This window comes from Cheilinus undulatus, linkage group 15, assembly GCF_018320785.1.
Source record: "Cheilinus undulatus linkage group 15, ASM1832078v1, whole genome shotgun sequence".
NCBI lineage: Eukaryota > Metazoa > Chordata > Actinopteri > Labriformes > Labridae > Cheilinus > Cheilinus undulatus.
In genome coordinates this window covers 42761454-42828255 of record NC_054879.1, presented here as the reverse complement: position 1 = coordinate 42828255, position 66802 = coordinate 42761454, and the positions used below count along the sequence as shown (strand labels likewise).

Genomic DNA, 66802 nt, shown 5'->3' with positions numbered 1-66802 from the left:
AGAATCATCCCAAAGCTATGTTCATTTAAATAACACATTGTGTTTTTGTGGATTAAAAAGAAAAAAAGTGTAATTGCAAAATGTGAGATTTAACCCTGGGGCTTGTTGCTTAACCAAACATGCTTTGGCTGGTTAGGCTGAGTCACAGAGGAAATGTCTGGCACGCAGATTGAATTTGTTCTCTCTGAAGTCAAAGGCAGAAAAACAATTAAGTGTCTGCTGCACATTTCTATCACTGTGTACCACTTGACACACTTTCTCACATCACTGGGGCAATTGTCTGCAGAGAGCGGCGAGACAAAGCCATTACTTCCAGTGTCTCGAAAAGATGGCATTGTTATTTTCTGATTTTGAAACATTTCAATTAAGCCGCTGATGGAGATAATAAACATAATGAGCAAGATTTGAACTGTTGTCTTTTGTGCTGTCACGTCCGTTTTCAGCAGAGGAGCATCAGAGAGAGCTTTGGTCGCAGAGGTAGATAGGTGTGTGTCACTATCCTCCAGGGCCCCTTCCCCTCCTCAACCTCTGTCTTTCATTCACCGTCAAGTCCTTTCAAAACAAGGTGAAGTTCAGCAAAGTTTCAGTGCAGAGATGATCAAACAGTCACATCACTAATGGCGATGGGTGACAGGGCCAGTGAATACAGATCAGCTTTAATTGTGGTGGGTCTTACTGCCACTGTCTGTCAATCTGAGCCTTTGAATTGGTGAAAATTTGCTCTGTTCATTCTGTTAAATGACGTATCCAATTAAACGCTTTAGAATTCATGATCTTCAGTCAAGGTTAAATGAAAGCAGTTACTCCTGTCAGCGAGGTGATTAAAAGCTGACTACATCAGGCACCATTTTCTGCAAAAAAAAAAAATTAAATTTGGAGCTAAAGCATGAATCTTTATTCATCACAGGCAGCCCTGCTACATAAATGTCCAGCATGGCCGCTCTTAATCACCGTTCTCATTTTAAATCTTACTTCAGTCTCGGCCTGGATTAAAATCACTCTTTAATATTCACATTAAAATGCTTTTAAAAACACTTGTTTTGTCTTTTTTGGCCTGCAAATCCAGATTTTTAAGGCACCCTTCAAACTCTTCTCTGTTTGTCGTCAGCAGCCAGTTAATGAAATGCAAAATGATATTTGTCCCATTAGCTTTCTAACTAAGATTGAAGGGCCACAGCACTCCTGCCCAGCAAAACAAAGAAAAAAAAGGATTTTGACAATTGGTTTAAATGGACAAGTGCAGCACAGCAAGGAAATTAATTTTCCTCCAGTAAGATGAATGTTGTACCAGGTTATTAATGAGCATATAATGTGCTTGTGCAAGGAAGTTCTCTGTGTCGTGGTGATAAATGTGACGATGGAGGTGAAGAGCATGTTGACTAATGAGTATCGTCCGGGGATCTGATCTCAGGAGAGCCACCAGTCTGGATTTCACACCTCACATGATGTTAATAACCCGAGGTCCAGCAGTCAAGCTGCTTGTTACTGAATTGGCTCTGTCGTGTCTGCGCTACCTCTGACCCGCTCACATACAGGCTCAATGTACTCTTTGTTATTGAGAGCTGAGCACTTGTGTACATCCGAAACCCTGAAATCTTCTGGAGCACTGACGTCTCAGGATGGAAGAGCAGGAAAATTTTACATCTTACAAGAATTCTGCCTCTGTTTTTAAATCCTGAAAGAAATAAATGGATATTTCATATCTTCAATAATCTTTTGTCATGTTTTCTTTTGATTCCTGGTCTTTAGTCTCAATAATGGTGTCCTTTAAGCCTGCTTGGGCTTAGCATGTTTTCTATGATGAAAAAATCAAATTAACATGGAAGTAGATTACAAGCAAAGTAGTCATGTGTTACTTGCATGAGTTTTATTGGATAATTTGACATGAAAGCAAAGACAATATTCTTTGCCTTTTTTAAGACCTGAATTGGGAAAAAATCATATTTTTTTTTTAAGTAAAAGGTCAAAAATTAAAGGCATGCTAGATTTTTTTGGTGCACTGGGCCAGGGCTGAATTTGCTAGTTAAATACACTTAATGAAATGTACGAAATGTTTTGTTTATAAATGCCCAAACTGAATCATTTTGGCACATTAAATACCACTATTTAATCCAAGGGTTCCCAACTTTTCAGATGCCCCAAAGAACAGCGTCAGAGATCGAGGACCCCCATCTTCCCTTGAGGGGGATAAAGCACACAATACTGCACAAAGCATCATGTACAACACTTGCATTTTAGCTAGTTTTTCTAACTTTTACTTGCATTTAAGTACAAATATCCCTTATAACTATGCTTTGATTTTAATCGGAACTCATTTTAACATTTTTGAAATATTAGATAAAATTTATGATTTTAAATCACACGAAATTTCTCTTTGATTTATGGAAAGCGTCCCACGACCCTCCTTCCCAAGAGGGTCCCGACCCCCACTTTTGGAACCACTGATTTAATCAATATACCGTGTAATGACATTTATCATACCACAATTTATCAGGTTTGCTAAGCTGATTCTAAACAATGAAAAAATGGTTAAAATCAATATATTTTGCCAGAAAAAGAAGACTGCATAAACTCACGTTTTAGTAAAAGTGCCCTCTGAAATTTAAGACCTCTTACAGGTAAAATGAGACCTTTTTTGTCCTCTAATTTCAAAAGTTCAATTTAAGACACTTCAAGGAACTGTGGGAACCCTGTTTGCATCCTTTATGTCACTCACTGGTTTGAATTAGGGCTATCAAGATTAGTCGGATTAATCGGGATTAACTATGAAATACAAAAGCGGACATTTTTTAAAAATTGCACATGCTTAATCGTACCTTTTCAACAAACTTTTGTTAAGCCACTTCAGTCTCCCTGCAGCCACAGTGTTGTAAACTAAGTCCACCACTGCTCCTTAATGACTCATTTTCACCTAAAAAACACAGAAAGCTCAGCAGACAAGTTAAAAGTCACCTGAATCGTGGTATCAAACAGTTAACTTTGTTATTGTTCACTTATTTTTTTCAATCCATAACAAGTTCTTTTTTTCCATGGTTAAGTTCATGTTAAAATCTTCAGTCTAACTAACAGAGCAGGTCTGTGTCTGTGTCTAACAGGTAAGCAAACCCTTAGTTTAGCTGACGTGATTTCATCATTCACTATTTATAATGACAATATAAAGCTTTAAATAACATTTTTAAAATCTTTTTTTTTGGTGTGTGTGTGTGGGGGGGGGGGGGGGGGGGTCCTGTGTTTAATAAAGTGATTAAACTTAAAATATTTATTGTTTTCATTTATATTGTCAAAAGCAAAGTAATAACAAAACCTCTAAAGATTACGACAGTAGGATCTTTTTAATTGACAAAAACTCGTGTAAATGTAAAATAGTGGAATTTTTGAATGCAATAAAATGGGTATGATTAATCGCAATTAACTACAGAAATCCCGAGATTAATCATAATTACGAATATTAATCTTTTGACAGCCCTAGTTTGAATATTTTCCCTATTCTCATAAACAGAAGTAAGTCTATAGAAGTAAGAGGTGAGCCTTCAACGCTGTAAAAACAAATACAAAAAATGCACATTTAAAAAAATATATTTTTCAGTTGGCTCAACTAAAATAGTCATGCCAACCCCTTCAGATGAGCCTTCGGAAAATGTTGGCGCAACGTAAATCTTCATGTTCACCATATATATATATATATATATATATATATATATATATATATATATATATATATGTATTTATGTATACCACATGGTTTAAAAAACACATCACAAGTCCATCCAATACTTTATAATTTATTCACTCAACATTAATCTTTTTTTTTTTTTACGCTGAGGTTAGTTAAGTCATGCTTTCTTTAAATTAAATTAAATAAGTGAAAACTAAAAAGGTAAATGTTTGATATCACAAGGTGCAAATGACTTTTGATTGTCCTCTGACTTGTCTGTGAATTTTTTAAACTGTTTTAAACTGAGGCTGCAGGGAGACATTAGCTGCATTTCCATTGCAGTTTTTCACAAAAAAAAAGCGATATTTCTTAAATTTTGACTAAATACAATTGCTCTTTGAATGCATTTCCATTGAAGGGAGTTTTGGGCATCGCAATTCTCGTAAAATCTCATCTCGCGAGACTCTGCGAGAAGCTGGACGCTCAAAACCTGTTGGTACAGTCATGATTACATCTACAGCGGTTGCAATTTGAACAAAAGGCGAAGGCAACTGATGATAGTTTAGAGGCAAAGTCCGTATGTATGGCAAAAGCCACGTATAAGGGTGTAAGTAAGATGTTAAGAAAAGTCTCGTCTGCTCTTCTGTCCACATGTACCGTGCCATGTTGTCTCAGAGTGAACTGGTCATGTGACACCGTATGTTACGTCTGTGACGTGTTAATACGGAAAAAGTGTTTCCATTGCACTTTTGCAATACATTTCTAAACCAAAACGTCTGAAGAACCTTATGAGAGTGTTAAAACTTTTTAGCAATATTTGAGAGGTTTTTTGAAATGCACGTGTTTCTATTTCCAGTTTTTTACTGCACTATTTAGATTTTGCGCATTTCTAAGGGTAATGAAAACGCAGCTACTCACAGCAGTGTGTTGAAAGCAACAATAAAGCATGCGATTAATTGTAATTTAAATAAATTAGTGTACTAATAGTGGCTCATAGATAATGGTGATTAATCTTGACAACCCTAACTATTAAACATAATATGACTTAATGATGATGTGATAGCAGATTAGACAGTCCTATGTAAAAGTTGTACAATGCTGTTGTAAGTACCATTCTGATTTCTGGGTTTATTGGCACGACCAATGACACGATCCCTGTTCCAAATGTGTGTTAACAGTTGCCAGGAAAGACTGGCAACGAAAATTCAGGGAAGACTAGGAAGACCTGATTTGGACTTTGGGGGCACCAAAACCAACACAAACCAAAAACTCTCCACAGGAGCTTAAAGGGGCCTTTAATGTGAATATGTGGATTTAAAAAAAAAACAACATTTCTGATGCTTTCTGTTCTACTGGAGATAAAATACGCATGTAATAGCACATTTAATATTTATCGCTCCAACCCTCAGATCTTTTACCTCACTCTTTCGCCAAATTTCTGCTCTTTCCACTGTCCTGTCTTTCAAAAAGAGGTAAAAAAATCCCTCATCGTAAGTTGTCATGGGTGTAGCACGGGGGGGAAAGGGTACCGACTACCCGGGCCTACAGTAGGGAAGGGCCCTTAAGAAGCCTGCAATAAAAAGTATATTTTTATCCATTTTAGTGAATAGTGTCATTATTGAATCAAAAGCAAATAGATGAATTGGTCAACATACTGAAATTTACATTGAATAGTGTGTGTGAAAAAGTCCAAATGTCCAGCACTGCAAAATAATGCTAGTAAATTTAATTTCACCATAGTAAAATTATTGCTCATAAATGGGGAAATTATGGTCCAAAAATACTTTAAAATTCAGAGATATTTGTAAAAATGACGCAACATTTGTTGATTGGCAATCCGGTTAGGGGGTCCCTGTGTATTATTTTTTTCTGGAGCCCCAAAATCCCTAGTTACGCCCCTGTAAATGGCCATTTACAGTGAGGGAAAAATATGTTTTCAAAAGCACAAGAGTCTTCATAAGAAACATAAAATGTGTCCTGACATGCCTGAAAATGAGCATACTTTAATACGTCTCAAATTTGTTCATGAACCAGATGCCACAATTAAAAATTTGAAGCAGATCAATTGAACTAAAATGTGTATCAACTTGTCCAAGTTAGCAGGGAGACAGAGAGCAGCGGCAGACAAACATCACAGGGAACAAAACTAAAGCTCTATAGGTTCTTCTGTGTCGAGTCCTTTAGGTACATAATGACACACAGGCCTGAGGCCCGAGATGCACATTTGAATGACTGCCAAATACATAAAGTCGGCACACTCAGGGGTTCATGGTGAATAAATAAGGCTGCGGATTACATCAAATCTCTTCTCTAACCACTACTCCTGCACACCACTCCCAGTGTAGAGACCATTTAAACTCTAGAAGGGGCCAAACATCAGCAGTGGGTCCCCTTTAAACAAGTCTGACTAAAGTAGAAAAATAAATAAAGCCTCCGGCGCTCTCCTTTAATGTATTCAATTAACTGGGGTCCCTCTAGAGAACTGCAGCGCACACTTGGATAAAGAGAGAGCATATCGCCTGGAGATGAATATGCTGAATGCACTCATTCTGAAGGCCATGATTGGAAATCTTCCTCAACAGGTTCTTACTTAATTAAACTTCCCTTCATCTGACTTTTTTCTGTCGCTTTCGAGGGAAAAATTGGGAGAGGCGTAGTGAAAGCCAGGGAAAGTTTTGCATGTTGTTTACAGGGCAATTCGGCAGGGACTTGACGGGACTGTGATAACCTCCAGCGTCACTGTGGAAAGTCAGCCTGAAAGAACAGAGAAGTATATGAAATCTCCAATTCAATCACAGACAATTATGTGGTGAAATGAGAGAAATTCAGCAGCCGTCAAGTGTGAGTGGGAGGGATAATTATCTGGCAGTCATTACAGCTCCCATAATAGCATTTAACGGCATTCATATAGTGTATGAACATACTGCGCTTGCTGGAAACATGTAAGTTGAACATAATCAGAGCAGACATTTCTTGCAAACATATGAATTCCTCTGTACGCTCAGAGATGTAACATGTTCATAACGTCCTTGAGTGAACGATGTGCAGTATGTGAGTGTGAGATTTATCTAATTATCTCCAAAATGTCTCCTGAGGATCCATTCAGCATCCCCTTTGTACCGCTTTTTTCTCCTCGTCTGCAGCCCCATTGTGCAGCAAAGCCCCAACAGAGTTTCCTATCTATTAAAATCTCTCTTCGCATCGCCTACATCCACCGTTTGCTGCACCTTTTCCATCAACTAAATCAACTAAATCAAGCTCATTAAGTGTCATTATTAGCGATTTATTGTTATCTCCCTCTATGTAACGCTGACAGGCCCCACCCCGCCCACACTTGTCCCCCCCCATACCGGGACCTTTTGCTTGTCACGGCGGCTCCTCATTCACTCCTAATTGGCCTTTATTGTGTTTCTCTTGCAAGAAAAGAAGAGACATATACATCACATCTTTTTCATGCTCCTTAAAAAACAAGCCCTGAGAGGATAAATGCACTGACAGGGGGTGATATTTGTTTTAGAAGCAGGGAATATGGTGCAAGGATGTGGAAAATGTGCATGGAGAAAGGTGCTAGTGATTTCCTTTTGTGTTTAAGTGTGGTGTTAAAGACTGTGGACGCCCCTTAATGCAGCATGGCGAATGTATTTCCACAGCTGTCAGGGTGATGGACAGAGGGGCAAGTCCCGCCATTGCAGCAGCATGCTTCTACCTGCACACAATAGAACCTGCAGATGAGGGATGTAGACTAATGAGGGAGAAAGGAGGGTGGATATGTGTGTGTTGGCGTAGAGGAGGAGGAGAGGGGGTGTGAAGGGTGTGGGGAAGTTTGTCCCATTGCAGGAGTTATTAAGTTTGTCTCTGGGACACACTTGGTTTCACCAGGGTGCTCGTCCCTCGTTCATAATAGATGCTAATCTGTTCAGGGCTGACTGATGACAGAGCTTCCTGCCCTTCATAGAATTAGTCCTCAGCTTTATCAAAGGACCCAAACTGCCTGCTAATTAGACTCATTTCCTCCAGCATGAATTATTTATTTCCATTGTAACTGATCAGAGGCGATTGTGACGCATCATGCTGCCACCCGTTTTCACACAGATGCGCATGCCGCCACAAGTTCTCCAACTCTGAAGCTCAGTATATGATGGAAGTTAATGGAAGCAGAGACAACTCACTCAAGTTTTTCTTCTTTAAATATTATAGTAACAATGAAACAACACCAGGATAAGATTTAAGACGCAACACTGACCCTAATAGCAGGTATAAGATACAAACCAGTGTTTCAGAGAAGTAATGGTAACACCTAGTAATACCTAGTAATTTTATACTAATCATTGTAATAATCTAGTCATTTCTCAAAATAAGGTGGTAATTACCTAGAAATAAGCCAGCATCTAATTATTTCATAACTCAGTAATAATTCGGAAGTATTTACCTGGCAGTAATGTATCATATATCAAGTAATTCCTCGTAATACTGTGGTGATTCTCTGATAATAAGGTGGTATTTTACACTGTCCCTAACCCAAACACTAACCCTCTAACCCTAACCCTAATTCTCATAATTTTGTGGCAATGCTTTGGTAATTAGGTGGTATTTTACCCTAACAATCTAACCCCTAACCCCTAACAACCTAACCCTTACTCCCTAACAACCTAACCCCCTACCCCTAACAACCTAACCCTTACTCCCTAACAACCTAACCCCCTACCCCTAACAACCTAACCCCCTACCCCCAACAACCTAACCCTTACTCCCTAACAACCTAACCCCCTACCCCTAACAACCTAACCCTTACTCCCTAACAACCTAACCTCCTATCCCTAACAACCTTACCCAAACCCCCAACACTAACAACCTAACCACCTATCCCCAACAACCTTACCCGAACCCACTAACACTAACAACCTAACCCCCTACCCCTAACAACCTAACCCTTACTCCCTAACAACCTAACCCTTACTCCCTAACAACCTAACCTCCTATCCCTAACAACCTTACCCGAACCCCCAACACTAACAACCTAACCACCTATCCCCAACAACCTTACCCGAACCCACTAACACTAACAACCTAACCCCCTACCCCTAACAACCTAACCCTTACTCCCTAACAACCTAACCCCCTACCCCTAACAACCTAACCCTTACCCCCCAACAACCTAACCCGCTACCCCTAACAACCTAACCCTTACCCCCCAACAACCTAACCCCCTACCCCTAACAACCTAACCCTTACACCCTAACAATCTAACCCCCTATCCCTAACAACCTAACCCTTACCCCCTAACAACCTAACCCCCTACCCCTAACATTGTAACCCACCCCCCAACAACCTAACCCCCTATCCCTAACAACCTTACCCGAACCCCCTAACCCGAACAACCTAACCCGCTAGCCATAACAACCCAACCCCCTATCTCTAACAACCTAACCCTAGCAACCTACCCTTTTATCTGTAACAATTTTCTGGCTGATCACCGAACACTGATCTTTAAAAAGCCTGACCTGTCAATTCCGATTTTGGCCGATGTCGATTTTTTATAACTGACAGCATACACCTTCAATGTTCCAATCTTATTTTATTGAAAAACACTGAACAATACCCGTGAAACAATACAAACTTGTTGTTTTAACTGCACATGAGGTAGTTCTCTCAAATATAAAGGAAAAGTTTAGAGCATTGCTGTCCAAACTACTAAATATATCAGTTCCTTTAGTCTTTCATTTTTCACATTTTAGTAGGTAGAGGTAGATAAGATCGGTGGATAACATCGGTTTTATATGTAAGTATCGGCCGATCGCTGATTCCCCAAAATGAAAGAAATCAGCGCAGATTGATCAGCCGGCCGATCGATCGGTGCACCCCTAATTTTTATGAAACAAATTCAGGGGGGGCATCCCTTAAACTAAATGATTTGAGAGACACCATAACACTTCAGAACAAACTCCCAAGCATTTGACAAATCAAAACAAACACAAGACATTACAGTTTGGCTTTCTTACAACATAGTTATAATTTTTGAGGAATGCCCAGTGAAGTATCCGGATTCTGCAAAAGATGGTAGGAGAATTTGCTATTAAGTTTTCAGGAGTTTTTATGGAAATTTGAGGGAAAATTTGATATTTTTGGAGTATCATTGAAAGTTTGAGGGGCCATTTTCTTCCAGGTTGTATGGAAATTTTGGGGAATTTGTTTGAAAAGTTTTAAGTATTTTCATGGTAAAAACTTTTGATTTTTGGAGAGTTTCCTTGAAAGCTTCATGGGAAATTTACTTTGAAAATTTTGGGCATTTTCATGGAAGTTTGTATGGATGTTTTGGGGAAACTGTTTGAAAATATGTGAGTTACTTGTAATGGGGGGGGGGGGGTTCTGTGGCAATTAGCAGGTTTGTTCTTTGAATTTTTTTGAGAATTTTCATGGAAATTTCTGTGTAAGATTTGACCACTTTTCTCCTCATGTTCATGGAATTTTGGGAAATGTATTTGTAATTTTCTAGGAATTTGATGAGAAATTTTAGGGGGATTTTCCTTTAAAAAAAATTCAGGAGTTTTAAAAGAATTGTTTGGGATACTGTAAACGGAATGTTTAAACTTTGTGATAAAGTTTTAGTGAAATATTAGGGGAATACTTGATGAAGATGAAGTATTTTCCATGGGATACTTCAAAAAAATATGTTTAAGAAATTTTACAGAAATTTTAGGATTTTTTTTTTTCAAAATTTCTGTGGAATTTGTGTGGATTTTGGAAAGGAATATTCCAAGAAATTCTGAACATTAAAGAAAATTTTGTTCATGTCCTGCTTGTGGTCTCCTCTATCCGCCATACCTTTTTGGTAAAAACTAATTTGGTCAAAGCGAATGCTTGCTACTGATCTTGAATAAGTAGGAGAAACTAAAAATGCAGTCCAAACAAAAGTTGAGGTCTAAGGATGATATAGATCTAAAAGGGGATATTAAAAGTGAGTATAATGGCCTCTGATTGAGGATTTTCTTTGTTTTGTGTAGCATAGCGATTATTTTTTCTACATTACTCATTTCTGCAGTCAAACTACTTCAGCTAATTAAGACTGAACACAAACAAAAGCCTGTCAATAACACTGTAAAAAAGGCTGAAAGATCAGCATTAAAGCTTTAACTCTGCACATGAGCATGAGGGCACTATAGAAAGTTAGAATGAATAAATGTATGTAAAGATTCCTATAGCTCCCACAGTATGACGTCTCACACTGAAGCTTTATGGATATTTTCCATAAGTTCTGTTCTCCTCATCAAAACATTCACTCCCTAATTACATCTACTTAAGCAATTTTGTCAAGGGAAAAAAATGTTGTGCTTAATTGCATTACTATCTGCAAGGCAGAAATATGCAGAGCGAAAAAACATATAGCAACGTGAGGGAACTGCTAATTAGTGGGATATTTGGTTTGCATTACCAAATAGAGCTTTCCGCCCCGCGCTGATAGGAGGCTAAAGAGAGTAAGAGCTTGTGTTCTTGAAACTGTAATCAAACAAAGACAGATGTACGGATAAACACTAGAGGGAAACTTTGGAGTAATTGTTCATCTGCACTGTTGCTGGGAGAGATCAGCTTATTATAGACGCTCTCCCCGCTCTGATTTTACATCTATAGGTGTCAGGTAGCACATGAGCTGTGTGAGTCTGAAAGGCCAGACCCCAGAATACAATACCTCCTGATCAGGTTAATAAAAACAGGTCAAGTATTACAAAAGCCTGAATGTATAACGGCTGAAATATTCATGATGGAGCATTGTGCTGCATTTCAAAAGCTTATATTTACAAATCAACCCGATACAATGTGCTCCAGAAGCCTGCCATTTTCTCTCTTAGAGGGCCTCTACGTACAATGAAGCTCAGTTTCATACCAATCTGAAAGTTTATTCAGACTTTAAAGCAGTCTTTATTTAAAAAAAAAGACGCCCTGCTCCCCACAATAACACTTTGAACGCTCTTTTGGTGCCATTTTCACACAAACAATAGGAAATTACGTGTGGCAAGGAAGAAAGAAAAACTACTATAATGAATACCACATTTAGTGATTGCAAATAATTGCGTTAAGTGGCTTATTTGCCTTAGGTCGGGGAGGGTGACTCCTGTATAACTAATATAAGGATGTGAACCCTCACCCTCACTGATGAGGCCTATTCACAGCTCGGCTGCCCTGTGCCCCCTCCCAGCTCCTTACGCTCCAACCTGATGAGGAGTGTTGTTAAAGTTTCAAAGCAGTGATTTTTACACAATGATATTCATCCCTGTGTTATGTGGCAGGCAGTAATGGACCGCTGCTGCTTCCAAGCTCAGCACAGAAAGACGTACCAGAAAATGTTTGAGGGGAAATTCGTCCAAAATATACCTGCATGTTCTCAGTGCTAAGACTACCTTACCAGCATTACTACTGAGAATAGCTCATGTGAACTTTACTCCGTTTTAGATTAAACACGAGACTAACGCTTTATTCTCAATCAGTTCTCACAAATACCTGATCTTATGATCCTTTATGTGTAACTACGGTACTGTACCAAAGAGCAGACTGGAGCTGTGTAATGATTTTAACCCTTTAACACCTAGTGCGTCGCCAGGAAGGCACTGGGAAAGCATATTTTGCATAACCGTAATTATGTGAATATTTGTGCTAGTGGAAAAACGTAAACGGTTTCTGAAAGCTGGGAAGTTGTGCTTCACAGCCAACAAGAGGTGATGACAGTAATTTCACCTTTTCTCACTATAACTCTAACATCGAATTCTTTTTTTTTTCAAATTTTTTTTTCTCGATTTTTTTTTTTGCATTTTTGTGCCTTTATTTGACAGAGGAGGACAGTGGATAGAGTCAGAAACAGGGACGAGAGCCGGGGAGAGACATGTGGTAAAGGACCTCAGGCCAGATTCGAACCCAGGCCTTCTGCGTACATGGGGCACGCCTTTAACCACCATGCCACCTGCGCCCTGTTTTTCTTAATTTTAAACTATTAAAACACTCTTTTAACATGAAGTAAATTTTAAATAACTGCCAGATATTTTAAGTTCTATGTATCCTGGAAAAAGGGCAAAGGCACTCACTCACTGGACATTTTCTGGGATTTTTATGGTTAAAATAAGGGGTGCAGGTAGACTGGTGCAGTGTTAATTTTGTTGACTAAACGTATGACTAAAAATGTTCGTCAACAGCCCTTTGTTTCCATGACAAAAACCAGACTAAAACTAACAAAAATAGATCTGTGATGACTAAAAGTGACAAAAAGTAAGTTTAGGTTTTGTCAAGATGACTAAAACTAGACTTAAATGTAATGTTTTTGTTGCACATTCAAAATCCTTGATATTTCTCCACTGTGGGTAAATCTGTCAAAAACAATGCAGCTGTAGCTATTTTTCCTCTCAGCCGTAGAAGGCAGGGACCTCAGGTTTGGCAGGGTGCAGAGAACACACCACCATGATTTGGTGCCAGATTTAAGCAAGAAAATAAATGCTTGGACTAAAAGTGAAGACAAAAATGTGAGGACTTTTTATGGACTGAAACTAGATGAAAATGTTTTTGAGTTTTCATCGACTAAAACTAGACTAAAACTAAAAAGGGTAGAAATGAGTAAAATGTGACTACAACTAAAAGACATTTCATCTAAAGACTAAGACCAAAATTAAAAATAGCTGCCAAAATTAACACTGTCCTGGTGGTTTGGGGCGCACCCCATGTGGGTGGTCAGCCCGGGTTCGAATCTGGCATGTCTCTCCACAGCGCTCTCATCACAGTTTCCAATTCTATCCACTGTCCTCCGCTATCAATTGGGGCTTGAAAAGCCTAAATATGAATCTTTAAAAAAAAGGAGAAGAAGGAAAAATAGGTCCAGATGCTCAGGTGTTAATGGGTTAATTAGCTGAGGGGTCAAGGGGTCATTATTCCCATGAGTTATTGTTTCTAAATGCTAATTAGCACATTTTTGCTTTGCCCTGATCATATGTAGATCATTGTTACTCTAAAGATAAACACTTTTTCTAAAAGTACATTTTTTTAGGCTTTTTATGCCTTCATTTAGAGATGTAGGACAGTAGGGAACAGGGATGAGAGAGGCCGGGAGACACATGAGGTAAAGGAGTCACGGGCCAAACTAGAACCTTGGCCGCTCGGTACATGGGGCGCAATCTAACTGTTTGGCCATCTGCACCTCTTTTTAACACTTATAACTCTAAAATAATCTCTGAAGTTTTCGTTGTGTTGTCTTTTTCTGACTACTCAAAGCCACACCCATTCACTCTGCATTAATAGACTGATGGTGAAGTTTGCTCTGGAGAAAAGGCCATCAGTATTAGCTAATCCTGTTCAAACTCATCCATACACGCCACTGATGAAGCAGTGGGAGCAAACTGAAGAAAAGTTTCTTGCCCAAGTAAATGATTGTAGTATCTTATTATACTGCATCTTATATTGTTATAGAATACTACCTATGAGAAAAATAGTTGGAAAAGATACCAAAAAGCATAATGAGTATTTTTTGTTTGGTAATTAAAAATATATATTTTACTGATTAACTCTTCTACCTATAATTGAAGAAAATGTTTTCTTAGCATAAGCATAAACCTGAACATCTTCATAGCAGCTGTATCACAGACCTTACTGGATAAACCATTTTTTAGTGTCATTGTTAATTCATTCCCTGAATTAATCTTTTGTCCTTAAATACAGGAAGCTAATTAATTCTCTATCTAAATAGCCATAAAAATAAAAGGTGGAAGCCATGTATATCTTTCTGTGAGTGAAATTAAAACTCCGTAACATGAACCTCAGTCACAAACAAGGTTTTCCACATGAAGCCAACATTAGTACCCTCCTGGGCGATGCAGCGTTGTCTTGAAACAATCTTTAGAATAAACTGTGCTGCCTGTTATTCATGGACACGATCCATGTAACATGAAGCATCCAGTAAACACAGTTTAAAACAAATAACCTGATCTGTTTTGTTTCAGTGCTGACTCCACCTATTCGTCTGGTTACAGGTTACAGGCCTTCATGGATTATTAGCAGAATTTTGGCTGATAGTGGAAAACAAAAATACAGAAATGATTGCACACATTGTCCTCTGTTTGTAAAGAGATACCCAGGGAAATCATGAAGGGAACAAAAAACACAACAATCCAGGATGCAGCACTAATTACTTTAGGGTATCCAGTGCTCTCTCATGGAATATATCAGTGGCCACCATGTCTGAAGTCTGACCATCAGTCGCAAACAAGGGAGAAACAAACATTCGCTGTATGCAAAACATGAAATCCTGCACAAACTGACCACCTGGAAGGTGACAGCAAGGTTCACTGTAAACCCATTTTTAAAAAGACATTGAAAAGTATAAGCTTGGCTCTTTATTAAAAAAACATCAGATGTTTAAAGGCATTGTACAGCAGCCATGGGGAGAATTATGGGCCCTATATTTGAGTGTTTAAAAATATGAAAATACGAGTGATAAATAAGTCTAAGTGTTACAGACACAAAGGTTTTTGTTTTCTAATCAAAGGTAAAATGTTATAAGTATTGGATATGTTAGTTTTAAAGGCATTAAGTTGTAAAAGTGTCATTTCTGTTTTTTTTTCTTATAATGAAAAGTCTACAATCAGTTATCAAGATAAAACAGATTTTCAACTACAAAAACATAAAAAATTGAATAAATACATATAATAAGTTTAAGTTTTTGTGGTGGTTTATATAACTTTTTTCATTATAAAGAAACAGTAAAAATCATATTTGTTCTCAAAAAACATGTCAGGTCATCACAAATTTCTGATGTCTGTGTTGAGTTAGAGAAGCGGTGCCCAAACATTTTTTTCCCTGAGGGCCACATAAAAGAAATCTGAAGGATGGTTGGGCCACCTTTAACACCTCTCCTTTATGATATCAAAGTTAGTCAATCCAGTCCAATTTAGGTCAAGATTTTAAGTCACGAAAAGATGCATGTCTGGGACGTGCAGATGGTCGAGTGGTTTAAGGGTTTAAGGTGCGCACCACACACGTGGGCAGCCCAGGTTCGAATCCAGCCTGTGGCCCTTTACCGCATGTCTCTCCCCACAAGGGTAAGTGAGGCTGACCAGTTAGTTGATCTTCCTCCCAACCCTCACCTACGGTTATGACCTTTGGGTAAAGAACAAAAGAATGAAGTCACAGAAACAAGCAGCTAAAATGAGTTTTCTCTGGTGGGTGTCTGGGCTCAGCCTTAGAGACAGGGTGAGGAGTGCAGACATCTGGAGGGAGTTGGAGTAGAGCCGCTCCTTTGAAAGGAGGCAGTTGAGGTGGTTCGGGTGCCTCCTGGACGCCTCCATTTGGAGGTTTTCAGGGCACCTCCAGCTGGGAGGAGATCTTGGGGAAGACTCAGATTGGCTGGAGGGATGTTTTTATCCTGTCTGGTCTGGGAACGCCTTGGGACCCCCAGCAGGAGTTGGAAAGTCTCGCTGGGGAGAAGGATGTCTGGGTTGACTTGCTCCACTGGCCCCGGATAAGCAGAAGAAGATCTGATGGAAGTACCGAGTAAATTCTGCCAATAACTTTTCTTAAACCTTTGTGACTTTGAAAGATCTTTCAACCTTTGTCTGCTCATGTAAATTTCAACCAATGTTTGTTTCAGAAAGCCTCTTTATTGCAAGCAACAAAACAAGTGTTTGTTCAATAAATCATATTATTCTTTCAGCTTTACAAAGGTGTTGTCGGGGTCTGACATGCTTGCTGTTTAACACTTAATATTATCTGCTGTAAGAGCAATCTTCTGCAGTGATTCTCACAAAATGTTGTGATTGAAAACATTAAAACGATTTTTTTTGATTATTTGATAAGCTCAAGCTCCTTTGTCTGATATCAGACTAATACTCCAGGAGGATGGAAACTAGTAGATTATATGGATTTTTTCATCAGCCAAAAATCGACCTTCAAATATTTATCTAATCAATGTTTCATGGATTAAGAAAAAAACAGGCCTTATTTAATTCCATGACTTTTCAGGGCAGGGGAATAAAATCTGATTGTTTAATGTTTTCAAGCTAGTTTGAGCATTTATAGGTAAGACAGAGAAAATTAAGACCTCATTGGCTCTGGTAGGAATCAACCAGTGTTCAGGTGGATATCTGAACAGATTTACTGCATGATGGAGTCTTTATCTGGAGCAGTGTTGGAACATTTGGTAAGCACTTATATGAATTCAGTCAGTATAATTTTCAAGTCATCAACTGTTAGAGCATAATTCTGATTTTGTTGAACAAACCTCCCAACGATAACTGCCCTTTTTTTTTCAAAAATAAAAAACTCAAAATGCATGGTTCCACATTATTAAGCACAACAGAGTTTCAGAATATTTTATAGGTTGCAAAGAACTGAAAATGGCCATTTGTTGAATTTGCAGCATTAGGAGGTCATCTTTGCTGAAATCAAAGCTATTTCAGTCAAAAACATCTTAAAAGGTCAAGTTACATGTTAAAACAGAACCCCTTCTTTGATACCTCCTTCACAATTCTTGCATCCATTGAACTTGTGAGTTTTGGAGAGTTTCTGCTTGAATTTCTTTGCAAGATGTCAGAATATCCTCCCAGAGCTGCTGTTTTGATGTGAACTGCCTCCCACCCTCATAGATCTTTAGCTTGAGGATGCTCCAAAGGTTCTCAATAGGGTTGAGGTCAGGGGAGGATGGGGGCCACACCATGAGTTTTTCTCCTTTTATGCCCATGGCAGCCAATGACTCAGAGGTATTCTTTGCAGCATGAGAGGGTGCATTGTCATGAAGATATTTATGCTACAGAAGAAGGCACTGCTCTTCTTTTTGTACCATGGAAGAAAGTGGTCAGTCAGAAACTATATATACTTAGCAGAGGTCATTTTCACACCATCAGGGACCCTAAAGGGGCCTACCAGCTCTATCCTCATGATTCCGGCCAAAAACATGACTTGCAGACGTCACAGCTTTGTTGGGACATGGTGGCCATCCACCAACCATCCACTACTCCTCCATCTGGACCATCCAGGGTTGCATGGCACTCATCAGTAAACTAGACTGTTTGAAAACGAGTCTTCATGTATTTCTGGGCCCACTGCAACAGTTTCTGCTTGCAAGCATTGGTTAGGGGTGGCTGAATAGTAGGTTTATACACAACTACAAGCCTCTGGAGGATCCTACACCTTGAGGTTTGTATGACTCCAGAGGTACCAGCAGCTTCAAATACCTGTTTGCTGCTTTGTAATGGTATTTTAGCAGCTGCTCTCTTAATCCCATGAATTTTTGTCAGAAACCTTCTTCATTATTATCTGCACGAACCAGTCTGTGCTCTGAATCAGCCACAAATTTCTTCACAATACGATGATCATGCTTAAGTCTTTGTGAAATATCTAATGTTTTCATACCTTGTCCAAGGCATTGCACTATTCGAGGCTTTTCAGCAGCAGAGAAATCCTTTTTCTTTCCCATATTGCTGAAACCTGTGGTCACCTTAATAATGCGGAACGTCCTTCTTAAGTAGTTTTCCTTTAATTGGGCTCACCTGGCATTTTTTAACTTAAACATGTAGTTCGCTTAAAATACTGTGATGTGATTGGTTTCAATGTTGATGAGCAAAATGACCTCCCACAATTCTACAAAATTAGAAACTAATAAGCAACTCTTTCATGGAAGTCATTCAGGGGAAATCCTGTATGATTAAGTATGATTTTTAGTAAAATAGCATAAACCCTACACGTTCAGCCCTAAGAGTGTAATTTCTCAGATGATTGAAAGAATGTGTGGCTTTTCAGGTAGGTGCAGAAGAGGGAAAGTTTCGCAGTTCATATACAGTGCAGGTAGTCACCGTAGGAGCCGACACTCAGCCTATTAGGAAGAGAGCTGCAGCGGCACGCAATTAATGTCTCCATGCAAAATGAGCTCTCAGGTCATGTTTAATGGGCAGAGAACTAATAAAGGCTTGGCTGAGCGGGAGGAGAGGTGACTCACCCTGCAGGAGCAGCCAGAGACGGGAGCAGGGGGAGCCAATGGTTACTATGTAGACTCCATCAGGAACGCCATCACCCCGACTACGGCTACAAACCTGCAAAAGGTGAAATATGAATCTCTATGATCCTTTTACAGAAGAAAAACAGCTGATAGGGGAAAAAAGACAGCTGTAAACATGGAAACATGACAAGCCTTATTGACTGACCTTGCAAAGCAGATGGATTGGCCAGATTCCGTGTCTGCGATCAGGCAAATCCATATTTTAAAGATCCAGTGTAAAAACAATTTTTCCAGGTTTAAAACAGACCTCACCAATCAGTGACACTGGAGGAGAACAAGGCAGTAGCTAGAGGCAGGGTTTTCCTGTACTGGAAACCGGTATAGCGATTAGCTAAGACAGGGTGTCAAACTCATGGCCCTGGGGCCAAATCTGGCCCATGTTACAGTTATACCCAGCCCACAAGATCAGATCATAATTTTATTAAAAGTAGCCCACCGGTACGAGGTCTGCAGATTTCTTTCAGGTTTAAAATGTAAACTTAACCCCGTTGGTTTAAAATATCCTCGCTAAGTCATAAAAATTTGGAAAGTAAAGTCAGGAACGAGGGAATAAATATTTATTTGTGCTTTCATTTCATATTTTCAATTTTGCATCTCACAAATAGAACTTAAACTTATGATTCTGACTTTTAACTTCATCCTTTGACCTCTTAAATTCATAACTTTGACTTTTCATCTCATATTTGACCTTTTCAACTCATGATTTTGAATATCTCATATTTTGACATTTTAAACTCAAGATTTTGCATTTTATCTCATATTTTGACTTTTAAAAACCTGATTTTGATTTTTGTCTCATATTTTTACCTTTACAATTCATTATTCTGAATTTTTTTCAAAAAATTCACCTTGATGATTTTGCTTTTTCTCCAATAATTTGACCTTCTTAACTCATGATTTCAATTTTTTCCCTCATATTTAGACCTTTTAAACCCATTTTGACCTTTTAAACTCATGATTTCACATTTTTTCCTCAAATTTTTAGCTTTTAAACTCATGATTTCAAATTTTTTTCCTTATATTTTGAGCTTTTAAACCCATGATCTTGATGTTTTTCTCGTATTTTCACCTTTATAACTCATGATTTTGAATTTTTTCCTCAAATTTTGAGCTTTCAAACACTTAATTTTGATCTATTTTGACCTTTTAAACCTATGATTTTGATTTTTATCTCATACTTTGACCTTTTAAAACTCAATGATTTTAATGCCTCATATTTTGACCTTTCTCCTCATAATTTTGAATTTTAAACTCATGACTTGGATTGTCTACCTCTTATTTTGATGTTTTAAAACTTTATCTTGACTTTCAATTTTGTGTTTTACCTTTTGAGCTAGTATGTTTTACTTTTTCATTTCAGATTTTGAGCCCCCCCCCCCCCCACCCCCCAATTCATTACTGGTGTAAATGAGGTTGACAGATTGTGGTTAAATGTTGATCCTGTTAGGCTCTCAGGTCAGACCTAAATTCATAATGTGGCCCCTGCTGTGACTGAGTTTAACACCTCTGAGCTAAGACAGCCATGTTATAGCAGCAGTTTCTCTGAACTGGGCCACATTTCTTTATCAAAACAAGAGCACAGAGCCATACTGACAGACTTTTTCTGCACTTTTCCAAGATGGCCTCTGCAAATTTAATCCTCCAACAAGCTTCACAGCTCTTAAATTACAACAGCGCCTGCCTGCCAAGCCCATACTACCTTAATTCATCCTGTTGCTCTGATTGGCCCATATTGAACACTATAGATGGAACGTTCATCCAATCAGCTTCTGAGAAATTTTTGAAAGTCGTACCTTTCCCAGACACTTTGTATGGTAGGTTTACCAGATAAATGTGACATATTTTCCATGCAGTGGATACATGAAACGATCTATCATCGGGTTGTTTATTGACTTCCTCATTCATTTGTTTTACTGGCTCACAAAATGTGAGTTTGAACTCTGTTGTCATTGCACAGGCACTGAACACAAAAATGCAGTTTAGCATCCAAACAGAAGTTTTAAGGATCTGAATAACAAGAGAGCAAGTTTACTTTGTTCTATAGAAGCGGCTGATAAAAGTGGCATATAAGAAAAGTCTGTCATTACATACGGAATGTCATAAAAAGCTCATATGTGAAGTTATGTACAGTTTAAAGTATATTTTAATTCTCTGTTTACTCTTAGTGTTGATCTAACGTAGGTAACCTCTAGATGAAATGTGCCACATGAATAAAAATGAGCAGAAATATAAATGTGATGTTTGCTTTGTCTGACAGGAACATGATCTTTGTTGGTTTTATGCATTCAGTCTGATGTTCATTAGCTTTCTGTGGCTCTGCAGCACATGCTCCATATTGTCCCAGTAATAGCGTAGACAAAGAGACAACATGACACATAACATAAACCTCTGAGTCGATACTTTGCTTTTAATGGAGAAAGATGAAAATATCAATACTGGCTCATTTACAAATGTCTTTTTGTTGCCCAGTTACTTATAGTTAATTGATTTTAACAACCGCATGGGAGACGTAGCGAGAAATCAATTGCAGGGGCCACGTTAAGTGACTGCGTGACAGCTCATATTGTGGCCAATTCCACAAAGTTTAATGTGAAAAGACAATAATCCAAAGAGGACAGGCAGGAGGAGTGAATATTACAGCTGACTTTGACAGCACCACCTCCTTTCACAACAAGCTGTCTGCCAAGAAAACATGAGCTGAAGTGGAATAAATTCTCCTGGTAAATGTTATTGCAAACAATATGCCTTCATGAAAAGAGAAAGAGCGGGAAGAGAAGCAATCTGCGCCAACTGACCATTCTGCGAACCGTTTATCAGCTTGAAATGCTATTTCATGCATTAATACTCCGCAAACTGCATTCCCCCCGACACTTTGAGTACAAAAGCCCTCCGATTTATGATTACCAGTCGACTAAGCAATAGCCTGTGTGGCCCCTTGCCGGCACACCACTTCCTTTTCCTCTGCTCGTCTCGGGGCCCCTGCAGGTTCAGAGACAAGGCTGTCAGGGTAATGCGATCAAGGTGGATGCAGGCTGAGAGGAGCTAAATCGTGTCTAGGGGGATGACATTCTTTGATTTTTAACCATTACAGAGTTTTCATAGAGCTGCAGTCAATTTATTTTATTTATTCTAATGAAGAGCATTAGGAGTGCCATACTGTGCTGCGCCGCACACTGATCGCCTCGTTAATCACACTTTGCAGACACTCGCAAATCAAGTTCTAACAGCAAGCACTGAATCAAGTGCAATGAAGCATAAGCTCCTTCACAATTTATGATCTTTCAAATTGCATCTTTTCAACCATTAAATTGCAAGATACCATAAATTTTTATCCCCTTCTTCTTCAGCCCTGGTATTGATTCTGTCGTGTGAAAAATAGAGGAGCCGTAAATCCTGGCAGTTAGACAAAATTTAGGGCTTGTCTTCAGAAAGGAAACTGAATGGCACAAGGAAGGCTGTTAATTTGCCATCGAGAACAAATATCAGGAGCGATAAAAATTTAAAAGTCCAACCGCAGGGGCTTCAAAAGACGTGACTCAGATTGGTTTCAGTCCTCTGCAACCTTGAGCTCTTTTACTTCACTACCTCGGAAATGCCAGTGCACCTTCAGGGTCTTTTAGCTTCCATTTTTTCAGATTAGGTACCTGATGTGCTGCAGAATTAGAATTAAGTCCTTAGGTGTAGGAAAATCACTGAATCTACTTTAACTGTGGCAGAAAGTCACAGATTCTGCAGCTTTAAATGAGAAGTTAAGGACAAACTTCAAAAGGTGTTAAGACTTTCCAAAAATAATCTAATGCTATTTTTTTTTCACAGTATTGCAATTGCAATTTGATATGCAATTATTACTAGGTTCCTCATCTTGTGTATTTTTCAACAAATTCAAGCAATACATCATTCTGTATTACAACCTACATTTAGTCAGGAACACTCTCATCAGACATTTAACCATGTTATTGCAAAATGAATCTACTACAGTTTTACTTGGCAGAGAATGCTCTGCTTTAGAGGAGCTCCCTGGGTTAGTCAAACAGTATGTTTCCTGAGAGTGTGTAGCTAGAATCCCCCAAATTTATGACAATGTGCATTGAAAACAATTATATTATTTAGAAGAAATTAATCCATAGTAGCATGAATATGAATATGAGGGAGCAATACGCTTTAAGCTACAAAGGAGGATGCTGGGGTGGAGGAGGTGAAGCTTTGCCAAAAGCAGTGTGATGCATCAGCATTGATGCAAGCAGAAATTAGTAAGCAGTATGTTATCTTTAAATGTTGAGATAAAGAGCTTCAAACTCAAGGCCCGGGGGCCAAATCTGGCCCGTGGAACAGTAAAATCCAGCCCGCAAGATTATATCATATCTCTGTTATAACTGGCCCATCAGTATGAGGTCTGCAGATTTCCTCAAGTATAAAATACAATGTAAACATATCCTTGATGATTTAAGATATCCTTGTTAAGTCATAAAATCCGAAAAAGGAAGGAGTCAAAATATCTAGATAAGAAGTCAGGAAATGTAGAAAAAGAAATTAATTTGTGTTTTAATTTCACATTGTCAATTTAGCATCTCAAAGTTAGGACTCAAATTTAGGATTTTGACTTTTTATTTCGTACTTTAAGCATTTCAACTCATAATTTCGACTTCTTATATAATATTTTGAGCTATAAGAGTCCTAATTCTAAATTTTAAGTCATATTTTGACCTTTGTAACCAGTTATTTTGTGTTTTACCTCATAATTTCAACTCCAAACTTTGACTTCATCATCCCATAGTTTGACCTTTTAGACTCATAACTTAAAAATTTGAATCATATTTTGACTTTTAATTTCATGATTACATAGTTATTTCATATTTGACCTTTCAAACTCATGATTTTGACTTTTTTTTCTAATATATTTGCCTTTAAAAAACTTTATTTCAATTTCATGTTTTGACCTTTTGAACTATTAAAGGTACTTTTGTCAGATTTTGAGCCTTTAATTGTATCTTTTTAACTTTTTAAATGTCAAAATCATTTATCATCAGTGCCAAAGTTTTTTTTTTTTTTTCTTTTTTCATATTTTCTTACTGGTGAAATGAGGTTGACACTTTCTCGTTAAAAAGGTGACCTTGTTAGGCCCTCAGGTTAGACCTGAATCCAGAATCCGGCCCCTGCTGTGATTGAGTTTGACACCCCTGGTCTAGGGGTATGTGAACTAACACTATGCTTCATCAATATTAGATGGAATGAACAAGGGCAGAACAATTTAAATAATATATCTAATTACAAATATTGTAAATTTGATATCAATTGCTATATTGAAAGGGGATTATCATTTCTATGTCACTCATTTTAATTAAGAAAAAATACACAAAACACGAAAAGGACCATTTTTGTAAACCATTTAAAAAAATGGCACTTGAATGTTTGCAAAACGTACAAAAAATCTCTGCTGCTGCTGCAAAAAAGGATTTTCAACTTAAAGCAATATTGCAAAGTCTGCGATTTGGATTTGGAAATTGCAGCATGTCGTATTGCGATTTAATCTTATTTGTGATTAATTGCCCAGCTGTAGTTAGGACACTAAAACACTAAATCTACATTTAAACGTATAAAACAGCAATATATCACTTTCTTTTCCTTCCAAAAGCCAAAGCAGTGGACTTTGAGCATGAAAAAATACCCTCACACTCTTAAACCCAGGGCTTGGAGTGGCCATTACATTTAACCTGTGCAAATCTAAAATGGTTCTTACCTGCCCCATACTGTTCTCAGAAAATGGCATAATTGTTCTTAGATTGCATCTCCCTCACACCAAGCCGTAAGGAACACTTGTCAAACAATGCAGTCAAATTAGTTCTCTTTGATTGAGCGCGTCAAGCATCTATCCAGCACATTACATTTCTAGAAAAAGAAACGCAAGTGCCACAAAAGAGTCTCAATTACTGTGATACAGTGAAGGAGAAGCAAGGAAACCAGCCGACCGCTTCCAAAAGTGAGAGGTAACCTCTTCACAACTGTTAACTTATGATTGAAAAGAGGGTTGCATTACATGTGGCATGAAAATAAAAATGCCTGTATTGTACAGTCAGGAACTTTCCAGAAGTTAGGCAGATCTACATACCTTTAAAATTATTCTTACTTTATAGAAGGAAGCAGCCTGATGTACAAGAATATCTGTATGTAGAAAGAGGAAAGAACAGTAAAGGTTAATTCCTGAGAGTTCTTAAAGGCTAAGAGAATTCAAAGTATTCTGCAGTAAAAATGACATTTCCAAATGTCTAAATTATCTTTTTCCACCTCGGAACCTCAGAGAAGAAAGCCTCCTCTAACCTCTGCACAGAGGAAAGCATTGCAGACTTAATCATACAGCGCAGTGCCAGACAACTGCTCTGAAAAGGTGAACAGTAAAACTGCAGCGGCATGGCAGGCAGGCGGGGAAGATAATGCTGCTCCAGTCATTTTCATGGGGAGGTGCGGCCCAGCTCGGGCTACACATCCTGAGAGAAGAGAAGTAACGCTGGTCAGGCAGCAAAAAGTGTTTCTGACGCAGGCCCTCCCCATGGGAAGGCGAAGCAGCAGAGGAAATAGCACGTAAGAAAACAAACCATAATAAAAGGCATAAAAGCTCACAAACATTGGATTGATCAGACGATTACAACCCATCTGGCTTGTTAAACTCAATCTGCTAGCTCACACAGGCGGGCAGTTTGGCTTTTTTGCAGTTGGTGGGCCAGTTGGACCGATCCCAGATTCGCTAGCAACTGAAGGACAAGTCTGCTGATCGTTTAGGGGTTTCTTATTATCCAATTAATAGACAAAATCCAGTAATGAGATGATTCCACTGCACAATACAGGGATACAAGAAGGTTTTAAAGCTATCAGTGAGCTGAGGATTTCATTTTGGAGATGCATCAGAGAATCAAACCTGGATGTTGCTTTAAATATGACCAATATAAATCAACCTGGCAACTAGGAGACATCTTAAAGACTTGCAGTAAGAAATTCAGTCCTCTTTTTAAAAGGTTGCTCTGACCAGAAACACTGTTCAGGCTTTCAAAGAAATAAATTTGAATTTACTTTCAGTTACTTTAAATACTGAGCAAACTCGCTGCATGGATTATTTTTAGTTTTCAGTGTTAAAACTCTCAATAAATGTCTCCTGATTTCATGTAGTCTGTTTAATCTAAGGGAGTGTTTGTTCAAGTGTTCTTTTATACAAGACAATTTTACCACTCCTGAAGTTATTTCAAAGAAGACATACAAGTAAGTCTGATAAGCATCCTCAACCTGGTTGTTGCTCTAAGCGCTCGAAGGAGACCAATACAGTCTGGCTGCAAACCACAGATCTGAGACGGTCCCCTTGCGGACCACTACAGTTAGATGCTGCACCTGTTAGTACAGCTATACATGTTAAACTTTAAAATAAAATCAGATTACACTTCCAGTTAGGGCAAGGATAAGGTAAGAAGTGATATCAAAAGGCAAAAGTCAAAAACCTGACCTGAAAAACCTGACAACAAAACCTTTAATAAAGCCTAACTAAGCTCTGCATACAGGATAAAAGCTTGTCTTCCATGAAAAACCTGTAATGCAACTACGGCTAAAGTTAACAAAGGTACTTGAGCTATGAAGATAATGTAGCTACAAGATAATATAGCTATGTAGCTAAATCAAAGGCTAACAAAGGTACTTAAGCTATGAAGATAACAAAGCTACAAGATAACACAGCTATGTAGTGAAATCTAAGGCTAACAAAGCTAAATTAGCTATGAAGATAACAAAGCTACAAGATAACATAGCTATGAAGCGAAATCTAAGGCTAACAAAGCTAAATTAGCTATGAAGATAACAAAGCTACAAGATAACACAGCTATGTAGTGAAATCTAAGGCTAACAAAGCTAAATTAGCTATGAAGATAACAAAGCTACAAGATAACATAGCTATGAAGCGAAATCTAAGGCTAACAAGGCTACATTAGCTATGAAGATAACAAAGCTACAAGATAACATAGCTATGAAGTGAAATCTAAGGCTAACAAAGCTAAATTAGCTATGAAGATAACATAGCTACAAGATAACGCTGTTTTGTAGCTACTGCCAAAGCTAACAAAGCTACATTAGCTATGAAAATAATGTAGTTACTAGATAATGTATCTTAGAAGCTAAATCTAGAGCCAACAAAGCTTCATTAGCTATGAAGATAACAAAGCTACTTGATAACATTGTTACATAGCTACAGCTACAGCTAACAAAGCTACATTAGCTATGAAAATAATGTAGCAACAACATAAAGTATCTGAGAAGCTAAATCTAGAGCTAACAAGGCTACATTAGCTATGAAGATAACAAAGCTACTAGACAACATAGCTATGTAGCTAAATCTAAGGCTAACAAAGCTACATTAGCTATGAAGATAACATAGCTACTAGATAACGTATCTGAGTAGCTAAATCTAGGGATAACAAGGCTTTATTAGCTATGAAGATAACAAAGCTACTAGATAGCGTAGCTATGCAGATGGGAGCCACCTAGAACACCAAATACCACATAAGACACACTTTTAACATCTTTTCATCTAAAATATTGGCTGTGACTTGTACTCTTATGCTACCAATATACCAGTAAACAACTGTTAAGACATGCATTGTCATGACTAGTGTATCACTATAATCATACATCAGACACCACAGCCTGATGAGATTGAAGATTCTCTCTTATTCATTGTGTATTGCAAGTGGCTGCTTCATTGCTCACAACATGCAGTGATACCATTTTTTTTAAGTTGGGAAAATTACTTATAACTGTTTGGAATAAGAGATATTTCCAAATAGTTTTGTTTTTCATGCAGACACAGACCTTGATGGAAGGGTGATATATCCCATCTGGTCCTGGAACGTCTCGCGATGCCCCAAGAGGAGCTGTAAGGCGTTGCTTTGGAGAAGGACGTCAGGGTTGACTTGCTTAGAATGCTGCCAAAATGGATGGATGGATGTCTTCAATAGCAAACGTGCCAGGGACAGTCCTGAGAAGGAAGAAATTATTATTTGGAATCCATACTGTTGGGTTTGTTGACAATGACAAATACAGGGGATATCTTTAGCTTCTGTACCACGCATGCATGCTAATGTCAACAAACACCCCATCTGGATTCTTCATTAGGACTAAGGGATCTTCTAACTCTGATCTGTCGTCATTGCTGAACCCTCCACAATACACTACATGTACGCTCTTCTGGTGATGTCTCCAATTGATAACTGGACCAAAACACACTCTGACTCTTTAGGCGAGCACTATCAACAAGAACACAATAGTGCACTCAAAAAGACACTTTCACCAGCCCAACAAAGGGAGATGCTTCTGGGGTATGACAACTTCTTGTGAACGACAAAATGCCGCCTGACAAGCTTTCAGGGGATGTTTGAGCTCTGGCAGATTACACAGATCTTTATCTTTTCATAAAACCGAGTGCAGCATTTAAGTGCCAATGACTGAGAATACAATCTGAATTGTAAAGTGTGTCACAGCCATTACATGGAGATGTAGGGCCAGTAATGGTGAGAGTAATTGTGTGATGACAGTTTCACTGCACAGTGACATTCTCAGGGGCATTGTCATCATGGCTGACAGGTAATATGGGTCCAAAGGGAATCGAGGGTGTCTTACAGTTGGAGTTTCTTCTTCATAAACATCCACCAATGACCCCCCCTCCCAACCCAACCCAACAAATCTTTACTTACAGCTTTGTCAACTCGCAGCAGCTTTTCCAGCATAGCTGCAGGTCTGAGTGAGGTAATTAGATGTTAATGTGAAATAATGGAATCATGGCGGGTTGTTGCATAGGGAGAAATGCAGACCTCGGCGTGATCTCAGAGTGAAAAGCACAATTGCTTAAAAATCAAAACATGCTGTCAGCGGCTCACCTAAGCAGCAGAAAATGCCCTGACTTTGGAATACATTACAATGGTAATTGCTCTGACAAAATTACCTTGTCTAAGATGAGCTCGACCAGACATCTGAGACATGCATGTCGATTGGCTCAATTTCATGATCATTGGGAGGCTGAAATCAGGGCCTTTATGTGGGAGAGAATCAACGGGGAAATTGACATAAACATCTCATCGGAGACATTACGGTGAATGGTTGAGGGAGCAGCATTTTTACACTGCATTGTTACGAGTCTATTTAAAGGAAAGCTGCACTTCAGGGGGAATTTTCTTCTGCTGGAAACTGAAGTATTTAAAAATGTAAGATGTCCGTAATAATGTGTTTAAAACCTTACTTTCACAAGACATAAATGCACAGTGTTCTCTCTAATGTTATATCAAATGTATATAATACCAGCAGATGTACAAGTTACTGTTCCAGGTCCACTAAGACTCCCTATTCTCTCCTGTGTTGGTTACCAAACGTGTGATTTTGCATCCTAAAGAGTAACAAAGGAGGCTGAACATCAGCCAAGTCTGAGTGAAATGACTTAATAAACAAAAACATAGCATCATGCACAGACTCCACCTTTGATTGTTAGTTGTGGCTCTTTCTGTCGGGGCTTCTCCTCACATGTTTCAGGACGGGGGAGACTTAAAATGCCTCTCGTGTCTGTGATCTGATGAGGATCACCTTCAACCATTTGAAAGGTGATTTCCGAGCAAAATTGTTTCTGCGAACACATGCTGCTTGAGCCGAGAGCACATTTTTCCAGCATGTTAACAAACATGTAATTTCCATAAACACGTCCAGTAATTGACAGCTTGATTTGGGCTCTGCCAGGAAGCTGACAGACAGTTCTTGGCTGCTTTAATGCAGGCGGCACGGGCTTAAGGCCTCACCAGGCTGTAATGAGCTTCTCAGGGCTTTGTCTGGATTAGAACAGCAAACAGGCAAAATCTCACACAAATCCCATCCAACATTCTTTATCTTGTTAGATTACACCGTGTACCGGAATTCATAACAATGACAGAAATTTAAAGAAATTAAGGACATTAGCTGTGAAAAATGTGTACTTTTTTTAACAGGAAGTGGTTTCTGAGACCTGTGAACAGAAAGAATCAGTTAAAGATTTTTAGTATTTTTTCAGGCAAATCATGCCAGATTGTTTTTTAGTTCTTGGAAGGAGAAAAAAAACATATTTTATAGAAATAAAGATAGTATGGCATGTAAAGCTGGCTAATGTGTGGATCAGTCTAAAAGGACAGATATTGATCTTTGAATGAAAATAAGTTTATTCTTAATCATGTTTTGACCAAGGATAGTAAATCTGCTGAAATATTTACAGTGAAATTTGATATTTAAGATTTAAGTGCACTAAGTGAGGTGATAAAAGTATTTTCTAACATACATTTGTAAAAATGGCAATGCTATTACTGAAAAGATTGAAATTATGATTACTGAGATAAATAATCACTTTCTTAATTCTGGTCCTAATTTGGCCAAAGACATTCCTCTTCCAGCTGTTGAAGACAATTTTTTTATTTTACTTTTAATAATTGTAATTCTGTTTTTCTTGGAGAAGTTTTTGAGAGTGACACTTTAGAAATCATCAGAAAATCTAAGAACAAAAAAATCTATCAACTGTAATGATCCTGATATGTCATTCATAAAAGGTATTATTTTTGTGTCCTTGAGCCAGTTTCCTTCACAACATGTATTTTTATACATGATTGTGTCAAATTATAGACTCATTTTTTTAATGCCTTGATTTTCTAAAATTATTTTAAAATCATTTGTAAAGAGCCTTTATGCCTTTGTTGAGAAACATGATCTACTATGACCATCAGTACAGGTCTTGGTGTAATCACTCAACATCAGTAGTGGTGATGGAAATACCACGAAGGGCTAACTGATTATCGGCCTGGCTGATTGTTGAGACCAATATCTAGCATTTGCCTGATAATGGCAAAAAAATAATTATCCAATAAGTGTGCTTCCTTTGCTCTACTGCAAGGTGCGTCATCCCTGATGGCTCTATTTTCACTCTCCATGGTCTCATGCAAACAACACAATCTGATTGGCTAGATGTCAGGAGTTCTAGCCAATCAACATTTAAGCCTGGGTGCCCTGACACAGAAAGCACCGACATTTCTCCTGCTGCTACGATGTTGCTCTGTGACGTTTCTCATGCTGACAGAGCTAGGGCTGAAGTGTTTAGTTTACTTCTTTTTGCCACATTAAATATCTTTATCTTTATTTTATCTAGACTTGAAAATCATTACAATGACATCGAGCATATAAAGAATGAAAATGTATGAAATCAAACATTTTCTAAAGATACACAGTACATTAACAAGTTAAAAAAATATATAATATCAATCAGGAAAGGCACATCAAAGTCAACTGGAACATGTGCAATCAGAGCACAAGAAATTCAGCATGAATGATCTGAAAAGCCCCAGAGAAACCAGCTCTTTGATTTTTAAAGTACTCTGTAGTGAGTTCCAAGCGGATGGAGCAAAGAAGCTAAAGGCAGATCTGCCGAGCACAAAATGAACATATATTGTATATCATAACAAACATATCAGTTCCAAATATCAGTTATGATTATCAGTATCAGTGCTGGATCTTAAAAACAAATATTGATCTCTACTAGATAATATTCAGTATACAATAGGTGTGTTTATTGATTTATGCAAAGTGTTTGATATAATTATTCTGTGTTTACTTCTGCAGAAATGCAGAAATGTGAGCAGTTTAAGACAAGAGGTGTAGCACAACTCTGGTGCTTGAAGTACTTAAATAATAGGTTTCAATATGTGAAATTAATGATATTAAATACTGTCTTAACAGAGGAGCCTGTGGAGTTCCACAAGGTTCAGTACTGGGATCTCAGTTATTTATACTTTATATTAGTAGAGTAACTGATACATTAAAGTTTTTCATGTTTGCAGATGACACTGATTTATTTTGTGCTAGAGGGAGCATTAAGATGTTGAAAACAGTAGAAACAGAAGTGACACAGTTCAACATATTTGCTTCAACCCTTTAAAGACTGTTGTATAAGATTTGATACACACTTTCATGGGACCTCTATCTAATCAACATGATCAGTTATTTCCTTAAAAACCTTTTGAATACAATTGGACAAATGATAAGAATGCTGGATTATCTATTGGCAAAAATGCCTCATGCATTAAATGTGATAAAAAAAAAAAAAAATCTCTATATATGAAATTTTAAGGCAATTTTTCTTTTATTTTGGTAGAAGGTTAGATAAACATTTCAGTTCCAAAAAATGAGAATTTTTCTGGGTATTATTTGAGTTATCAGTCTTTAAGCTAACAGTAAATGAAAGGAAAGCAAAATTTATGTTGTTTGGTGCAAGTGTATTAAAGTTAACTTTGACTAAATAACTAAAACTAAAATGTGAAAATCATTTCAGTTAGCTGAAACTACATAAAAATGAAAACAAACTAAAACTTCACAATGCGCTTACAAAACTAACTAAACAAAAAGACAAAAAATCCTTAGTTTTAGTCTTTGACACACCGTACTGACTGGCACCTACATCAAAGTCTGAGGAGTTTAAAATCCAGTGTCAATTTCTTCGACTAAAACTATGACTAAAAATGTCCATTGACAGCCTTTTTGTCCATGACAAATACTAGACTAAGACTAACAAAAATAGATCTGTGATGACTAAAACTGACTAAAAGTAAGTTTTGTTTTCGTCAAGATGACTAAAACTAGACTAAAATGTAATATACTTTTCGTCGGACATTCAAAATCCATGATATTTCTCCACTGTGGGTGTCAAATACAACAAATCTATAGCTATTCTGCCTCTTAGCTGTAGATTACTAGATTGTACCAGATTTAGGCAAGAGAGTAAATGCTTGGACTTAAAGTAAAGATTAAAATGTGAGGACTTTTCAGAGACTAAAACTAGACTAAAACTAAAAAGGATAGAAATGACTAAAATGTGACTAAAACTAAAAGACATTTCATCTTAAGACTAAGACTGAAATTAAAAATACCTGCCAAAATCAACACAGGTAAAATGGCCTGATTTGATTGGTTAAGACTTCACACAGTGGTAGTTTTATGTCTGGAGTGGTGTTCAAACATCATCTTTAAATAAATAAAATGATAAGTGAAGAGTAGCTTGTTTGAATGTGATTTTTAAAAATGTATGATGTTCACTCAGCTCTGACATGTATCAGAATAAATCTAACAATAAAACTGATAAAAACGAAACTGAAGCATTTTTGCAAAATAAAAACTAAACAAAAAAAAAAACAGCAGTAAAACTAATTATATCTAAACTGAAATTGAACACAGAAAGTGAAAACAAAATTTAAAAAAACTAATGAAATATCCAAAACTGTTATAATTTTTGATTGGTGGTAAAAGGGCAGACTGATGTAACACTGAATTTCAACAATGTTGAAATTAAATGAGATTATAAAACTTAGTTTTGGGGGGTAAGTACAAATGATAAACTTTGTTGGAAGCCTCACATAGAACATGTAAAATGGAAATCATCCAAGTATATGTCTATACTTGTGCTTTGGTATACTACTTTTTTTTCAAATTTTATTTTATTTTTTGAAGCTTTGACCAGAAAATTATATTTGGCAGACATTCAAGTATGTGCCAATGATTAGCATCCTGACTTCTGCAGCATTTTGAATCCTTCTCTGCATATCATTTTGTTTTGGGGTAATAAAATATCTAATTAAACATTTCCATATAAATTCTCTCTATATGAAAAAGTTTATGATCTACTAAATAGTTTTTAAAGGAACATCCATATTAAAATATATGAACACAGTATTTTAACGCTAGAAATTATGTTTTGTGTGGTGAATAATATTTGAAAATGATTTCAACTAAAAGAAGGAACGTATTCTTTAAGGGGACTGCTAATGTTTGAAACTTGAAAAATGAGAACAAATATTAAATACAGAGGTTATATAATGGACTTAATGATGAACTGAAAATGTGCCATCCTCTTTTGGTATTCAAAGAGACTTAAAACTTAAAATAGTCAAAGTTTATAATGTGAATGAGCTTGATTTCTAATTTAAACTATCATGTATTTACTTTTTCATTGTATTTAGTTTTCCTGGGTTAATCCTTGGATGGTACAGGATAGGCTAAAATAAGCCACTGGCTTCATCTTATTCACTTTTAGTTTACTGACTGACAAATTTGATGTAAAATGATCTTAGTTGTTGTTTTTGTCAACATGTAACCGTAATAAAAACATGGATCCATTCAAATATATAAAGTAGATATAACACTATAATTTATTTAAAAACAGAATGGATTGTAAATGTATGCTACTTTATTTCAATGAATGGATTTAATGCTCATTTGCAGTACTTTTTTTGACTTCAGCCAATGCAAGCAAACTGTAAAAAATAAAAAAAGAACAAAAAAATGTGGATATTTTCCTCTGTTTCCAGATGGAGGGTACAAAAATGTTCCTGAAAATGTTCACAAATGAATCATGTTGCTATATTTAGATGAATTGTCTGTGTGCTGAAGCTGCAGACCCTCAGTAGAGTTTCTTCTGAACCTAGAGAATCTGCAGGCAAAGGTCTGCTGCTTCAACACATTCAGGTCTTTATGGCTGCAGAAATCTGCGGTTGAAGAGCATCACGCAGAGAGACGACGGCAAGCACAAGAGGGAAAATAGACTCTGATAAATCTGTATTGAACAGTGTGTGAAGGATGTTAATACATATTAATGGTGACAGGAATATTTGCAAGTGAATACACTGGGAAAGAGGATTAAACATAACTCTCCATAGAAGGGGAGGTATCATCACTCCCATTCTGGCGTGGGACTCGGCCGTATCAGATTCAGCCCCATGCACATTGCCAGCAAACACTGAGCCCTTATCTCTGCACTGGGCCTCTCTGGAGAGTTTACAATTTCTCGCTTCGTTGGAGCCTGAGCTGAGCTTGTTACTGGCACAAAGGCTGAGAGGTGGCCTGCTTGAGAGCACAAAGCCGCCCTCACCTCTGGACGGACACATTTCCCTCAGATAACGGACGACTTGTTGGACAGCAGCACTAGAGTGTCCCCATACGTTAGAGCAACAGACACACATCCTTAGCACAGTGAGACTCAGGACAAAGTTAGAGTTTAGGACATGACATGGGAAAAACATGAGACATGGATTCATGAAAAGATTTGTTAATGAGATGAGTTAGGCAGATGTGCTCTGGTCCCTTAGAGACACTTTAACGTCCCACATCATGGGTGCTGCTCTCTTCAGCCTCACAGATAACGTCCCATTGGCTTCTCTGCTGATCATTTCAGCCCCAAAGGGATTAATAACAAGAGCACAGCCGTGAAATTTCAGGTAAATGTGCCTTTAAACCACTCTAATACCTATGTTTGTGTTATGTGTCCATGTAGGCATTCTAGTCTTATGCACACACAGTTTCTCTTTGTGCAGCAATGACATAAAAATATTTCTGCAAAAATCTGTCTGTTGTGAATTTGTTGTGACAAATTGATGTTTATATGGAGAATTTCAGGCACTGCATTTGAAAAATACTTGACGAAAGGCCAATCAGGAGGCGTTAATTAATCTACAATCAACTGTGGATTAAAACGTAACGTCGTAATTTACACTGTCATTCCATCATAAGTAAGAACGTCACAGTCTGATTTTATTGATGCAAATTGATGAAGCCTTAAATAAAACAGCTTAATCAGGAAATGATTTCACACCAGAACAAAGTCATTCATGGATTAAAATGGGATTTTAGCTCCTGAATATGGACTGTCCTTTGAAATTTGCCCGTGTTTAGGCTGTGTTTGTTTAATTTACATGGTAAAAAATTGATGTGGAGATAGTGCATTATTTATCAGAATTATGAGTACTGCAATCACTGTTCATTTTAGCAGCTATTTTTAATTCTAGTCATAGTTTTAGCCTTTAAATGAAATGCATTTTAGTTTTAGTCACATTTTAGTCATTTCTATCCTATCAGTTTTAGTCGATGAAAACTCAAAAACATTGTAGTCTAGTTTTAGTCCATAAAAAGTCCTCACATTTTAGTCTTTACTTTTAGTCCAAGCATCTATTTTCTCGCCTAAATCTGGTATCAAATCATGGTAGGGTGTTCTCTGCACCCTGGCAAACCTTGGGGTCCCTGCTTTCTACAGCTGAGAGGCAAAAGACATACAGATGTATTGTTTTTTGACAAATTTACCACCACTGGAGAAATATCACAAATTTTGAGTCAGATGAAAACTAAATTACATTTTAGTCCAGTTTTAGTCATCCTATATTTTTATTGTTTCTATGGTACCTAAGATGCCTGTGCTCTACTGATTGTTGATGTTTTAGTTTGTATGGTTACAATGCCGGCACACTATTGATATGATCTCATGGTTTACTTGGTGTCTGTGACAACTAGGTTCTTATGTTATTAGTTTAGTTACTTGATCATGTTTTCTGTTCTTGCACTGTTGGGCTCTGTTGATGTTTCTGGGTATCATTGTTCTGTTGTCTGTCGTTCTTAGTTGCTTTACTCTTGTTCCTAACCATGTCAAAGCACTCTGTAAACCCTTGTTTTTTAAAAGTGCTCTATAAATAAAATTATTATTATTATCTTGACAAAAACTAAACATAGCTTTTGTCAGATTTAGTCATTAAAGATCTATTTTTGTTAGTCTTTGTCTAAATTTTGTCATGGAAAAAAGGCTGTCGATGAACATTTTTGTCATAGTTGATGAAATTAACACCGACTGCCATCACTGTTACGTAAACACAATATCTCATTTGTGACTTGTTCCTTATAAATTCAGAGTAAACACCTCTAATATTTATTTTCTCCTTGAATTTAAAAGTCTAGAGCCAGAGAGTCTAGTGTCAAAGTGACCCTAATGATGATATTCTTATAGTGATACCAGTGATACTCAACATGTGGCTCTTTCGGGATGATTTTTAGCTCTCTTATGTCTTGATTCTAAATGTTCCCCTCAAAAACCTTGAAAAAGGGAAACTCTGACCTCAGAAATTATACACTGTAAGTCATATTACAGTTTGTTTCACTTATACAGAAGGCTTTAATTATTAACTTATATTTTTGTCTGTATAATTCCATTGCCTTTGTTTGCAACTCTTTGCCCCTTTTTTCTTTTGCCACTTTTAAGTTTCAACTTTTTTATTTCCAGAAAAAAAGAGAGGTGCATTACAAAAGTACAAAAAAAACAAAACCAAAAACAGAACATCCCCCCACCCCTCAACACCCTGAAACCCAAGCCGGTTTCCCTTCTTTTATAATTGAGATATTAAGAGGACTGTATACTAACAGAAATATAAATACACACATACACATATGTTTTTTGCCATTTTTATCCAATTTTTTTGCCACTTTTTGCATATTTTGCCAACCTTTTGCCATTAAATCCCATTTTCCTTATTTTTTGCCCAATTTTGCCACTCTTGACTGCTTTTTGCCCATTTTTAGTCCAGTATCACACTTTCTGGCCATGTTTTTGCGACTTTTGGACCATTTTTGCCACCTGTAACTCATTTTCTTGTCACTTCTCACCCATTTTTGCTACTTTCTACCCCTTTCTCAACTTCTCGTCCCCAATTTTCATCCATTTTTGCTGCTTTTCGCCTATTTTTGCCAAATTTAATATTTTTAATTGCTACTTCAACCCATTTTTGCCACTTTTCTCCACTTAGATTTTGGCTCTTGCATTGGTATTTTTCAACAATTTGGCTCTTTGGTTGAGCAGGTTTAATTAACACTGAGTTATTCTGTCATTTCTCAGCAGACACCTAAAAAAGATAAAGAAAGAGGGAAAGCCATAATCAGTAGAGATTTACAAGGGTCTCATCTTTATCATGGAAAAAAGGCAGTCGACGAACATTTTTGACAAAAAGATTCTATTTCCCCAGCCTGGGGAAATAGTGTGTCATGTGTGCCATGTGTCATTCCCAACTATCCTTTACTGCCTGGCTGAATTGCTCAGTGAGAGACAACATCACCTTTGCAGTAGATGTGCTGAATTAACCTTTAAATAAAAAACTAATCAAACATATATAGTACCTCAATCCAGCACTGTTTGAACCGTGTGACCATAACATTTAAGTTACAAGGAAACACAAGTTTGGATCCCACAGACCAAGCTTGTTCTCCTGGATGGCGTACAGCCACAGTGTCCTCTACTTAGCTCTGTGCTTTGGTTGGGTAAATTATAAAAAAAATTATATAAAAGATGAGGATTTAAAGTTTATTTGTAAAGCAGAAGGCCACACAGCAGTTCTTCTGTGTTGAGGTTAATCGTTTGTTTCCCCCTACAGTACAAAGCAGATGTGATGTTTTATGGGTATTCTCCTCATTGCTGACTGTATCTATAAAGAGAAACTGTTTAACTGTGTTAGTGTTGATATATTTGAATATTTGCATCAGGCGACCACTTTGAATAAAGACCAAAAGAGCATGCTTTCTTCAGTTTTCAGTCTGAAAAAGTCAGAAATAAAACTGTAAATCACTGAAAACCAGCTTATTGTACAGCACATCATCAGTGTATGAACTTCCTGTATTAAGATTCATAAGCATGCAGTATTTATGACAAGTGTACTCACTCTGGTTATCGCATCTAGAACTGTGGTTTTCAACTGGTGGGTCGGGACCCAAAAGTGGGTCGCGAAGCTCCTTCAAGCGGGTAGCGAATATGTGTAAATGAAAAAAATCCCTTATCACAGAGCTTCCCCACCCTTTTTCCTATAAACACCCTCTACTGATATCTAAGAAGAGCTGAGGCCCCCAGGTCCCACATGAAAAAATAAATACAAAATATTTATGTATATTACCACTCAACGATTTGAGAAATGATCTAATTGTGATGTTTTTCCCCCAAAATTGTGAATGCGATTCAATATGTGATTATTTTTAGGTTCCTCATTTTATGTATTGTTCAACAAACACAAGCAATAAATCACTCTATATCATTACCATCACAATATTAGGTAAAATAAACTAGGGATGAAAGATTTGAAAAACATATCTAATTTTAATTTCAGCTCTAAAGCAAATTTGGTACTGGGGATGGTATATTTTTTTTAATTATTTACATTTTGATTAAGAAAATCATAACCATGAACAGGAAAAGTAAGATTTTTGTTAACTATCCTGATAGACACTTAAATGTATTCATAATGTGTAGAGTAAAACATCTCTGCTGCTGCAAAAAAAACATTTCATGTCTGCTTTTTGAAAAAAAAAAAAAAATAAATAAAAATATATATATATATATATATGTATAGTATATTACTGCTGTTATTTGATTTTAAAAAGTAATCAAGTTAATCACATCACTACGCTGTGATTAATTATGATTAATCACATTATTTTTTTTTTACAGTTTAAGTATATTTTTATGTGTTTAGATTTTTGAAGGTTGTTATTGTCAGGTGTTTCATTTTTATTCTTTTAAGGGCAAATATTTAAACTACATGTGGTCTCAGCTAAGTAGTGCTTGAGTTAAAAAGCTATGATTCAATCAGTCACAATTATTGTACATCCCTCAAATACTGTATAAACACATATTCACACTGTATTTATTGACGTTTCTCATCAAAAATTACATTTTCCCATTTTTATGTGACATTTGCACACATCTTAACATATAGAATACAGTCGTCAAATTTACTAAGGTTACCTGAACGAATCATATTTTCCGTCTTCAGCTCATACAGTTTGCTAATTAACGTCAATTTTGCACCGCGGATTTCTACACTGGATTAATATTGTTAACAAACAGGACTGTCCCAAAGTTTTGGAGCACTCTTCAGCATTTATCTGAGCAGCTGAAGAAGAAAACTGTCCTGAAGCAGCTGAAGAGAGTGGTATGACCATGGCTTGATCCTGTGTTGTTGTTGGCGTCTTTGCGAACATTAGCAAAGATGTGCTTTGTACTTGAGACTAGTTGTGCTTCTTTGTAAAGACAGTTCATCACTGCAGCATGTACCCACAATTGTGGTTTTATCTTAACTAACATTCTCCAGCTTTTTAAAAAGAATATAGCTGTTCAGCTGACCTGGGTCTGTCTCCTCACTCATCACTGCTGGCTGTGTCTGACCCTCTGACCTCTTCAACCCCAGGCACGTAAACATCCGCACTGAAGGACTACAGGAGCAAGTTGTGGTCAAACTTTATGTTACTATAAATGAGCCTAATTTTTTGCAACCCCTGGGCAGACGGACCCTCCCCCTGAAATCTCTGGCGCCCCCCCCAAGGGGGCCCTGGACTCCATGTTGGGAACCCATGCTTTAGTGGATAGACAGTAAATTTATACACATATTTTTGGGGGTTTTCCTATAATACAGAGTAAATTTCAATGTTTGTTTCAGGATTTCTACTTATGACAAAAATCATAATCTCGATCATTTTTATTTCTAGTGAGATCAAGATTATTAAAAACTTTTACTGGTTGATTTTATAAGATCAGCTATGCATGAATTTATTGAACTTAGACTCTCTTAACTCTTTGAAAAAGGCAATAAAGGTGAAATCAGAGATATATAATAAAAATCAATTTTAATTTTTTCTTATGGCTTAAGTATAGCAACAAAACCTTCAAAAACAACATTAGGCCCAGAAACAGAATATTTAAAACTTTTTTGTAGTTTTACCAAGAAAATAAACAGAGCAATAGTTAACTATTATTTTGAGTCAGAATCTTGTAAATGTTAGACCATAACTGTGCAGATAAAGCTCTGTAAAGTGCTCTCTGTTAGAAGAGTTTGGATGCAGCCTTGCTTTTTCTGCCAACAATGACATCATAAAAATCCGTTATTTCATTTTATTTTATAAAAGGCGAGAATGCTGCGATGTTTCAGTATGTTTTTAAGTTGACAAGTAATATTGGATTGCCGCTTGTCTTACAGTAGGTCTCTCAGTCACAGCAATTTGAGCAGACATGTTGCTGAGACAGCTCTGGCATTGTTTTCTGGGACACTGAAATTCTATTTTCAGTTTTACTTGGTGCAGTAATTATCTGCATTGTTGGTGAGAATAAAGAAAATAAAGTGCATGAATATGTGCCGGTCAATTGGATTCTGTCAGTTCAAGCGGAATTGGGTACACAAGCGAGCAGCTTGCCAGCTTGTAATAACGATGGTGTTTGCGTGGAACAATTTCCCCTCTAAAACAGCTCATCAACAGCAGAGAGAGTCTGTCACCCAGGGTACGGAGTGACAAGTCTTCTGCATCTCCGTCTGTTATTAACATGTCTCTCACGACAAGCTCAATTATCTGACACTGCCCGTAATTTCCATTCCTTTTTCTGGCACAATGTAAAGTTCCTCTCCTTCATTTTCAAAGCTGGTCGTTTTGGATCCGGCAAACACTGATATAAGACGTGTGTGGGAGGAGGAAGTGAAAACTGAGGGAAAAACATCTGCAAGTCAGAGCCAAGTTGCTGCAGGGGCTTGCTGTGCTGAGGCCTTGATCATCACTCATAGCTGATGTTTAGGAGCCACAACGCTTAACATTTTCATAATAATATTTCTAGATTTCTTATTTAGATAGACTGGTGCAAGAAAGGGCAAAAATAAAAGGTAAGCTATCTTAGAAAAAATTTAATGTATGAGAATCATTATTTAAGGGACAGATACATTTTTATGGCAATAGCTAAAGTCTAACCTTATCAAAAACATAGAAGATGCATGAGTTTATGCAACCTATCGCAGTATTTCATTCACTAGATCAAGGAAGGAACTCAAAAGTGTTGGTTCATTTTCATCGTGGGTAGGAGGGAATGACTCCCATGATTCCCCACTTAACCTTAACTTCAGCTTCTGGCTCTAGAGAGAAGAAAAATACAGAATGTTGATTTAAAGGTGCACTGTGTAATATGTAGCCTAGTAGCATTAATTGGAACAAACTTAGCAAAGATAAAACAACATTTATGAGTAGGCCAATCTTAATGAGTCTCTAATCATCTCAGTATATTATTTGGTTCTTTCTGTGGTACTGTAGAACATGCAAAAAGTAAAAATTCAAGATAGCGAAGTCTATGGAAGGGACCCTCCCCCTGACTCCGCCCCTCTCAGGAAATGGATGTGACTCTCCTGATCCTCCTCTCAGCTGGAGGATCAGGAGAGGAGTGCAAAACTTTCTTCCAAGAGTTTTCCCCTCACATCATGAGATGGAGAGGCTGTCCTATGAATTACAGGCCGTGCATATATGGAGGTGTACCCCTGTGTCTGCTCATGTCTGATGAAGTGCTAGGGCCTGAAACGTCACATATGTGGTGGTAATCTTCATTAAACTAGCTTCAGAGCAGCTTCTGGTATGCAGATTTGATTTTTCTGTTTTGCCTGTGACTTATCTTTGTTCAGCACCCAGTACTTAACTCTTATAGATGTGCGTGCTTTTGAGTTATTGTTTTCTTATAAACTAACCATGGGGGGGCTCGTGTCTTTTTAATTTCTTTGATAAAAATCAGAAGACCATAAAATGTTTGGCTTCTTAAGATAGCTACAGTGGATGGTTGTTGAAAAGATTGACACATGACGTCAGTGTGATTCTTTTGCATTCATTTTTTTAATCAAAATTTTTGACAGCACTTTTTTTTCTTTTTTAATATAAAATCCCTGTCCTGTCACTTCAGAAAGTTAACATTGGGTAGTTTCTGCCTGTTTGGAGACGAAGGAGAAAATGATTTATCTTCAATATGTTCTGTTACGGTACAAGAATTATGAAGACACTTTGAGAACAGTCACATTTTAAGAAATAATGTCTCTAGCAGTGGTTCTCACCTGGTGAGTCGGAACCCAAAGGGGGTTGATAAATATGAGGCAATAAATTTATGTTGTGCTATTATTTTGAAGGACACATCTCAGTCCCTTTGTTTCATTGCATCTTTAGTTTGGTCTCTAATCCAAACTGCCCCATTTTTCATTAAAAACACAGTTATGATTGCAACATGTATGAACTTTGTGTCACGATTTGTTGTTAGGGTGCTGATGGTGGGTCCTAAAGGTAGACCAGTTGAGAATCACTGCTCTAAAGCAATCAATCAATAAGTCAATCAATCAGTCAATGTTTGCACAGCGCCAATTCATAACCGAAGTTATCACAAGGCAAGTAACAAAGAGGGCAGGTCTAGTGCTCTCTGTTGTGGCCTATTTCAATAGATCAGCATTAGTCATTAATATCATAGTAAAGGCTATACCCCTATTATACTAAAGACCGGTGTTAATTCATTATTAATAGATATAGCAGTGAAGTCATATTGCTCTTGGATTTAATTAAACTGTTTTAGAAACGATTATAGATGTTAGTATGATGTTAAAACGATCCTTTTCAGGGGGAACTTAAACGTTTTTGTCCAAATGATGAATAGGTTAGTTGGCATTTATTTCAGTTCTCCACTGATATTTTATTTGCAGAAATGCAGTCGTGCATGCCGTCATGGTGCACAACATCATGGTCATGAACTCTGTGCAATGACTGAAAGACCAAGATCGCGGATTCAAGTGATGGAAATGGGATTCCTCAGGAGGGCAGCTGGGCTCAAGCCTCAGGGATAGGGTGAAGAGCTCTGACGTCCTGATGGATCTTGAAGTAGAGCTGCTGTTCCTTTGTGTCGAAAGGAGCCAGTTGAGGTGGTTTGGGCACCTGATCAGGATGCCTCCTGGTCGCCTCCCTGTGGAGGTCTTCCAGGCACGTCCAACTGGAAGGAAACTCTGGGGTGGACCTACAACTCACTATAGGGATTATATATCTCATCTGGCTTGAGAATGCCTTGGAATCCCCCCAAAAGGAGTTGGAAAACATTGGGAGAGAGATGTCTGGGTTGACTTACGAAGCCTGCTGCCACTGTGACCCGACCCCTGATAAGCGGAAGAAAATAAATGGATGGATGGAAGAACTATCTAGGGCAGTTGTTCCCAAAGTGGGGAATGGGACCCCATGGGCGGGGGAGTGCAAGACACTGAGAGGGCTGGATATGCCTTCCAAAAACACAGAGAGTATTTTTTAATGGTTTGAAGTTGTATATTTAAATGTTTTTTTGTAGAAACGTGTGTTTATAATTAAAAACAAAAACATGGTCCTTTGGTGAGATTTACGCTAAAACATAAAAATCCTTAGTTTGCACATGACTATTCTTAAATCTGCAGGGTTGTGTTCAACTATGCTGAACTCTCTCTTAGGGGCAGTGGGGGTCCCTGGTCTCCATTACCATTATTGTGGGGGTCACGGGCTGAACCCCTGATCTAGTCTTGTGTATTTAATACTTCCTGCTCCAACACCGGCTTTTGGTTTTGACATAGATTTTAGGCAATGTCTTAACTTCTGAATTTGAGGTAGTATCCTTCCCTTTGCATGGGGTATTATAAAAGTGAGCTCTCCTAGTTCTTGTGTAGATAGTTGCATCTCTGTTAATTTTCAGGTTAAAATGTTGACAAACCTGCAAGCAGTGTTAATTTTGGCAGCTATTTTTAATTTTAGTCTTAGTCGTAGTCTTTAGATGTACTGTCTTTTAGTTTTAGTCACATTTTATTTTTTTCTACTCTTTTTAGTTTTAGTCTAGTTCTAGTCGATGAAAAGTCAAAAACATTTTTAGTATAGCTCTAGTCCATAAAAAGTCCTCACATTTTAGTCTTTATTTTTAGTCCAAGCATCTATTTTCTTGCCTGAATCTGGTACCAAATCATGGTAGTGTGTTCTATGCACTCTGCCAATCCTGGGGTCCCTGCTTTCTACAACTGATAGGCAGAAGATACAGCTGCATTGTTTTATGACAGATTTACACACAGTGGAGAAATATCTGAGATTCTGAACGTCCGACAAAAACTACATCACATTTTAGTCTAGTTTTAGTCATCTTGACGAAAACTAAACTTACTTTTTGTCAGTTTTAGCCATCACAGATTTAAGTTTGTTAGTCTTTGTCTAGTTTTTGTCATGAAAAAAGACTGTCAATGAACAACTTTAGTCATAGTTTTAGTCAACGACATTAACACTACCTGCAGGTGGCCAAACATGGGAAAACAGGTGAAAACATATTTGTTTTTTGATAGTTAAAATGGAAGAACACACTGGTGTATTCATGTTGTATATGCCGATGATGGATTAAACTCAAATGGACTAATCTGGATGTTTAAGAATAAGTGGAGATATCTATAGTAGATGTGATATTAGAAGATTAAAATATTTCTTCAGGACTGAGAGATGGCACACAACAACTCTTGATTGCCTCTGTCTGTAGAAAAGAGTAGGAAAATATTTACTGTAAGACATCAGTGGTGTATGACCTACTGCCTTTGCTTTTGATACACAAAAAAGAGAGGAAAAGGGCATTTTTAATCCCAAAGTTGTGTTTGTATCTGACCCCATTGTCATCTTTGTCATATCTTTGGCATGCTGCAGCTCTTATGTACACACAAGGAATGTTCTACAGAAAAGAACGCTGAAAACATACTAATTAAGTGGTGTCCTTAGAGAAAGTCTTGATTAACTTTCTAATGAGGATGGTCATTGTAAATTGTTTTTTGTTGATAATTTTAATGAATCCTTCAAGCTATTTTTCTACAGAGCAGCCTCATGATTCTGTTCAATCTTACCATCTTTTTCAATAACGTGACTAAAATCAGAGATAAATGTCATTCCAAAGACTCTCCTCAGGTTCTCCATATTTTGACACATAAAATATGACTATATGCACCTGTGATAACCATTTATCTTCAAGATTTTCCCTTCTTGCCAAGCATGGCTCTCAATCTGAAAAGTTTAAGTCAAATTCGCAGCTTGAGGCTGGGAGCGATTTTTTGGAAACATTATGTTTTAGTGCGGGACCCAAAAGGCCTGTTAGAGGTTACCTCGCTGCTTCAAATCTTAAAGCTGCTCAGCCTCCACTCGTGTACGGAGAGCTGCATGATAAAAAGTGGAAATGTTCCTCCAAAGTGAAATATCGCTCTGAGTGGGAGTGTCTGGGTTGCTGTGGGGGAACGTTAGAGGAAGTGGTAATGATGACAGCTCTAACTCAGTGCAGGTGCACTAAAGCATGGCAGCTTGGTCAATTGCCCAGAACCCATTACTTCTCCCCCGAGACCAACCTTGTAATGTGCTAGGTAACTTCTGTAAAGGATTGACCCATTGTCAACAGAGAAATCTCTCAGGTTTTTACATAAAGACACGAGTTCACCTCACAAGGTTACACAGGCAGGTTAAGAGTGTGTTAAATATCTGAGCGTGTTAGCAAACATGACATATTACCTTTATTATTAAACCAGCAGAGCGCTTTCTTTGTACTGAGAACAATAGAGGGTTATAGCTACAGGCATCATATTCACGGCTGGTGCTGTTGGACAGGTTTAGTGTCGGCCTGTTGGGCTTTGAGGAGACACTTTGCATTTTGTGAGCACACAATGTGAGTGAATGTAAAATTCATGATATTGTTTCTCTTTTTGTGTGAGTGCCTTTACAGGAGCTGGAAACATTCAGCGCTGGAGATGGGAATAGGATGACCTTGGGTGCCAGATACATCTCTGTTCCCGTGTCATCTTCAGACAGCTACTGTTTGACCACTATCTGGTAGATGCATTCCATCCGACACTTGTAACAATAGTGTAAATGGGACGAAAATTGAGCTCACCTTAAAGGCGGACTTCTGTCCTCTTGAAGGCTGAAAGCCCTGGATGAGTCCGGTGGCCGGTGGCAGCTCCGAGTCCTTGTTTTGCTCCCTGAGACGTGTGTAATCAGAGAGAAAGTCCTGCACAGATTACAGTCTTCAATCAGTCAGGGAGGAAAATGATATGTACATCATTGTCTCTGCCGCACATCCCAGCCACTGTCAGCCTGCATGCATATTACCTGTGTCAAAGCTGCCAGGGACATGACGAGAGAAACTGAGAGCCATCACCGAGCCGCCACTCAGAGAGGGGGGTGTTGAGTCTTTGAACGCCGCAGCCAGATTCAGTCTCCATGGGGACTCTACTGTGACCTCTGGGATGTTGTTGACACCATTTAATGTACATTTTCAGATACAAAAACGTCTCCTTTCATATCTGAAATTGTTTTCAATGGGCTGAATAACATGGAAAGGCCGGCTCTTGTCACCAAAAAAGAAAATATTGAGCTTGCTCTTGCAGTTTTTTCCCTCAACTCGAGTCCGCTGAAGTTGGACGCCTTTGTCAGCTTTGACCTTGAGGTGCAGAATAAAGACAAAGACTTATTTTGTACATTGAGAAAACCACACGGCTTGGCTAAAACCGACCCACCTTAATCTTCTCATAGGTCTCCACATCATCTTTTGCAAGTGTCTCTTTGCTAAAAACAGGCACATACTGTGTGTGAGCACAAAGAAGAACATAATGTGGCAAATTTGGATGGAGGTGTCTCATTGTTGTTGGTTCAATTTTCACTGTTGGATGCACATACAGTAAATGCAAAGCAGCAGGAGAGGGAAATTTTACAATAAAGACTGCAAAGACTGATCAAATCTGAATTCCCCCCCCTGAAATCGAGTCAGACCATAATTTCCTTGAAACAAGAGTGTTTAATTTTAAGCTGTAAACGGCACCTCTGCGCATAAAAGCATAATGGAGGATGATTTGCTGCCATGCATACACCATATTTTTCCACCCAGCATTGGTCTTTACATTTAAACATCCACCCTAATGCCTCAAATTATCACCAAAACTACATGAAAAACTAAATCCGAGAGCGTCCGACTTCTAGTTCCGGCAGGTTTGCATAAAAGCCCCCCTTATCCCACACCAGGTATCTGTTCACCTTGAGAAGTCCACACCGAGATGCAATGTCAACGTGAGCACTTTCTACCTCGAACTGTTCTGTTTGTCTCCCCTTGTCCTGCTGGGGCTGCAGAGGGAGGTCACCAAATTGTCTCTGGAATAAAAAAAAAAAAAGAAAGAAAAAAAGCTGCTGACCTTCTGCTAAATTGGCCACATTCAGGAGACAGGGAATATCAGGTTATTGAGTTGATCCATGCTGAGTTTCCCTGCCTGGGGAAAATGATCTGCGCTATTGTCTGCCTTCTGCAGTTGATCAAGGGCAAGAATGTGTTGAGAATGTAAAAACACGGGACACTTTTTATGTCGTTTCCAATGTCCTAATGGTTTAAGTGAAAAGACTGCTGTAAACAAAATATTTAGCTGTAAGATAAGTGCCTTTTGCTTATAAAGAGATGCTCTAAAATCAGACGTGTTTTAAGGAAGAGACATATTGTAAACAAATGCAGCTTCAGCAGCCCAACAATTCATCGCACTGTACTTTGAAGTTGTTGATTCCTTGAGATAGGCAAATAATAGTCTCTTTGCAAAATTGCAGGCCTATCCTTCAACCACTGGGGAAAAACAGTTCAAATTGAGCAGGGACCGGGAAGAAGCAGCCCTCTTGCTGAAGTATTTTGTATATTTGGGGCACTATAATGAAATAAGTCATTTCTGCCAGCAGTTCACATTACCTCCCAATGGTTAAGAACCATAATCCCAATAGCATTTGGAATTCTATCACACATACAGTTGGAAATGTTATTGCATGATTACAGTGTTTCTCTCCCTCTGCATAGTTATTGTATTTATGCATTTTGCACAAGAATCAGAAGAGCGCTGTGTCCAATTACACTGCTTTTCAAATGGAGTATTTGCTAAAGAAAAACCAGACAACTTCTGACAAAAACAGTTTGAAATGATACCTTTCTATTACAAAAAGAAACACAATTTTGAGAGGAAGCATTACTGAAACACTTTCCTTACACTCTCAAGCATAAATCTGATCTTTCTTTTCTCTCCTTTGGTTATATTTTTTGCCACGGAAGAACGAAATAACTTCAGAAACAATGAGGATGCAGCCGCAAAAAGCTAGACTACATCTTCTAAATGCAAGCTGAAATCAGTGTTCTTTCAAAAGCAGGGCAATGCTCACACAGATGTGCAGAAATTGGTTTATAAAATTTAGCTTTTAATTCAAGAGGCCAGTTTTAATGACAGAGTGTACAGCATCTCATAGGACAGCTTTGGAGTCTTTATTTTCAAAGACTTTGTGAACATTTTTAAAGTTTTACTGTACACAAAAATGCTTAATCTTTTTAATGGAAAAATATTGAAACAAGTGCTAAAAAAAATTTAATAATCAATCAAAGGGGGTGCTATTGAAATTAAAAATTAAAATTGTATGTTGATTAACTGTACTCTAAAGCAGTGGCTCTTAATTGGTCCGGCCTCAGGACCCACCAGTCAGTCTTATAACAGATCGCGACCCAAGTTTCCAAAATTTTTTCAACACGTCATGTTTAGTTATTTGAATATGTTGCAGTTAGGAGCATGATTGGACCAAAACACCTGATATAAAAAAGAAAAGAGACAAAACTGATAACTTTTACACCCTCTTTCCCATCATCATGTGTCAATTTTGGCCAATTTTCCAGAAAACTTGTGAAATTACTTCATTATCATGAGAAAAGCAGCTATTTATTGCAAGAAGGGGAGATAAATTAAAGTATTGGTCAAACGTTTAAATCTAACCTATTTCACGGTAAAACAGGGTAAAATAAAAGGTATCGATGCATGTCCAATATGGACTACAGAACTGTTGCCACCATTTTTTGTTAGACACCTAGTTGCAACCCACTGAAAACTGCTGAAAGCTCCATGACCCACTTTTGGGTCCCGACCCACCAGTTGAGAACCACTGCTCTAAAGCCATCACACAACCAGCTAAAGTAGCTTTGTAACTTTTTTAAAACACGTTTAAATTTTCTTTGCTCTTAATTTTTAAATATGTATAAAATCCATATTCTACAGATTAACACCATCCTAGAATGACTAGTAAGTCGACATCAGCCCTCAGTCTCCACTTCTTCTGTTTCTAAAGCCAATTAGTTTTTTTAAGCCATTCAGAAGAATGTCCTTCCTGATTTTTTTTTTTTTACCATCATTAAATCTACAAGTAATGCAATCTTTCTCAAATTATCAACTTATTTGATTAATTAATTACAAAGCCTATAATCAATTAATTTCTTTTAATTAGCTGACAATCACAAAATAATCGAACTTGCTTTGCTGCATGCAGCTGACTGATGGCTGCTTTCAGCTGCAGGGTTCCTATACGCTTTTAAAAATCTATTTTAACTTTCAAAGACATGAACTAAGAAAAAATAATACCACTTAATGCCAAACAGCAAAAATAAAAGGTGTGTGAGATTTCTCTGAACAACTGACCAGAGCTGAATGTTCTTATTTAATGTACTGTTTATGAAATGTCACATGGGTGTCAGAAAAATAAATTCTTTGGCAATAAATGCCAAAATCAAATGATGTCTGGGGCATTTAACACCTTTATTCTGTCAGTATGCTGTATGGTGATATTTATCATACATTTTAGCAGGTGTGCTGAGCTCATTCTAAACAGTTTAACTATTTTTGACAGTCAGCCTTCTCTATTAAAGGCAGTAAACTCTGGAATTCATCACCAACCAAAATAAAACTAATCACAGATTTAAAATCTTTCAATGCAAAGGTCAAGTTCTGGCTGAAAGCAAACCAGAGCTGTAATCATTCTTAGATTGTCATGTTTCTAACTTCACATTTGAGCTGGTTTATAGAATTTGTTTTGTTTTTTTTATGTGGATATGCATTTTATTGTCCTTTTATTCTGTAACTCTCATGCCATTTTATGCAGTTAAATATTGTACATTTCATGAAGTGTTTACTCAAAGGCCCAATTAGGAACAAGAGTTGGAAATTAGCAATTGCTATAAACTCTCTGTGCAGCACATCAGATTCATGCTCTGTTATGAAACTATGTTAAACTGCATCGTCCCTATCAAATAAATAAATTCAAGTCCAAGCCGTGTTAAAATAAAGGTGGGCTGCACAGATTATTAAGTGAGCAACATGTTGCCCAGATGTAACTGCTGTTTTTTTTAACAGTAGAGTTTATTTAATCACAGGGAGTCAGATAAACTCAGAGAGGTCTGAGGAGCCTCCCTCTGGAAATTTAGAACAGCAAAAACAGAATTCCCTAAATTATGAGGAATATTTATGCAACAATTTGTGGAGGTAGATGAGTAAAATCGAATAAAGTTAGCTGGAAAACAAACATGTAATTTTAGTCAATGTGCCTTGTAAAATTTAAGACCTATCACTGGTAGAAATCACTTTTTTCATTGATTTATCAACTTTAATACTTATTAACACCACATGGACATCCCGTACTTAAGTTGAAAAAGCTGAAGGAATTTCATACTAAGCATCTGGTAAAGAGAAATTAAGAGCAGCAGAAATTTAACAGCAGCTAAAACCTATAAAAAATTATAAGGAACTCTCATTTTTCAAAAGAAGAAAAAAAATCCTGATTCTGTACGCAGATTGTCCCAGAGGTGTGTGTATCGTGGATTTCATTCCTGCAGGGGAGCAAAGATTATTACAATATTCAGATTACCGAGCAGGGGAAATTAATTGGACTAATTAACATACAAGTAAATGATGATACCGTTAACACATTTCATTAACTCAAACTGTCATTCTATGTTCCTGCTGCACTTGGTATTGCATTACAATGAATTGAATTCATTAAATTATGCAAATGACAGGAACGACAAAACGGACGAGTCCTTTTTAGTGCACATTTTCTGACTGGTTTTCAGCAAATTGACAAAGACTCAGAAAGCATGTGCTCTCCACTCTGATTTACCAGATAAAGCTTTTCATAGATGACCACTTTAATTATGTTCACAGGCACTAAAACCAGGTAGGCTATCATTCATTTTTAACCCTCTAATGTTGCTATTTTGAGCCTGTGTTGGAAGAAAAAAATAGCTGCAGAGCCTAATTAGTGAAGTATCCCATTAACAAAAGAGGTGAGGATGGTGATGCAGCATTTGTTCTACTGTGAATAGCAATGTGGAAATAAAAAAATGAATCTAACAAATGAGGCTGACAAAAACTGTTAATTTCTGAGTTTTTTGGGGAGAAACACAAATCCAGGTGATAAAACCGTCACCTCTCGCACCTCTTCAAAGTCATGAGACTCTTACTTTGTTCTCTAGCAGCAGAATATGTTCCTGACATTTCCCTGTGACATTATCTCGTGGTTAATCGAGGGTCCACTCCTCCTGTTGGCCTCTGTGACTTCTGTCTGCGTCTAAGCAGCAGCTACATGGGGAAGGTCAAGGGGTCAAACATACCTCGTCCTGATCCCTTGGCTGTAGTGACATCTACTGGACTACTAACCCAGAGTGTGAGCCGTGGGGGACGCGCACACACACGACGCCTCTCCTGGCTGGATGGCGAGTCTTTGAAAAGACACAAGAGAGAAGGTTGCAAGTGAAGGGAAAGATTCAAACTTCTCTGGAATATGGAGCCGCCCTCAGAAAGACTCAACTTTGATTCATTAAAACAGAAAGAAAACTCAAGTGTAACAGAAACGTTTATATTGATGTTATATCAACATATTTATACAGAAGAGAAAGACGCTCTTTAAAGCATCTTGGTATTTGCAACTCAGATGGTAAAGAATGATCAAGTGAATCAAGAGGGTGTCCATGTCAAGAGAAATGATTCTGCTGGAGATATCCAATTGAAAAAAATTATTAAATCAAATATGCCACCATAATTCAGAGTCAGTGTGTATTCAATTTAACAATTCAACAGTTTGGGAGGTTCAGAGATAAAATCAAAATAAAAAAACATGTAACAGGAAAATGCAACATACAATCAAAGAAAAAGCATCAACACAAAGACAAAAAAACAATTTACATTTACCGACAATGACTATAAAGGAGAGTTCCTCCAAGAGTGTACAAAACATTTTATACAAAAGGATAAACAAGATGAAAAGTGATGAAAATAGTGCTGTTAAAAGTACCGCTTTCAGACCTACACTGATTTTAAACTGCATGACAGAGCGATAAACGTGTGGAGAATCCAGCAGAGCTGATTCTAGAACATTAACCCACGTGTCATTATTGTACAACCAAACAAAAACAGTGACATGGTAGGATTCAGCGAGCACAGGTAACATGGTGACAGCTTATTTCACTTCAGCTTTTGGTCCATCAAAGAAAAAAAATACATTTCTTCACAACATCCCACCATGGCCCGAGCAGCTACAGGGGTGATTTTACTCTACTCATATCACAGTCACAAAGTCACCCTGAGAGTGGAGACGAATTTGGCAATAACCTCCAAAAAAATGGCTTTTTCTTCATATTACAATGCAAGAATTTTGTTGTCGAAAATCCTCCAAAAAGTTCTTTTTACAAAAACACATTTAATCACATATAGTGGAGCCTTTTGAAATATTTTGGACTTTTAATATTACAAATGCATTTTTAAGTAAAGCCTGATATAAATAGCTATTCAGTCAAAATATTTAACAAGCAAATAATGAGTATCATACCAACAGTTGAAGTTCAAGATCAATTACAATAGAAAAGTTTTGATTGTTTTGATTTTCATCTGTAAATGTGAGCAATTAAGGAAGGCAGGAAGGCTCGCTATTCTGCAAGGACACTGGAAAGAATTAATGCATAATATTAAAACGAAAACACATGACATGAATAAAATTGCATGGACGTAAGCGTTAAAATGACTTCAGCTGATAAAATTAGCTTTCTTGTGAGATTTTGTCTTTGACCGAAAAGGAATACAGAACAAACCTTACCATAAGATTATACCATCAAAGAAAAGAAAGGCAAGGAGAAGATTCGCTCATCTTACCGATAATTTTGTGAAAAACAAATAAAAATCCAAACAAATGGCATCCTACATTTTCGATGACACAATATTGTACAAAATAAGGCATTTCCTTGTGTGTTTACTGCAATGTCTTTTCCATCTTCTTTAAGTCTTCACTACTAGTTTTTCTTTCAGTAAAAACTGGACATGGTTTGACTATTTTTGTGTTAAAATATATATTTATATATTTATAGTTTTTCTTCAAAACTTGAATAAAAATGCAGGTAGGAGTATACAGTATGAGAGAGGCTGCAGAAGTTCATAAGTGGAGTGTAAATCACTCCATGACTTCGCTGGCCGCCACCGTGGTGACGAGCTGCAGAGGGATCTCTGCGTTGGCCAGGATGTCCTGGGCGGTGCTGGACCCCTGCTGGATGTTGGTGAGGATGAGGGTGGTCCCGCCTGCCGTGGTGATGATACTGTCTGAGGACCCCGCCGATTCCATCGAGGCCACCACGGCGCTGCCAGAGTTCACGCCTTTTTTGTTCTGATGGGTTTTAATGTGCTTCGCCAGGTGGTCGCTCCGCATGAAGCGCTTGGAACATTCGGGGCAGACAAACTTCTTCTCTCCTGCCAGACAGAAAATACAGTTTGAGCGATGAAGAGGGACACGCTGAATACATTCAGAGAGGGTCAAATACACTGGCCATCAGGTGGATATGTTTCACAAGTGGGGAGACAAGTTTAGGAAAGTTGAATAGCTTGTCTTATGAATAAAATATTTGATTTTGTCTGCCTACTAAAGGCTGTATGACCGATAGAGGCAAGTTAAATAAGTTCCTGTAAGCCAACCTCTAACTGACAAAAATGACAAATTAATTATAATTTAAGACCATATGACTGATCACATTTTCCATCATATAGAAACCTGGAATTACTGAATATCTTCATGCAAAGTTAACTGTTAAAACCAACTGTTAATATAAGAGTTTAAGCAGACAGAGTAATGAAATGTTGCTTTAGCCAGCACTGTCAGATGCCAGTGACACGTCTGAGTACAGAAGGACCAGGTGCTCATATTTCTTTCCATCGTGGCAGTAAATGTCATCAGATACTGTTAATCATTATGAAGTGCCAGTGTACTTGATAGGAATTCTTATTGGCTGCTTCTCTTCTGCATTCCTGCTTCATTATATTCTGTGGAGCTGTGATTCATGCCATGATGACAGCTGGGAAATATTGTAAAGATTAGATAGGTGATGCTGATAAAAGAGGTTTCAGATTCACAGGATAAAAATAAAAGTGCTACAGCTCACACTTATGTCTCTTGTAATGTTTTTGTTACATAATCTGACGTTAACAGGCTCAGTCAACTGCAGAGACTCTGTAAAATTCCCGTTCTGATCCAGAAAATTATCACCAAGTTTATGAATCTGCATTTATTCATCATAACACCCTTCGATCCTTGCCTGACATTTAACATGTAAATCTCAAACAGGACAAACGCTGTCATTTAGTCCCTGACTCATGCTGTGCAGGGCTCAAATTAACACATTTTACTGATTTTACTGATGTTTTTCCTGATGTGCAAACACAGAGGGAGCAGAAAAAGGGCACCTGTGTGTGTTCTCCTGTGTCTCTGAAGCTCGTCGCTGCGTGTGAACCTCTTTCCACAGAACATCCAGCTGCAAACAAAAGGTCGCTCCCCAGAATGCCAGCGCAGGTGTGCTCGCAGGTGCGACGTCTTTCCATATACTTTCCCGCAGCCCGCGATGTGGCAGATGTGTTGCTTCTTCTTTCCTGTGCTGGATCCTCTGAGAAACACAGGGACAGGCAGTCAGAACACTGATGTGTGTTTTTTTTTCTCTGTGTAGCTGTACAGAGTGTGTTCAGTCAGAGAGAAAAGCAGCAGAAATCATCACTCACCTGCCGCCTGACTCTTTACAGTTAGGGCAGGTACACGCCACTCGCCGCAGCCTTTTGCCCTCCTGGCCCAGCTGATCCTCCTCGTCCACCAGCCTGACATGAAGGTTTGACAGATCGCTGGTGTTCAGGGTGGAGTCAGTGCTCAGCTGCCAGTCTCCAGAGTCCGGCTCTTCTTTTATACGGATGTCTGAAATTAATTAATGTGTATACATTTATGTCAGGACTAGTTCAGGTTCATTTTCCTAAAGCCTGCACAGTACGCCAGCTCCTATGAATGACAGGTTTGCTGTTAATTTCAGGGGTTAAAATTCAAATACAGAAGAGTGATAAAATAATAATAGTTAATGGCCAGAAAATGTATAAATGACAATTTTGATCGCTAATTCAAAGTACCCTGTGGACTTCTGGGTATACATGAGTGGCAGAAAATTCAAGCTGCATAGAAAAAAAATCAATGCAAAGCTGCTTTAACTTCATACATTGTGCATTTTGTTTAACCTAGTTTTGATATTAAACACAAATAACAAACTGTTGTAGTAAAAACACTACAAATTTGAGGATAAATTATGAGCATAGTAAAAGCTGTAAACAAAAAATAGGGTTTTACTTTATTTATTCCAAAAAAACACTGAGATGCACAATTACTAGGTGGTGTAACAGTTTTAAGAGGTCACAGTTCAGTTCAGCTTCAGTTCTTCAGGAAAACAGCGAAGTAAGGTCCCAGATTCATAATTCTAGGATTCCCTCTTTTATCATTTTAACTGACAGTGGTTCTGCTCTACACTTTGTTCCACCTAGTATTATTAAGAATGACCTGTGATAATTTGTAGATGTGACAAAAAGGCAGAAAAGACAACAACTATGTAACACAGAAATGAATAGCCTATTTATTTCCTGATCTGAAATGGTACAATACACATAATTTTAAAAAGCTCAGAAAAATATGTGCATGTATAATATTTACATAGCATTTTCAGATTTGTTAAGGAAAGTATTGCATCTTACACTTTGCGTCTACTATTGCGTCTTATTTATTTTTTGTAAGATTATTTTGATTTATATATATTTTTGTATGACCATTTTGCCCTCTTTTTTTCTACAAATTTGAAATAAATGTCAATTCAAATGTTTATGATTCATGAAGTGAGCCGTGGCACTGCCATATAGTTGCCAGTAAATAGCCGGTGCAGTGGTTACTCAGACGTTAAGGACCACAGACTAGCTTATGCAAACATAGGATGGTACATTGTAGAATAGCCTGAGGAGAGCGCTTTAACACACTTGTAGAGGATTGTTCTCTTCTTCTGCAGGATTTATGCCAGCCGGTATTTACCAGCTTTTGGCTAGTTTGACTTTCTGGCAGATTATGGCCGGCCACACACTAAACGATTTTTTAATCTGAAATGATTTTAAAACCATGGGAGACCACAGACTTCAGGTCAATTTCCAAAGATTTTTCATTTTTAATCCTCTGAACCCACACACTAGACGACTCAGCCAGATTGTCCGATCACTGGAGACCACACACCTGCCAACCTGCCTACGACCTCTTATGATCACGTGACTTCAAGAAAAAAAAAAAAGGCTGCCCGGGCATGCCCGTTACAGGTGAAGCAAAAATCATTAAACAAGGGAAAGACTCGGGATGAAATCCTGGCTGGAATTATGGTACCGTTGTGTTTATGGATGTGAGTGGTGAAAGTACATATGATCCATCTGGTGATACTACCGGTGTGCTCGCTTTCACTGGTTGTTGTGGGTACTCCGTCAGCGGCACTACGACCTAGAATCTTAAATATCAAATGTGTTTGAGTCTGGGAGGCTACGACACGATTTGGAGCAGTAAATTAATCGTGTTGACACCACACACACATGCAGACTGCTCAGATAAATAATGGTTTGCGATGAGGCTCCAGTCGGTATATGCCCCCACAATCATCAAAAATTGGGCTTAAAATCCTGTAGTGGGTGGCTGGCTTAAGTTATTAACAGCCAAAATGTGCAGCTGAAAAGATGATGCATAAATTACAAGGGAATTAATACAAACCACATCTACGATTACCTAAAAGATGAGTTGCCAAGGGGGCTTCAATATAAACTCTACAGCCTACTTTCCTTGTGTGGTTATGCTACTTCCTGTTTAGCACTAACGTTTATCTACTTAACAGCACATGGCTAATACAGGTGGTGAATATTCATGTGGTCAACGTGGATGACAAAGCTCATCTTCAGGAAGTATAAAGCCACTAAAAAAACGATGCAGAGAAATGGACGGCATGGAAGGATTTTCAGTTAGTAGTTGATGCAGGTAATGATGAAGCCAAAATCAGGGGAACTCTAGAAGGCTCAGCGACAACAACACTGATGCAGTGCTCGGGAAAAGGACAGCCCTGCACTGAGCAGAGTTCCAGTAGACTTTAGAGACTGGGTAAATCTACTGATGACAAAGGATGTTCCTACGCATCTATTTCCCTATTCGGCTAAACACTCATTTAAATTTCGTTTAGCTGACTAGTCTAAAGAGCACAGAAAACAGTCAAATTCCTCACAGGGTCATTGTGTTAGCAGGTGTGACGTTAGTCTGATATACTCCATACAGCAAGGCTAACATTACAAGCTAGCGCCACCAGCCTTCGTTCCTCTTTGTAGATTAATATCGTGCTTTGACATGTGGCCTCTTTTCACTTCTGGTGGAAGTTATACGTGAGTTCAACCCTCAGTCACCTACACACCATTTTATTTCCATATTACTTTAAAAAGCTATCATACTGTGCTATTCCTATGACTCACTAACCACTAAGTCACTGCTGACTTTCTCACGTTTACATCCGTGAAGTGCCGGACAGGAAGGCAGTGGCAATTAACTGAAATTACAGCGGCCTCTAGCGGTGGGAGGTTCCCTACAGCTTAAAAGAGAATTACAGACCAAGATTTTAAGCCTGTGTTTATAAAAAATTATAGGTAATTAGTTTAACCGACTGGTAAATTCCGCAACGGCTACTTTGATAAACAAATTTAACTGTAGCGATAAACTGTGCGTATCCCTAGTGATGGCATCGCAGATTGAGCATAACTGTATTTAACAGAGAATCATGTTGTGCAGAGCGTCATGGATGGTTTGGGCTGGGGCCGAGAGCACCATCTCAGTTACCCGAAGGTGGGAGTCGTTGCTTGGGGCTTCCTGGCAATTCCAGCCCAGTATCAGCAGTATCAGCAGGGAAACAAAGTCGACCAGAGGAGGACTGCACTGGACTGTCAACATTGGAAACTTTCCCTTTCTTTGGTTCTACTCCAAATGAACCACAATGGTTGGATTTTATAGTTTTATGGTAGCGGCGGTTACAGTTGAGTTCATCAGTTTAGGAGGACTGGCAGAAGAATATCTTCAACAGTAAGACTTTAATTTAACTTAAGTTACAGTTTTAACATGGTTTTAATGTAAAATGACTGCTGCCAGCTATTTGTTGCAACAGTTTGTTGGTGTTTTCTGTGCAGGATGTTTTTTGGCTGTATTGAGCTACCGAGCTGCAGTGGCAGTTAATGTGCTAACAGGCTAACTGAGGGCTAACAGAGCTAGCATGAAGCTAAATGCTTCTGTTTGAATATGTGTTCAACAAAAGTGTATCTGACAGTGTGTAAAAACTGCTTATTACATGTTTCATCACATTTGTTCAAACAACTTCCATACAGCTAAATAAAATTATTTTTCTAAGTCATTTCAAAGGTCTGGTCATGTTTAATCTGTGTAAACAAACAGGCTTTAACAGGGTAACAACTCTGGATTACTGTGCTTGGTTTCTGCTATCTTGGACTCAGGTCAGGTTTAGGCAGATGTGTGTCCTCAGCCCCTGCTGTGGCACAGTCATGATGCTGTATCACAGCATTCATTGCTGTTAAATGTGGGTTATAAGCTATATATGTTTATCTTAAAAATATGTCCTATAGTTGCTCTATATGGCCGGGATCCTTTAAGGACTGCAGGCTGTATTGGCCAACAAAAATGTCTAGCGAAAATTCAGATCCACGCATAGCCTTTAAAATACATTAACACAGGTAATGTCTTAACCCTTTCTACTTTCACACCCAGATGCTTTTTAAAAAACAGTGTGAAGACTCTTAGGGGAAGGATGAGAAGCCGGCAGGTGTCGTACTGCCGCTGCTCTTTGCTACTGAGTCAAACATTTCTTCTTTGTGTATCTTATCGTGCCTGCTTCTTCCTCCTTGTTGTTGAATATTTAATAGCGGTTGGCAAAAATTACAAGCGTTACTGCCACCTAGATTAGCATGTTAATACTGCTGTGTCTGTTTTCCTTTATTCCATTTGTTGTTGGATTTAGTGCAACACACAGCAACCCCCGGATCATGACAGTTATGGATGAATATAAAAACTGCTACACCCCTACATTTTACTATAAGCAGCTGTACTATTGGGTTTGATATGTCTTCATAAAATGTTGTGATTAAAAAGGCCTACTTTTGATAAAATTAAAAAATACGAAAAAAGCTTAATTTACAAATAATAAAATTTTCATCTTTGCAGATTTCAGAGCTATCTGTTTGCTACTGGTATAACAAAAAAAACAGCTCTTCAATAAAATTCAATGAATGCACTTACCGGATACATAATTTAATAATTCTGCACTTGATAAGCCCTTCTAAAGATGTCGAATATGTATATTTTTACTGATTAATTTACATTTTTTGGTGAATAAAGCAATCAGGGATGTGATTCAACATAATTTTGCCTGCAAAGCTGTTTTAAAAGCCTTGCACTTCCTTTTTTGCATTGTGCATTTTCTGATCAGACCTCTCCTTAGGTTAAAGATGGGAGGGACCATGCAGGATTTATGCAAAACTCTTGCATCAATAACAGTTTTAAAGACTTAATTTGGCCCATCCTAAAGGTGTAACCTACCTAACAATAGAGTCATGGAGGTGTCATTCAAACATGGTCTGTACACGCCCACACTGACCTGAGAGGAGGTCTAATCAGGCAACAAAATGACAACAAACCTGTGTAGGTGTCTGAAACAAAGCTGTTTTCCCTAATAAATTCTGCTACTTTACCTCCAGCGTTGCCCGTGTCTCCTTCCTGCTGGGCCACTGAGTTGACCGTCACTGTCTGCAGGTTGGGGATCTGCCCTGTGCTGATGCTTACTGGATTGGAACCCAGGGACAGGGTCTGGACAGGAGCCAATGTGATCTGCTGTGGAGGTGTTGTGGGCAGCTGGAGGTTCTGCAGATTCTGCACTCCCTGCACCTGAAAGGTCTGCCACTGAATCTGGCCTGACGGTGTGACTGTCTGCGCTTGGATGATGAAGGTCCCCGGGTTTATCAGCTGCACATTCTGCAGGTTCTGCCCACCTGTCGCCACAGACTGCACCACCTGACCGTTGGTCGTCTGTATCGGCACCTGCTGCAGCTGCAGGATGGGTTGGGCCGAGGACACCTGCACACTCTGCTCCTGGTTCTGCTGGATGAAACCCCCCTGTAGACCAGAACTCGAGTCAGCTTGCTCTGTGGTCACTGAGGACAGCGATGCGTCCTGCGTGAGTAGACCTGATTCGTTTGCTGGAATGTGAAGCTGAGAGGAAGACGTTGGCACAAAAATCTCCGGATTTGCATTCGAGTCATTTACCGGTAGTGTCTGTGAGAGGTGATTATCCGTCTTCGCCAGACTCTCTGAGCTGTCCACAGGCTGACTCGTCATAATCAGCTGGCCGTCAGCAGTGACCCCAGTCGCTATCGTCTGAGCGCCGGACAGGCCGAGAGAGTCCAAGTCCACACTGTTAATAGGAACAAAAGTGATGTTCCCCGGCAGACCCACAGGCACATTAGTAACAACCTGACCCTGGTTGTTGAAAGTGGAGCTGCCAATAGAAACCCCCTGGATCTGCTGGACATTAGCAGTCTGTGAAATGAGGTTCTGGTTGTTATTAAGGATGTTTGCAGCAGATGTCACACTCAGACTTTGGCTGCCATCTGGCAGGATCTGAATCTGCCCCGTGGCATCCTGAGTCAGAGTGGCTCCCTCCACGCCGGATGTGGAGAAGCTCAGCTGTCCATCGGCTGTCTGAATCTGAGGAATCACTTGGTACTGAATGTTAGGCACTGAATTGGCAGAGGAAGTGTCTGTTCCCGAAGTCACGAAGATTGGCTGACTCTGTAAGTTCTGTAGAGGAAGAACATACTGTCCATTTGATGTCAGTATTCCCTGACTTTGGATTTGTATCATTCCAGACTCATCCTTTGATGACGTTGGGGTCAGCACCTCCCATTTATCAGTCCCAGTGAGATGCGTTGATGGGTCCGATGTCTGAGGAAGCAAATTATGAAAGAGAATATTAGTCAACTGTTGTTAATTAAACATATTAAGCAACATAAACGGCTGACTGGGATCTTGACCTCTTTTTTAGATTTTATATCATTGCCCAGAGGCTGAGCAGAGCTAAACATATATATGACAGAGGTACCAGTTGACACATCACAATAGAAACAAGAGTTGGCAGGTAGCAAATTCAGGGCAGGCAAAAAAAAAAAAAAGAGATTTTTTCTCTAAATTTGCTGGAGGCTTCAAATGTCATCCCAACTGTAGTGTCCTTGGATCAAATGAACACTAACAGCAATATTGTTGTTTGCACATATGCTTTAGATGTGCATAAAATTACCAAAGATTATTGTAAATTCTAAGCTGAATTAGTCTGACAGTAAATCATAATTTGACAGCGTTTTAGAGTTGTCATCCTTGATCTCTAGTGCAACAGGCAGCACAAAGTAAATAAGCCAGAAAAGTCAAAAGCAAGATTTTGAATCAAAGGATTACCCGCCAAAATTAAACACAGAAAATTAGTGAGGAAAAAGGAGCTGGTTCCAGCTGTATCAAAAGATTTTGTGTAAAGCCCAGGAAAAACCTTTTCAATATGACTGTAACTGCAACAAAGAATAAACTTTCAACAACACTCTTAAATGCTTTTGTAGTCAATGGTACAAGCCTTGAGGGGTGCTCATGCCCTCTCTTTCAATGGTAGATTCTCTACAGTATATCAGCCTAATCTGATTTTGATGGAGGAATAAAAATTGACTCACTGAAAAAAGTCTGGTTTAAAACACTGATCAAAGAGGACCAATGTAACACAGGGTCTATTGCTTAAAATTAAACTTCAATGTTACTCAGAAATATGCAACAGTTAAGCATGAAAGAATTTAATGTTCTCTGGGTTTTTTTTTTCAACTGTTTTCATTGATAAAAATATAACAATCAGATTATGATTTAGTGACAAAAGCATTTGGACAGAATACATTATTGTACCCAATGGAGTGGTTGAAATTAATGTAAATCAATCCCAAATGTAGTCTGCAGGCATTAAGCTACAGGTTTAGGCAGTAAGTACAACACTGTCCCAAGCAACTGGTGATAAACAATCTTGTCATATAACAGAAATGCATAACCAAATATTACCACAGAAAGAGTCGGCATCATCACAGGCACATTTGGTCAACAAACGTCACATGGATAGAAATATTTCAGATGCACTTATTGATTTGGTTTACACTTAAAAATTAAAAAAAAAAATCACATAGGGATGCACGGTACTATCGAATATATCAATATTTACCAAACAATTCCACCCAATACTGATGTTTTTATGTAGTTCAGACCTTAAACTTCAACCCTTAAACACAAAATTTAAAGTCTGAAGATTAATAAATTCTAATTCAGTCGTAACATATTAAAACATACTTTAAAGTTTAAGAACTGATGATTAAAGAAGAAAAAGATCCGCTGATACAGGCAGAAATATGGCAGAAAGAAATGTTCATATCTGCTGATACTGATAATTCACTTTTTAAGCTAACAACTGCCAATATTATACCAATAATATCATGCATCCCTACCTTCAAATGTAACAAAAAGTACCATCTTGTTTTGATTTCAAAGTACATAGGCTACAATTATAAAATGCAATGCAAGCTTAGCCACATTCCCACCACCAGTTTTTGACTGTAGGCATCACTTCTGCAGTAGCTGTGTCAGATCTATCAGAGGTGCTGACTTACCACAGCAGCGGCACCACCTCTGTCCACCTCTGACAACGGTGGCCCAGCCTTAGTGCAGGTGGTTGCTAGGAGGTCGAGAGGTGATGGCTGAGTGTCCTACTCCCACCGAGCAAGTTTAAAGGGAAGAAAGTGGGTGGCCATTAGTTTGGGCCAAATAGAAAGTATGATTCATAGCCTAAGAACAGAGTGAAGTTTGGAGGTTAGAGGAGTTTTTTGTCCTGTGTTGAGCCCCCCAAGCAGCACCTTAGATAACACCCAGGTAGAATTATGGTCTGGATGGAGATTACACCCTGTCACTTCAGTCCTATTTTAGAAGGCGGGATTTTTAAGCTGTCTGGGAGGTTCAAGTCAGGGTACCATACCCCCCTCCAAGTCTGAAATGTGTGAACTTCGGCTAGCACCACTCAGGTACTGAAGACGTAGCAACGACGTATATTGAGAGTCCCAATCTGCAGAAGCGGATCTTACCTGATTGCCTGTGCCTTCCTCCTGCTGCAGAAAGTCGCTTTGACTACTGTCCGCGTCCAATGCAGCCATATCCTCTGGTCTCATCGGCTGTTCTGGGGCTATGTAAAAAAAAGCACAGAGCTTAGAGTGGAAACAGCTGCGGCTAACGTTAGCTAAACAAACCTGAACCCACACAGAGAGCTAACTTGCATTTCTAACGTTATTGAACAACATACGAGGAGCTAACAATACAGCCATAACCATCTCTAACTATTACACCAAGCACCGTTAAGAAACTACGAAACCGTGGAAATAACTTTAAGAATAGCTGTTTCCCTAGCAAGCTATACTCGTTAGCAGCGCTAACGAGTTCGGTGCTAGCTACGGGGAAGCTGCTAAGTTAGCCTGCTTTGATTAGCACTATCACCATCAAGCTTCACTGCTAGCCTGCTAGCGAGCTAAATTAGCCAGAGGGTTCCTCTGGTAACGTTAGCCTGTTAGCTTACGTGGGTGAAGAATAAGATGAGATATTACATACCAGTCATTGCGTGACTTGCTTTGAAACGTTGGGCTCTGATGGTCACAAGCCACCGGACATGATCACCAAATTAAATTGATTGTATGCGCGTAAAAATAGGTGATAACTGTCAGTATTTTTTCTATTTTGATTGACGGGCGGTAGGTAACACAAAGGGTGGGGCCTCCAGTGTTGACTGGGAGTATTTGCGTCACATACCGGAAACCCCGCCGTTCCACTTAAAGCTGATTGGTTAATCGTTTTACACGCTGTTGTTTCATTTGTCAGCCGACGTGTCGGTCATCTTTTGTTGGAGCCTTTTCCTGTTTGTTATGCATTATCAGTGTAACAGTGAAGATGGTTGTGAGTGTGGTAGTTACATGATGTACTTAAACTTACACTTATGCTCACATTCTGTTCAGATGAAAACCAAACAACATACTAAACTTACAACAGCCATAAATATCGATCCTAATTAATTGTATTTATGCTTTGGATCTATTTACACACCATTTTAATAAGCTGGACTGTCCACAGAATTGGCTGGCCCCTGAAAATCTAAGAGAATGAGTCTTCCCCAGCTGAGATTTATTGATTATATCAATACATGTGTTGGTTCACTTGCACGGAGGATAATATCCTTACTAACAGTTTTCTTATTTTGAGGCTGAAAAGTGTCAAGCTTTTTTTTTTATGGGTCTGATGTTGAAATTATTTATGTGTGCTTTTTCAACACCATTTTCACAGTATTTGCATCTTCTTTTTTTGCATCTTTTGACCCATTTTTGATTGTTTTTGCCCATTGTAGCCTGTCTTACAAAATTAAACTCATTTTTGCCCCTTTAAGCCCTTTCTCAATCAATCAATCAATCAATCAATTCCTTTATTGATTCTAACTTATTTTCACCAGCATACACAATTTTTTTTGCCACAGTCTTTCCACATTTCACCAATTGATGCTACTTTTTTCAATTTTTTGCTTATTTTTGTCACTTTCTTTACCATATTAAGCATTTTTTACTGCTTTTTGACCTTTTCCCCACTTTTCGCCCATTTGGCCACACTTCTTTTCACTTTTATCCTGCTAATTTCTGAGTCATTTTTGCCACTACAAACAAATTTTTGCAACTTTCTTGCCATTTTTGCCAAATTCTTCCCACTTTGGACCCATTATGCCACCTTTTTTTCCATGTTGGTCAATTCTTTTTGTCACTATTAACCATTTTTTGCTACCTTTGCACCCTTTTTTTTCCAAAATGTGAACATTTTTTACTCTTTTCACTCTTCTCTTTTTTGCCATTGTAAGCCCATTTTTGACACATTTTTGTTACCTGTCGCCTATTTTTACCAATTCTTTTGACACTTTAACCTATTTTGGACACTTCTTTTTGCCACTATTCACCTAATTTTGCCAGTCTTTTCCCCTATTTTGTATTTTTTTTGCCATTTAATCCACTTCTTTGCAACTTTAACCAGTTTTTGCTCCTTTGCACCAATTTTTTGTCTCTTTTCCCAATCATTGAATTCTTTTCATTGAAGATGTCTCAGTTTCTTCTTCTTTGTTTTCTGGCTTCCTGATGTTTGTGTACGTCACGGGCCTAGCAATGAAGTAAATAATAATAAATAATAATAATAATAATATCTTGTATCTATATAGCACCTTTCAAGGAACCCAAGGACGCTTTACAAGAACCTCTAAGACATGGACAGACTGTGAGGGGTAGGATGAGTGTAAGGGGTGGTTTAGTGAAGACCGTAGGCTGTGGTGAACAGGTGGTGCTTAAGATGTTTTTAGAAAATGTCCAGAGATGGAGCGCTACGGATGTCTGCAGGCAGAATGTTCCAGAGGGTGGGGGGGTGCAGCGCTGAAGGCTCTGTCTCCATACTGTAGGTTCAGAGTTTGGTTTTGGGTATGGAAAATAGGCCAGTGTCTGAAGACCGAAGGTTCTGAGATGGTGTGTATGAATGGAGGACATCAGAGAGGTATTGAGGAGCCTGGGCATGGAGAGATTGAGGAGGAGGATTTTGTAGTTGATGCAGGACCTGATAGGGAGCCGGTGAAGGTGGATGAGGGTCGGAGTGATGTGCTGCCAGGGTCTGGTGCGGGTGAGAACTCTAGCTGCACATTTTTGGACAAACTGGAAGGTTATGAAGGCATGAATGAGAGTTTCTGCCACGGGGTCTGGGAGTGATGATTGGAGTCTGGAGATGTTCCTGAGGTGAAAGAAAGCAGATCTGGTCAGGGATTTTGACTTGAAGGAGAGGGTGGAGTCCAGGATGACGCCCAGGCTTTGGTACCAAAAGTACCCTAATAATCTTTTAAAGAGTATTTTGATTTTAGTTGATGAAATACTGAAAACAGTGTTTTGCTACAAATGCTAAAAATGGATTACAAAGTACAGAATAGGTGCTGAAACAAACCTAAGAAGTGATATTTTAACATGAATCACCTTAAAACCGTTTGAAAATTCATATTTCTTCAGATATAATTCCAGTTAGTTTATTCATTTTTAAATCTTAATGTTGAGTTGAGCCTGCTGCAGTGATTGTGCCTAAAACCATACTAATGC

At 38.2% G+C, this 66802-nt stretch overlaps 1 protein-coding gene across 2 annotated transcripts; it reads right to left on the bottom strand.

The window, feature by feature from the left end:
* Positions 1 to 52021: 52021 nt before the first annotated feature.
* sp3a (sp3a transcription factor) lies at positions 52022 to 64413 on the bottom strand. 2 transcript variants are annotated; one of them, XM_041807563.1, is made up of 7 exons: positions 64254 to 64413; positions 63737 to 63834; positions 63269 to 63364; positions 60278 to 61526; positions 55211 to 55397; positions 54902 to 55098; positions 52022 to 53914 (listed from the first exon to the last, which is right to left on the bottom strand). In XM_041807563.1, exons 1-7 carry the CDS (start codon positions 64258 to 64260, stop codon positions 53622 to 53624), a joined length of 2127 nt encoding a protein of 708 aa, XP_041663497.1. In that variant the 5' UTR covers positions 64261 to 64413; the 3' UTR covers positions 52022 to 53621. The 2 variants fall into 2 exon arrangements, with proteins under 2 accessions (XP_041663497.1, XP_041663498.1); XM_041807564.1 differs by lacking the exon at positions 63269 to 63364.
* Positions 64414 to 66802: the final 2389 nt, after the last annotated feature.

Excerpts from the sequence above, each read along its gene's own strand:
- sp3a (XM_041807563.1), bottom strand. Across the intron at positions 63,365-63,736 it reads AGGAAGGCACAGGCAATCAG|GACACTCAGCCATCACCTCT; the intron begins GTAAGATCCGCT and ends CGGTGGGAGTAG. Across the intron at positions 53,915-54,901 it reads ACACAGGAGAACACACACAG|GAGAGAAGAAGTTTGTCTGC; the intron begins GTGCCCTTTTTC and ends TCTGTCTGGCAG.